Here is a 72,089-nt window from a genome sequence, read left to right as displayed (position 1 = left end):
TTTCTTGGAAGCACTCACTAAGTGTACTCGCGAAGGGTGCGGAGCACCTTAATTCGCACTCGCACTCGCACACGCGTGCGCACGTGGCATGGGCGATGAGGCACAATGTGGCGCTTTGATGGCGCACTCCGCACGCTCGCATCGCCGCGAGCCGCTTGAGAGTCGCCTTTATATTTTTGACCACGTGCGCGTGGTAGAACACAGAGGCTACAAGGACTAGGTGGTGAGGGACGTGGCATGCAGGCGCATGAGCTAGATGGGTCCGCGCGCAGTGGCGCATGACGTGGCAATCATGCGCGTACGCGCGCGAGTACACATGGTATGATGGCGCGCACTCGCGCATGGAACATGGGCACTGAAGTGATGTGCGCGACGCACCAAAGTGAGCCAAAACGGCGCGACTGTGTGGCGTGCTCGTAGAGGCTTACAGGTGGCGTGTCTTACGCGCGTAGGTGCGCATGGGATTGAGCCAAGGTGGCGCACACGCGCATGAAAGTGAGCCAAATGGCGCACGCGCGCGCGCGTAGAAGCTTCTAGCAGTTAATACCAGTGCAGTTACACTTCAGCATTCGAAACTGACAAAGTCAATAATTTGACTGAGAATTAAATGAGGAATTAAAGTGCATTGAAGACGTTCAATGCAACTTAATTCACCCATTTAATTCGTTTTTTCAGTTTCAATTTCACGTCTGCAGTATAAATAGAGGAGCCTACTGCAGAACCAGCGACACCGAATTTATATAGCAACATACAATATTCTCTGAATCTTCAGAATAATAAATTGGTGTATTTATTATTTTGAAAACAGTTTTAACTTGTTTTCTTGAAACTGTTCATAATGTCGACTGAAAATGTGAACACCAGCAACACCAACATGGTTGTCGGAACCCCTGCCAACACTGTGGGAGCGTCCATAGTGGCGAATCATGCTGAACGACCTGAGAAGTTCTCGGGTCTCCACTTCAAAAGGTGGCAACAACAGATGTTCTTCTACTTGACCACCATGAACCTTGCGAGGTTCTTGACTGAAACCGCTCCCCAACCTATGGAAGGGGGACTGACGCTCAGGTTCTGAGCGCGGTAGAGGCTTGGAAGCACTCGGATTTCATTTGTCGAGGCTATGTACTCAACGGTCTCTCGGATGCCTTGTATAATGTGTACTATAATATCAAGACTTCCAAAGAATTATGGGAGTCTTTGGATAAAAAGTACAAAACGGAGGATGCGGGGACAAAGAAATTTGTTGTCACCCGTTTCTTGGACTACAAAATGGTTGATAACAAGACTGTTATGAACCAAGTCCAAGAGTTGCAAATTATACTACATGACATCCATGCTGAGGGAATGGTACTTAGCGAGACATTTTAAGTGGCATCCATGATCGAGAAATTGCTTCCTTCGTGGGTAGAATTTAAAAACTACCTTAAGCACAAGCGAAAGGAAATGACGATTGAGAAATTTGTTGTCCGTCTTCTTATAGAAGAGGACAACAGGGTAGCCTAAAAAGGCACCATTTTGCAAGCTTCGGCTAAGGCAAACATGGTGGAAGTTGGGGAGTCGTCAAAGGGCAATAAAGGCAAACGAGGTAAGAAGGACAACAAAGGGAAAGAAAAGGTTAACAACCTTGGACCGAAAAAGGGGGCTGTGAAAAAGAAGCTTGCGCCTTTCCAAGGTACTTGTTACAATTGTAACGAGACGGGGCACCGTGCTAACCAATACAAGAAACCTAAGCGTGAGCGGGCGCACATGGTTTATGAGGATGGTATGCCTCTGATTGCAATGATAACCGAGGAAGCGGCTATGATTGAATAAGTCAATGCGATGGGTGAAAACCCAAAAGGATGATTCGTTGACACGGGTGCAACCCGCCATGTTTGTGGAGATAAGGCTCTTTTCTCTACATTCAAGGAAGCATCGGGTGAAGAAAAGCTTTATATGGGAAATAAAGCTACTGCAAGCATCAAGGGGGAAGGCACTGTCATCCTGAAGATGACGTGTGGCAAGGAGCTTACTTTGATCAATGTGCTTTATATCCCAAAGATACGGAAGAATCTCGTGTGGGGATGGATGCTCAACAAGTTTGGATTTCGTCTAGTGTTTGAATCAGACAACTTTGTTCTTTATAGACGTGGAATGTTTGTTAGAAAGGGCTATGCCCTTAATGGAATGTTTAAAATGTCTGTAATGGTTGTGAAAAATAACAAGAATATGAATGATATTTCTACTTCTACTTACATGATTGAGTCTTCTAATGTTTGGCATGGTAGACTAGGACATGTAAATTTTAATTCATTAAGACGTTTAATTAAATTAAATTTGATACCAACATTCCATATCGAGTCCAATTACAAATGCGAGACATGTGTAGAATCCAAACTTACGAGATCATCGTTTAAATCGGTTGAACGAATAACTGAACCCCTTGATATAATTCATACCGATGTGTGTGATTTAAAAGCGGTTCCCTCACGTGGAGGAAATAAGTACTTGATTACGTTTATTGATGATTGTACTAAATATTACTATGTGTATTTACTTAAAAGTAAAGACGAAGCAATAGAGAAATTTATCTTGTACAAAAACGAAGTTGAGAATTCACTTAAAAAGAAGATAAAAGCTGTGAGAAGCGATCGAGGAGGTGAATATGTTGCACCTTTTGCGGATTTATGCGCAAAAAGTGGCATTATACATGGTGTACACCTCCTTATTCTCTGCAATCAAATGGCGTGGCGGAACGAAAGAACCGCACATTGAAAGAGTTAATAAATGCCATGTTGATAAGCTCAGGAGTGAACCGAGAAATGTGGGGGGACGCCATTCTCTCAGCCAATAATCTTTTGAACAATATACCTTTAAAAAATAGGGACGAAACTCCATATGAGTTATGGAGAAAAAGGAAGCCTTCATACAAATACTTGAAAGTGTGCGGTTGCCTAGCTAAGGTGATTGTACCAGGTCCTATGGCTCTTAGATAGGATCCAAAACTGTTGATTACATTTTCATTGGATATGCACATCAAAGTAGTGCACATCGTTTTCTTGTACATGAGTCCAAGAATCCCAATGTACACAAACACACTATCATGGAGGCAAATCCTAACATTGTCTCATATTTTGAAGATGTGTTTCCTATGTTAGGACAAACACATGCGACTTCACCAACAGCGGCTGATGAAGCAGGTCCAAGTTCATCTACATGGTTATATAAAGCAGGTCCAAGTTCATCTACGTGGTTAGATGAAAGACATGAACGATCTGAGGTCGAGGAGGGTGAGCTTAGACGAAGTAAACAACAAAGGGTTGAAAAATCCTTTGGTCCAGGCTTCATGAGCTACATGGTTGAGGGTGAGCCCAATACCTACCGCGAGGCGGTTACCTCCGCAGAATGACCTCAATGGCAAGAAGCAATTAAGAATGAAATTGATTCTATATTGCAAAATCATACTTGGGAGTTAGTAGATCTTCCACCTGGTTGTAAACCACTTGGATATCGTTGGATATTCAAAAGGAAGATGAAAGCTGACGGAAGTATTGATAAATACAAGGGAAGGTTAGTGATCAAAGGTTTAGACAAAAGGAAGGTCTAGACTACTTTGATACTTACTCGCATGTGATGCGAATAACCTCTATAAGATTGGTTCTTTCAATTGCGGCTTTAAGAAATTTGGAACTTCACCAAATGGACGTAAAGACTGCATTTCTAAATGGTGATTTAGAAGAAGAAATTTACATGGAACAACCTGAGGGTTTTTCCGCCCCAGGAAACAACAAAGTATGTAAATTGGTCAAGTCTTTGTATGGCTTGAAGCAAGCTCCAAAACAATGGCACCAAAAGTTTGATCATGTCATGATTGACAATGGTTTCAAAATAAATGAGTGCGACAAGTGTGTTTATTTTAAAGACAAACCAAGAGGTTATGTAATCTTATGTCTTTATGTAGATGATATGCTTATCATTGGGAGTGATGATAACATGATCAACTCAACAAAAGACATGCTGAAATCGAGGTTTGACATGAAAGACATGGGTCTCGCGGATGTGATTCTTGGAGTAAAAATCACTAGAACCCAAAATGGTCTTGTATTGAGTCAATCTCACTACGTGGACACGATCCTTGGGAAATTCAATTCGGACGATACGAGTATAGCTCGAACTCCAATTAATAATACCCAACGCCTAAGGAAGAATAGAGGCGAGAGTGTTGCTCAGTTAGAGTACTCAAGGATCATTGGTCATCTCATGTATCTAATGACATGTACTAGACCCGACTTAGCGTATGTTGTGAGCAGGCTGAGTAGATACACAAGTAATCCGTGCGCGGAACATTGGAAAGCTATCACGAGGGTGCTTAGATACATAAGATACACAAGAGACTATGGATTGCATTATACCCGTGATCCAGCAGTGATCGAAGGATACACTGACGCGAACTGGATATCGGAATGTGTTAACACTTGCGGGAGCAGCTACAGCTTGGAAGTCTTCCAAGCAAACGGTTATAGCTAGATCCACGATGGAATCCGAATTCTTCGCTTTAGATAAAAGCGGGGAAGAGGCGGAGTGGCTACGTCAATTTGTAGAAGATATTCCAAGATGGCCAAAGCCGTTGACGGCGATCTATGTCACGGCCCCCGGCCCGGTTCGACCCGGTTCAGGAGCCACGGAACAGAAATCCCGTGGTATTTATTTTAGTAGAGTTGACAGTGGAAGATTTTAGTAGGATCTCTTTTTAAAACCGGAAATGTCTGATTTATTTTATTTCATCATTCGGGATAAAACCCCGGTAGTTTATAATAAAGTGATTTCACTGGGAAATCCTTATTTTACAAAACATGTTTATTTATATTGAGCCACTTCCTTAAGCTTGTAGTGCTTCACGACACTTTTCCTAGATCACAACAGATCACCTGAAACATGTTTGAAAAAGGTTTTGTCAGCGGGGAAATACTGGTGAATCATTCTTTTTGTCTAAAACGACGCATTATTATAATTTACAGTATTAAGAGCGATTACAATGTTTATATATATCAACCATCTACCGAACGGTATTTGTCACTCGACCACCTATTGGCTATCTCGTTGTCCAATGGTGACCCGTTGTCCAATGGTGTCTGTGACTATGGTAATATCACCCCTTGGCTAACATGTTGTCCAATGGTGACGGTTAATCAAGTAATGTATACAAAACCCCACATACCGGCTGTAATTGAAGATTACAAAGACTTAATCCCTGTAAGTATAACTTTGAAAAACAAACATGATTTTTGTAAAGTACTTTGATAAAAAGTGAATGACTCACATTGTAGATTTATGCGGGCAGAGTTTAGCCCACTGATTAGCCTGATAACCTAATTTAAATAACAATGCACACGAACTAGGTCAGTAACTAATACAACATTTATGATAACTCACGAGATTAAACCCTCACGACAAATGATAAAGTGTAATACTTAAACATCGATCGAATTTACGACGAATGACAAAGTATAAACCCTAATTTGAGCAGCACTTAAACATTCATTGGATAGTTTCAATCGATCGGACATTGAATCGTAGCAGCGATCGAGTTAATACCCGGTATCGTAGCAGCACCTCGCTATTATGAAAGTAAATTTCGAGATTGGACAGTATGACTTCATTTTTATGAAATGTTTTTGACACCATCGAACTGCTCAGGAGCCAAGCTATTTATAGCTGAAAATTGGCTCTGTCGCGGCCCGCGTGAACCATCGGCCAAACTTTACGCGGCCCGTGTGGCCGCCTAGTCTACGCGTAGGTCTGATTGGTCATGAGTAGAGTCGCCATGTGTATGCCATGTGGCCCGGGAACGCTTATCCGGTCAACCACACCTTGACGCGGCCCGCGTAAGGTTAAGCTAACCCTTACGCGGCCCGCCTGAAACCCATGTTTCACATTTTATTGATTTTTCATGCACAGTATGGTTTCAGGGGTTCAGGTTTACACTTATGGGTTATTTTGGGACAATTTTGAGAGTCCTTACATCCTCCCCACCTTAATTAAAATCCCGTCCTCGAGATTTATTGAAATAAGTGAGGATATTTTCGCTTTATCTCTGATTCCAGCTCCCAGGTGTATTCGGGTCCTCTTTTCGAATCCCACTTGACTTTGACTAGCACGAGTCGTTTGTGCTTGAGAAACTTGATCTTTCTGTCCTCTATCTGCGGTGGTTTATCAAATTTCAGCTTTTCATTTACCTCTATATCTTGAAGAGCTACTACCAGGATTCGTCAGATAGACATTTCTTGAGGTTGGATACATGAAACACATCATGTACTCCTGCTAACTCTTCTGGTAGTTGTAAACGATAAGCAACTGGTCCTATTCGTTGAATTACTAGGAATGGTCCTATGTACCTTGGACTCAGCTTTCCTTTCTTACCGAACCGTACTACTCCTTTCCAAGGAGAAACTTTCAAGAGTACCTTGTCTCCAACTTGAAACTCTATTGGCTTGCGTCGATTGTCAGCATAACTCTTTTGACGATCTCGAGTCGTCTTTAGTCTTTCCTTGATTTGAGTTATCTTGTTGGTGGTTTCTTGCACGATTTCAGGACCTGATAATTGACTTTCTCCTATTTCTGCCCAACAAACCGGGGTTCTGCATTTTCGCCCATACAGTGCTTTGAATGGGGCAGCTTCGATGCTTGCATGATAACTATTATTGTAGGAGAATACGATTAAAGGTAGGTGATCATCCCAGTTTCCATCGAAATCTATCACACATGCCCGGAGCATGTCTTCCAAAGTTTGTATCGTCCCTTCACTTTGTCCGTCTGTTTGTGGATGAAATGCAGTACTTAAATTTAGTTGGGTTCCCATTGCTTCCTGGAAACTAGTCCAGAAATGGAAGGGAAACGACTAACCCTATCTGATACAATGGAGAGTGGAACTCCATGTAAGGATACTACTTCGTCTACGTACAACTTGGCTAACCTTTCCATGCTGAAAGTTTCTTTCATGGGTAGAAAATGAGCTGATTTGGTTAATCGGTCCACAATTACCCAAATCGCATCATTACCTTTTCGGGTTTTTGGTAACTTAGTAACGAAATCCATGGTTATTAGTTCCCATTTCCAAACAGGCATATCTAATTGTTAGAGTAACCCGGAAGGTTTTTGGTGTTCTGCCTTAACTTGTGAACAAGTAAGACACTTAGAAACATATCTAGCTATGTCCTTTTTCATACCTATGCACCAGAAATTATTTCTTAAATCTTGGTCCATCTTATTGTTTACTGGATGTATGGTATATCTAGATTTATGAGCTTCCTCTAAAATCTTATCTCTTAATTCTCCTTGCTTAGGTACCCAAATTCTTTTCTTATGGAATCTCCAAATTCCATCATTTCCTTGCTCTAACTCTTTTATTCGTCCTTTCATTCCTTCAGCATCGTCTTCGATTGCTGTTTCTTGAACATTCTTTAATTGTTCCATTAAATCCAATTGCAGATTTAATCTAAGATCACGAACTCGTCGTTGTTTCTCATAATACTTACGACTTAAGGCAACTGCGACTACGTTTGCCTTTCCTTCGTGATACTGAATATCACAGTCGTAGTCGCTTAGTATTTCCATCCATCCCCTTTGTCCCATGTTTAATTCTTTTTGCCCAAATATGTACCTTAAACTTTTATGATTCGTATAGATAGTAAACTTACTTCCATACAGATAATGTCTCCAAATCTTAAGGGAAAAAATTATGGCTCCTAATTCTAAGTCATGAGTCGTATAGTTTTTCTCGTGCTTTTTCAATTGCCTTGAGGCATACGCAATTACCTTCTTGCGTTGCATTAGCACACATCCCAATCCTAGTTTTGAAGCATCACAGTATACTTCAAAATCTTCAGTCCCTTCTGGCAAGGCTAGGATTTGGGCATTTGTTAACTTTTGCTTTAAAATCTTAAAAGCCTCTTCTTGCCTAGGTCCCCATTCAAACTAAACTGCTTTACAAGTTAGCTTAGTTAATGGCACCGCTATTTTAGAAAAATCTTTAATAAAGCGCCTTTAGTATCCAGCTAATCCTAAAAAGCTTCTAACTTCCATAGCTGATTGTGGAACCTTCCATTTGGTGATTGCTTCTATTTTCGAGGGATCTACATGAATACCTTCCTGGTTTACCATGTGTCCTAAAAATTGCACCTACTGTAGCCAAAATTCACATTTCAAAAATTTGACGTAAAGCTTTTCTTTTCTTAACAAAGTTAAGAGTGCATGCAGGTGCTAACAATGCTCGTCTTGACTTTTTGAATAAATAAGTATATCGTCGATAAAAACAATTACAAATTTATCCAAATACGGTTTACAGATTCTATTCATCATGTCCATGAATGTTGCAGGTGCATTCGTTTGTCCGAAGGGCATGACTGTAAACTCGTAATGACCATACCTAGTTCTGAAAGCAGTTTTAGGTATGTCTTCTTCTAGTACTTTTAACTGATGGTATCCGGAGTGTAAGTCAATCTTAGAAAAATATCTAGCTCCTTGAAGTTGATCAAAGAGGTCCTCAATCCTAGGTATTGGGTATCGATTCTTAATTGTAACCTTATTCAATTCTCTATAATCAATACACATTCTTATTGACCCATCTTTCTTTTTCACAAACAACACTGGTGCTCCCCATGGGGATGAACTAGGTTGTATAAAACCTTTACTTAGTAATTCATCTAATTGCTTTTTCAGTTCTAGCATTTCTGTGTGTGCTAACTGATAAGGTGCCTTGGCTATCGGTGTAATTCTAGGAATTAGCTGAATCCTAAATTCTACTTCCCTATTTGGTGGTAATCCCAGTAGTTCTTCGCGAAATACATCTGGGTATTCTACTACTACAGGAATTTCTGTAAGTTCCTTATTTTTCATGTTAATGATTACTGAAATCATATACACTACTTCTTGTTTTCTGGAATAACTGGCCAACTTCATTACTGAAATAAATTTCAGTGGCTTTCGTGCCTTATCTCCTGTAATTGAGATTACCTCTCCTGTGGGGGTACGAATTTCTACGGAATTTTTGTCACATAGGATTCGAGCATGGTTAGCTACTAACCAATCCATTCCTAACACGACATCGAATCCGGCTAAATTCATAGGTAACAAGTTCGCATAAAATTTATGGCCTAAGAGTTCTATCTTTCCTTCTCGCAAAACCTTATCTATGTTAACAGAATTTTCATCTACCATTTTGACTATAAAAATCTGCCTAAGATTGGTCAAAGGTAAATTAAGAGCTTGGCAGAATGAAGTATTGATAAAACTTTGGTTTGAACCAGAGTCAAATAATACTTTTGCATACACGTTGTGAACTAGGAACGTACCAGCTATCACATCTGGAATGAGTTCTGCTTCTTGGGTGGTCAGCTGGAATGCTCTGGCATTCTTCTTAGTAGCTCCTTCGACCGTCTTGGCTTTGTTGTTTGCTGGTTTAACCAATTTGGGGCATTCGGGTCTGAAATGCCCAGATTTCCACAATTATAGCAGATCCTGGTCTTTTTTCTACAATCTTCCTCACGATGTCCTACAACTTTGCAAAAGTTGCAGGTTTCATTGAATTTTCCAAAATGTTTCTTTCTGCAATTCTTGCAGAAAGGCGGAGTGGAAGATTGCCCGGTTCCCCTCTTCTTGAATTTGCTTTTATTACCCACACGAAATCCTTGGGTAATTTTCTGAGCCAATTCCTTCTTCCGGTTTTCTTCTCTTGTGCGTACCAGCTCGTCAGTTAGGGTGTTAGCTAATTCTACCGCATCGTCAATAGTGCGAGGTCTCGCAGCTTTAACGATATTACGGATTTCGCCAATCAATCCCCAAATATAGCGAGAAATGAGTACCGGTTCTGGCGAAGCCAACGTTGGTACCACTCTAGCATATTCGAAGAATGTCGAAGTATATCCTCGACAATCTACACCCACCATCCGATGGTTCAGGAATTTATTTGCCATTTGTTCTTTTTCATATTCGGGAAAGAATTTTCTTTCTATTAGTTGTTTAAATTCTTCCCAACTCATGGCATAGGCCATATTTCTTCCTTTGGCTTGAAGTACCGTATTCCACCATTCTAGCGCCCCTTCTTTAAAAAGATGCGACGCATACATAACCTTGTCTTCTTCAGCACATTTACTTATCATAATTACTGCTTCGGTTTTCTCCAACGAACGCAGTGTCGCAGTCGCCCCTTCATTGCCTGCAAATTCAGTTGGTTTACAAGCAAGAAATTCTTTGTAAGTGCAACCAGACATTGCAACTTTCATTTTCTTAGGGAGTGGGGCCTGCCGTGGATCATTATCGTGATTAGTATGGTTGCCGCCTCCGTTTACGCTATTACTGAAGTTATCTTCTTGAGTACATTTACTAGGAATAATTTGTTGAGGTTCAACAGGTTTCTGGGCAGCAGCCAGGATTGCTGGAATAACATTGGCTATTTGATGTAGCGCGTGATACGGAAAAATGAAGATTACACGTTGATTCTACGACAACCCGTGTAGCTCTTCCCCAACCCCCAAATTGTAACCCCAAATGCCACGGAATTTGAAGTGAAAAAATCAAAAGTTTCAAAATTCAATTCTGATCATTCATATTACTAGGGGAACATATAAATAGAAACCGAAATTTGAAATGGGCCTAAAAAACATAACGGGCCAAACACACGGCCTAAAACAAAAAGCCCAAAATAGTCCAAAAAACATAAAAATGCAATTAAGTAATGGAAATAAGTGTTTTTTTGGCCCGGACGATGAGAGATCTGTGCTCCCACCTCCCGGATCCTATTTCCCGCATCCACCAGCTCTTCGCCAAAATGGCGGAGTTCAGCTAGGTTTTCATTGCTCATTGGTGGGTTTGGTATAGGTTCTGGGTCGAACTGAGGGAAAAAGGTATAGGGGTTATTGAGGAGGTTTTGAAACTGCCAGTCGTTAGTCCACCACTCGTCCATTTCTCCTAAAGGTTGGGTGTGGATCAAAGGTTCTGGGATGGTTGGTTCCAAATTTATTGGAAGTTGGGTTTCAGCAGGATAAGGGTAGAGGTTGGTGTTGATAGGTCTAATGATATCACAGCTTGCTAGTAGGCGATCTAATTCTTCCTGTAATGGTAATTCTTCAGTTTGCTTAGAACTTTCCCCAATTTCTATTTCTGTTGGTCTAGAACCTTCCCTCATCTCGATCCCTTTTCCTTTATCCATGGGATTCTCTATTTTGGGAACTTTCCTAGTCGCTGGTTTCCTCCTGCGTACACGTCTCCAGCCGACAAATCTTCTCCTTTTCTTAGGCTTTGGTTTCTCTGGAGGTGGAGCTTGAAATCCCATAGGTTCCTCCACATCAGCGATGTAACCAGTAAAGTCTTTGGAAACTTCTACTTTCACAGGATAAAGATTGAGATTCTGAAGGGCTTCAGATAACTCATTCATGTTGTTTAGCATATATGCAAAAATGCACACAAAATGCTAAGTTACAATTTTATAATAAAATTTCACAGATAAACATTCAAGTATTATTGCATACCGTGTGACTAATTTAATACAAGGACAACTGAAAATTAAAACATACTAGGGTTTATTGTAAACTTATTTATTTACTGGGTAAAATTTTCTTTAGAGTTTCTGGATTGTAGATGATATGGGTGCTAATACTAGGTCAGGGTATTTAAAATTTTGCATTTACTACTACAGTGGCTAACATATAGAGATCTGCCCATTTTTCATCTAGCTCATCTTCCCATGGTGGGTTATTGCCTATTTCCTGCGTCTCCTTAGGCATCCTTACTTCTTTTGGTTGTGGCTTCTTTATTTTCTCTTGACTTTTCCTAATAATCAAACTTCTTTTATTAGGAGAAAGTGGTTTTTCAAACTATGCTTTACGAACAAATATTCCTTCCTCAGTATTTACTGAGTGTTTTGAGGATGATGATCCCTTATCTTTTGGTGCACTATCTAATTGACGATAGATGTCTGAAAGTCTTGGCTAACCCATACTGTAAACAAATATTCAAATAATAAAACATAAAATCACAAAAATGGCAATCAGTAAATTTAAGTATTTCTAAATTCTTAAATCAGTGGCTCTGATACCACATTTTTCCTGTCACGGCCCCCGGCCCGGTTTGACCCGGTTCAGGAGCCGCGGAACAGAAATCCCGTGGTATTTATTTTAGTAGAGTTGACAGCGGAAGATTTTAGCAGGATCTCTTTTTAAAACCGGAAATGCCCGATTTATTTTATTTCATCATTCGGGATAAAACCCCGGTAGTTTATAATAAAGTGATTTCACTGGGAAATCCTTATTTTACAAAACATGTTCCTTTATTTATATTGAGCCACTTCCTTAAGCTTGTTGTGCTTCACGGCACTTTTCCTGGATCACAACAGATCACCTGAAACATGTTCGAAAAAGGTTTTGTCAGCGGGGAAATACTGGTGAATCATTCTTTTTGTCTAAAACGACGCATTGTTATAATTTACAGTATTAAGAGCGATTACAATGTTTATATATATCAACCATCTACCCAACGGTATTTGTCACTCGACCACCTATTGGCTATCTCGTTGTCCAATGGTGTCTGTGACTATGGTCATATCACCCCTTGGCTAACACGTTGTCCAATGGTGACGGTTATCAAGTAATGTATATAAAACCCCACATACCGGCTGTAATTGAAGATTACAAAGACTTAATCCTTGTAATTATAACTTTGAAAAACAACCATGATTTTTGTAAAGTACTTTGATATAAAGAGAATGACTCACATTGTAGATTTATGCGGGCAGAGTTTAGCCTACTGATTAGCCTGATAACCGAATTTAAATAACAATGCACATGAACTAGGTCAGTAACTAATACAACATTTACGATAACCCACGAGATTAAACCCTCACGACGAATGACAAAGTGCAATACTGAATCATCCATCGAATTTACGACGAATGACAAAGTATAAACCCTAATTTGAGCAGCACTTAAACATTCATCGGATAGTTTCAATCGATCGGACATTGAATCGTAGCAGCGATCGAGTTAATACCCGGTATCGTAGCAGCATCTCGCTATTATGAAAGTAAATTTCGAGTCTGGACAGTATGACTTCATTTTTATGAAATTTTTTCAACACCATCGAACTGCTCAGGAGCTAAGCTATTTATAGCTGAAAATTGGCTCTGTCGCGGCCCACGTGAACCATCGGACAAACTTTACGCGGCCCGCGTGGCCGCCTAGTCTACGCCAGTGTTGCAAAAGTCGGATTCCTCGGCCGAGTACTCGGCGAGTACTATGTCCTCGGACCTCCACCTTGGCGACTTCCTCCTAGGCGGTCTCAACTAGTCGGCCTCGGGAGTACTCGGTCCTAGTCGGCGCCTAGTCGGCCTAGTCGGAGCCTAGTCGGCCTAGTCGGTCTAGGCGGTCAACGTGGTTTGTTGACTTTTAATCGGTCAAACTCGGTCAAAATCGGCCTACTCGGCCTTGCAGTCGGACTACTCGGCCTTGTACTCGGACTACTCGGCCTTGTACTCAGACTAGTTGGACTTGTATTCAGAATATTTGAACTTTAAACATGTTTCATTTTAAATTATACCCAGTTGACATGAATTACGTTTATTTTAACACATAAATAATATATAACAATTAATTTTATTTATATTTACCATGTCCGCGTACTCCCCGAGTACTCTCCGAGTACTCCGATTACTCCCAACTCCCCAGTCGGCTGACTAGGGACCGCCTAGCGACTTTTACAACACTGGTCTACGCTTAGGTCTGATTGGTCATGAGTAGGGTCGCCATGTGTATGCCACGTGGCCCGGGAACGCTTATCCGGTCAACCACACCTTGACGCGGCCCGCGTAAGGTTAAGCTAACCCTTACGCGGCCCGCCTGAAACCCATGTTTCACATTTTATTGATTTTTCATGCACGGTATGGTTTCAGGGGTTCTGGTTTTCACTTATGGGTTATTTTGGGACAATTTTGAGAGTCCTTACAATCTGCATACATTGTGACAATTAATCTGCGCTTGTTAGAGCACAAAGCGCAATGTACAATGGCAGATCAAGGCACATTCGATGTAGACACAACACGGTACGACAACTTATCTCAACGGGTGTTATCTCAGTTGACTATGTTAGGTCAAAGGAGAACATTGTGGACCCGTTAAAAAAAAGGCTTAAGCAAAGATAAGGTGTATAAGTCGTCATGAGGAATGAGACTAAAGCCCATAGAAGAAGGGAATATGAGGGAAACCTAACCTAGTTGACTGGAGATCCCAAGATCTAGGTTCAATAGGCAAACTTAATCATAAACCTAAAGGGAGTCACTGTGGGGGTGCCCCAAAATCAATAAAGGGAGTTGTATACTTCCTAGTCCATTCCAATCAGTGACATTAAGGAAAGGTAAAGCATGTTGAGGTTAAGGATTTTGAGGAAATCCAAAATTAACCATGATGCGTTTAATGATTCAGAGGAATCACCTATGTTAGAGATAAGTGGGGTCGCTTCGAATGGATTTGTGGGGAGGCGCAAATCTAAGAGCTCTCGCGAACCAGGAAAGTGTTCCATGACCATAAACGGACACAACCATGAGGACTTGACTCAACTAGGGAGAGTATTGTGTGAATGTATATTGTCGCCTACATAAATGGGGGATTGTTTAAAGATGTCGCGTCTACAAGACCTTAGGAGGCTAAGTATGCTTCACAAAAGAAGGTTCAAAGGTTACACCTACCTATCTTGCAATACTCAACTGTTGAACGTGTATCGCTGAAACTTGATAGATCGATTTCTATTCATGTGGGGGATTGTTGGAAATTTGTGAAAATAACATTTTTCACAAATATAGGAAAATGATTTTTTTTCCTATTTTGGACTATAAATAAATATAAGAAAACGAGCGGGTTTTATATATTTATTTGTGGGTTTGTGTTCTACGTTGGAAGAGCTTCCCAACGAACAAAACCACGTCCAAAACGGAGCTAAGACGAATGAGATATCGATGCTCAAAGTTTGGTGTTTGAAACTTGAATGCTGGAAAAAGTGGGAAAGTGGCATCTTGTCCCACATAGGAGGAAAGATGAAACTTAAAGGGGTATTTAAGTGGGAACTCTCCATCCTTATTGTTTCTTGGAAGCACTCACTATGTGTACTCGCGAAGGGTGCGGAGCACCCAAACTCGCACCCGCACACGCACTCGCACACGGGCGCACGCGAGGCGTGGGCGATGAGGCGCAATGTGGCGCTTTGATGGCGCACTTCGCACGCTTGCATCGCCGCGAGCCGCTTGAGAGTCGCCTTTGTATTTTTGACCACGTGTGCGTGGTGGAACACAGAGGCTGCAAGGACTAGGTGGTGAGGGACGTGGCATGCAGACGCATGACCCAGGTGGGTCCGCGCGCAGTGGCGCATGACGTGGCAGTCATGCGCGTATGCGCGCGAGTACACATGGCATGATGGCGCGTACTCACGCATGGAACATGGGCACTGAAGTGACGTGCGCGGCGAACCAAAGTGAGCCAAAACGACGCGACTGTGTGGCGTGCTCGTAGAGGCTTACAGGTGACGTGTCGCACGCGCACAAGTGCGCATGGGATTGAGCCAAGGTGGCGCACATGCGCACGGAAGTGAGCCAAAATGGCGCACGGGCACATGAGCGTGTAGACTTGCGCGTGCAAGGGCGCACGCGTAGAAGTTTCCAGCATTTAATGCCAGTGCAGTTACACTTCAGCATTTGAAACTGACGAAGTCAATGATTTGACTGAGAATTAAATGAGGAATTAAAGTGCATTGAAGACGTTCAATGCAACTTAATTCACCCATTTAATTCGTTTTTTTAGTTTCAGTTTCACGTCTGCAGTATAAATAGAGGAGCCTACTGCAGAACCAACGACACCGAATTTACACAGCAACATACAATCTGCTCTGAATCTTCATCTTCTTCTTCAAGAATTCAAGGTATACCTTCGGGTTGGAGCCAAGACCGGCAGTGCAACTGCTTCGGGCTGTTGTATCCTGGAAACAAACGTGTTCTCCTGGGAGACACGAAATTTGTTTTAAGGGACCCGTGTCTAACAAGATTCTCAGCCAAGAACACCAGTTCTGTTTGAATTTTATGTTCTTGTTTTTTCATTATTTCAGTTGTAATTGTACTGTACTTTTATTTTAATTCTGTTCTGTTTCAGTAATTCAAGTTAACAAAGAATTTTATTTATTTTTGCACCAACAGATTTCTACAATAGTTTGCATTGATTTGATCTGGAGGATTCGAAGTCAAGTGCTTTTAGTAAAGCTTTTGATTTTCCGCCTATGGCGACTCGAATCATTCGGGTCCATATAGCACAGTTTTGACTGTTGAGTTTGAGATTACTTTGCAGATTGTCGGACAATTTTGGGTTTTGGGGCTAGGAATTAAAACCATTTTTGATCTGATTTGCAAGTTGGATTGATAGGTTTGAATCCGAGTTGTCGTCGGTCATGGTGGCTTGGGTTTTAAGAAAAAAAGAAGGTTGGGTTTCTGATACTTGGTGAGCAGGTTAGGTCCTAGAACCAAGAACACTACTATGATACCATGACAACAAGTATGAGACGATTGAATTGGGTTTTCTGTACATCAAACTATTAAAGGGAAAAATAACAATTGGAATGGGCTGGAAATGTGGAGGATGACACGGTATCTTGGCCCTAATAATTGAGAGAGGATGTTGACTTTGATTAATTTCTTGCAATTGTAATAATTTCCTTTTTCTAACAATTTATACTAAAATAATTACTAATCCTACTCAAATACTTCTAATCAGTTATAATCTACTACTAACTCACTTCATTATCTCTAATAATTAAATAAAAAAAGATAATTCTAAACATTCAAATAATTAATCAAATCCTAATTAAATAAAACTTTCAGACGTCGATATACGAATGGTGAGACCGGTCGCATTGGAAAAAGCTTTTCCTAGTAGGGAGGATTATGATATTGTAGATGATCCGAGGCTGCATCGTGTGGTGCTGAAGAGATTAGATAATAAGGAAGAAGTTAGTGGGGATCATCGAAGAATTCGACAAGTAGAGATTATTTCACCGGAAGAGTTGCTTTAGAGGGAGTAAGAGGAAGCGACGACGACTGATGAAGAGATTAGTAGGAATACGAGACTGATTCGATCAGATGTAGAAATGATGGCATGGTTGTAAAATCGTTAGGCACTGGTCGGCTAGTGGGGTACCGACTAGCGATTAATTGGGATTCATAGGAATTAGTCGGATTGGAATGTATATCTAACTTTTCAAAATTATATACACAAAAAAATTCAGAATTTTATATATTACTTTACAAACTTATTAATCAGATTTGATTATAATTATTCAAACATTGGGTTTGATTATGGTGAAGCTTGTGTTTGTACTGAAATCGGAAAGGGTTACGATTGCTGAACCAGAGAGGATTGGAGCGGACAAACGTGCGATTGAGGAGTTGGTGAAGAGACGTGTAGAGGAGAGGAAAACATAGATGAAGCAGATTGTTGTTGAGGAGATATGTAAAGATATGGAGATTCAAAAGAATTTGGAATTAGAGGTTAATATTGCTGATGTGGAAACTGATGATGAGATAAACGAGGCTGAACAAAATAAAGTGAGGAAGGCTCGTGAGATTGCGAGGATTAAACGAGACAGAGATGACCGGGATGCGATGGTGAAGGAGAGAGAAGAGATTGAGAGAGTTAGAAACATCACCGAAGAAGAGAGGAGGGAATGGGAGAGAAGGAACCCGAAACCTACTCGTGCACAAAAGCAGAAATGGCGGCTTATGCAGAAATATTATCATAAGGGTGCTTTCTTCCAAGATGATCCCAATTGTCAAAATGATATGAAATCTATGATACAATAACAATCAACTCCGAACAACGAAGAAGCGACAAAAAATAGCGACGAAAACCTTTATTATTTAACCCAAACAAAAAACACCCCCCAAACCCTAAATCTCACAATATGTGAGATCAGAAATTATACAAACAATGATACAAACTGATGATCATCAACGTATGAAGATCAAACTCTCAAACAGTAGAGAGTTTTAACAAGAACCTCCAAAGAAAATACAAAAACAACTCGACAATCATCCACTGATGATTATCCGAACTCCAAGACTAATCTCTCACACAATACATAAGAGAGATTACAACAATCTTCATCCAAAACAAATAAATAAACCTAATAATCTCTCACGGAGAGAACTGGAGACTGATGCGTAACATAGAAGAAGGGTGAATGAAAACCCTCGCTGCAACACTTCCCTTTTATAACATGTAACTTAAAAGTTACAATTTAGTCTAACAGAATACTCATATCTGATCGCACCCCTGGAATATTTCACAACAGCCCTCAATCTTTAACCTGAATGTAAAACTGGAACCAAAACTGTTATAACAATAATGTGCGGTTATAACAATCAGACTCAAAATCTGAGATGCAACATACACAGGTCCAAGTCCAATAAATAGAAACAACCCAACAAATGACATGTTATAACCTGAATGATAGCCCAAACCATCATTTTTAACATGGCCCCTTCATTCAGGTGGCAAACATGTCTAAAATACCAAGTTCATTACAAAGAGAATGATGTTGGTTAACACACAATCCCTTTGTAAAAAAATGTCTGCAACCTGAACATCTCTATGGACCTTTTCAGGTTCAATAATACCATCACTAACTTCTCTCATGAAAACAGAATTCACACAAATTGATATGACCCCCTCTTACACAAGAGACAAAAAAAAAAAAAACAAGGCTAACATTGCATACCCAGAAAACATATTTAACAATGTTGAAGCTAAAAAGTTATCACATAATTCAAAATAATTCTGTTAAAATATGAGAGTCACAAGATTCAATAACCATTTCTTAGATCCATAAAACTCATCAAATAACAACTCACATAAGTCAGAACAAACACAAACAACTCTTGCAATCTTCAACCCACATACGCTAGCAAGATAACAAAACGATTTACATACATTGATACAACTTCCTGATTAACTCAACCAGAATACAACAAACATAAAATCCTTGTAAACCAAAACCAACTAGTACATACTTGAATCAAATTCCCAACAATCACAAAACAATTACAATTAAGATTTTAACAATCAACTCTCAGAAAAACATGATAGCTCTTGGAATACAATTGAAGACCATATCTCTTCTAAAAATACTTCAAACAAACAGAGATTCACAAAAAAACATATATCAGAACAAAGTCTGAAAACAACGAATCACACAATTCTAAGACTTCAGAACCAATCCTGAAAGACTATACATGTGAAGAACTCAAAGACTAATTTGAATAAAGCAAAAAACCTTTTTACAACTTCACAACAAACACTTAAATCGCATAACCATACGATTGCACAACACTATCAGACAAACATAAAGTCACATGACTTCCACGATAAAGACAAGAATTGTAAACATGAGCATCAAACCGCAAAAACCAACTTTAAACTTGTAGCAGCAAGAAACAATACTCAAATTCAACAAATTTTCTAGCCAAATACAGCATGAAACTCTCACAAGACAACCCTACAGATTACCACACGATAATCTATACAAATCTACAAGAATGAAGCAAATCTAAGAAACTGTAGATACTTTCGGGAACAAATAGTACAAGAGTTACAAGGAAAAATCTTACGAATCTCTCACATAATCCAAAGCAACTCTACTCAAATTTAACAGAATTCTAACACGAATCCTAAGTCTATGATAAGTACATGTGAAGTAAACAAGTTGAAGAGAGAAACAAGTTTCAAAAATAACAAGAAGCACACACTTCTATACCAGACAAAAATTGCAGCCTAAACAAATAATGGAATACAAAATCACATGATTTAATACCTCACACACACTGCTAAGAATAATGAGACATACACAAGACAATAAGACACATCCAACCAAATTCTGATAAAACACAATTTGCAACTAGAAAAAATATCTCATCAGAGATAACATACAAGGCTGTCACATATACGAACAATCTTGACAATACCATTGGTTAAACATGAATCACACATCTAACCATTCAAACAAGATCAAAGACAGGCATACACAACGACTTCAAACAAACAACATTTTAGCAACATACAAGACAAACAACAAACGAATATGCAAACAAGGCTTTACAACATATTCAAGAACACTCTTGACAACATAACTGGTTACACACTTGAATCACATAGTACAACTAACCACACAACAAGAGACAACAAGACATACATACATTGTGTAGAAGACACTACGACAGTCTAAGACAAAAACGAATCATATGATACATGCTAAAGATTCAGAACACACGAACCAATAACCAGAAACAACATTTCAATCTAAACTACCTTATGACAGCAAATACAAGATCACATAACCACAAACGTAGCACATTACATGGCAACCAAACATCCAATCATGAATGAAACAACAGGATCATGCAACGAAAACTCAGCCAGTCATGATTAAAAGAACATGATCACTCAAATATCATACAAGATACAAGAGACATAACAAATCCAAAATATACCCAAACTTCCACGACTTACAAAACCTAACCCTCTAAAATGAACAAAGACGAGAACCAAACAAATAACAACTACATAAACAACAAGGATCTCATATACGACCTTAATCAACACAAAAATGGATCTAAGAAGACAAAGAAACCCTTAAATGTGACAAACACACCAACAACAAGCTCAAGACTAATACACATCAGAACAAGACTCAACATATGAAAAAGCTTTCAAAAAATATACAAGTTAAGACCAAAAAACCTTTATATAAACCTTTTATGAGCATAAAACATATACAACAATTTTAATAGTCACCAAGTGACAAATTTAAAACACTCCTTTTATCACGAACAACATAGATACACAAAATTACACAGACATACAACACCAAACAATGAGTCAGCCAAAAAACAACAAATAAGACACAAATGAACAAACAAGAACACATAATAGAACAACAATAATCACATAATAGATCACAGTAGTAATCAACAGATAACACAATATATGAGCCAATCAGAAAATAAGAACCTAGGGCGAAGCTGAGTCAGGGACCAGATTCCAGGTTCATCACTTTATGGTGCCTGGACAAGCCTTTACTTAGGAGCCACACCTAAGCCTATAAAGCAACAATAGAAAACAAAACAACAAGATAGATAACAACCACAATAACAAGAACATAACAGATACAAGAAAAGAAAAAAAAGGAAAAAATAAGAACCAAACCAACAAGATCTAACAATGCAACAAATAGCACGTAGACTCGATCAAGTGCCAGCCCGACTAGTCCGGTAAACAGGGATGCCTAGACACAAATATAATATGAAGCAGAATAAAAATACAAGAGACAGGACAGATCTTACAGCGTGTGCAAAAGCCCCAACAGAACCAGATCAGTAGTTTTCAAGAACTACTAAATCTGATGCAGACGAAAATAACCTCAGATAGCTCTACTGGTTAGTTAGCCCTGAACCTTCTAGGGCTTTAGAGACTAACACCAACAGCAAACGAGGAAGACACAACGAAACCCTAAGTCAGGGTTCCAATCCACGAAGCTAGATACACCATCAATAAGAACAGATCTGAGTATATCTGTGGTCATCAAGGATTTCCGAGCACAAAAACCCACAATCCAGATCTTGACGCAAACTACTTCGGCCCTCCAAACGACGTCGTTTCATCAATATCCTTCGCCTTCTCAATCTCAGGCACATCAAGCATAGAAAAACGGTTATATAACTGTTCAATAGCATCAAGAAACTCAATAAAAATAGAGCTAGGGTTACGTATAACGTACCTACGGAACGAATTTCGCCAATCGGTGAGGGATAACTTGTGACGCACATAATCGAACATGCCTTGATCCTGATGGGAACAATACTATGGTTTAAAGGAAACCCTTATATATTACAGATCTGAAAAACAACCAGCAGAAGAGTATGCAAAATACAACAGATCTTGATGCGAAATACAGCAGAAACTATAAGATCTTGACAAAACACCATCAAATTTTTGCCTTCGATTACTAATATAATATACAAGAACTTCAACCCAGTGCGAATAGCAAAAGCAACACTCCAGAAAAAGAATTTGCCCCATAAACACAAAACGCTAAGAACCGTAAGGTAAGTGGTTAACAAATGAACTGATACTTTCATCATCTGATTTGAATGGTAACTAATTAGTAATAACCAAATCCAACCCATAACTGTACTAATGGCACCGGGAATTGCGTATAATGGCCAGTAGTCCTCGGTTAAACCGGCTTGAACAAGAAATATTCCAAGCCAGAAAACATCATGCCAATGGCGTGAACCACCAACAGTTGGCCCTAGTGATGTGAAGTTACCATTTCCTGCACTCTGTTGTGCGGTGGTCATGGTACCAGCGTCATCGTCGGAAGAAGAAAAAGAAGTTTGCGTGTGATTCATTGATTATGAAGATCGATCAGAAGCATAGGTTGTGAGTAAATGAAGTGGAAGTTGAAAATTAGGGTTTGAAAGAGGGAAACATGAATTCAACAGTCGGACATTCAGAACGATTAAGAGAACCACACAACAGATCCCACAGATTTGAATCTGCACACACTCAAAGAACATATCAAAACAAACAAGACAGAGATACTACAATCACAATATACAGCGGAAACCCCAACGAATCAGACTCATGAGCTAAAACATAGCTCTGATACCATGTCAAAATGGTATGAAATCTATGATATAATAACAATCAACACTGAACAACGAAGAAGCGACAAAAAACGATGACGAAAACCTTTATTATTTAACCCAAACCAAAAACACCCCCCAAACCCTAGATCTCACAATATGTGAGATCAGAAATTATACAAACAATGATACAAGATTACCTGGATGATCATCAACGTATGAAGATCAAACTCTCAAACAGGAGAGAGTTTTAACAAGAACCTCCAAAGAAAATACAAAAACAACTCGACAATCACCCACTGATGATTATCCGAACTCCAAGACTGATCTCTCACACAATACATAAGAGAGATTACAACAATCTTCATCCAAAACAAATAAATAAACCTAATAATCTCTCACAGAGAGAACTAACTGGAGACTAATTCGTAACATAGAAGAAGGGTGAATGAAAACGCTAGCTGCACCACTTCCCTTTTATACCATGTAACTTAAAAGTTACACTTTAGTCCAACAGAATACTCATATCTGATCGCACCCCCTGGAATGTTTCACAACAACCCTCAATCTTTAACCTGAATGTAAAACTGGAACTAAAACTGTTATAACAATAATGTGCGGTTATAACAATTAGACTCAAAATCTGAGATGCAACATACACGCCCAAGTCCAATAAATAGAAACAGCCCAACTAATGACATGTTATAACCTGAATGATAGCCCAAACCATCATTTTTAATACCGATGATAAGGGGAGGGGGGTGGTCACTAGTGATAGAATTCTATCACTCACAAGCACCAATCAAATTCCGCCATGTCATCGACCATTTTTCCATCACTCGCAACCTTTTTTAGTGGGGGTGGTCATCACTCACCACCACACCCAACAATTTCCCCCCAACCAACAATTACACTCACAAAACAAAAGAATAACGCGTTGAAAAAATAACGAAAATGGAATCGCGTGATGCTATAACGCGTTATAGCAAGGAGGTGTTGGGAAAGATGATCCATCTTTACAGCGGAAGTTGTAGACATGTTTACATTCGTGTTCTCCATAGATATTGCAGAAATGAATAACAAGAAATGAATGACAAAGAGTGTTGTGTGTGTGCAGAATCGAAATCGAAAGGACAATTCTAAAAGAACAGAAATGTCTTGGTGCCCTTCATAATTGCCGGTGCACTTGAATAAATACATAGTTGTTTGGCGGTTGTTTTTGGCGGGCAACTGCCGGAGGCAGTTATTTGAATCCTATACCCGCTTATTCCTTGATCATTACATTTACATATCATAAACTAACCTTAAAAGTGTTTCTAATTATTGATAAGTCCGAAAATATAATAAGCATAACATAACTAGTTTAATAATTCTAACATAACCCCCTTTAAACTAGGTTATGTTTACGAGCTTGATCCATTACGCTGCGATTTGCTTCGTCCATTGCCCATTTTGCATAATTGAAGTTGTAGCGCTTTCTTCGCTTCCCTTTGCTCAAGTCATCATCATCTACTCCAGCAAACAATACAACAGATTCCATCTCAACCGCACCTTGATTCCCTGTTTCTGCATCCTTGACCGATCCTACATTCTTCAAGCTTTCCTGTTGCATGCCTGAGGAAGTTCCTTCGTCCCGAATCATCCTCTTATCCTGCATACTCTGTTGTACATGATTGAAGTTGTAGTAATACTCCAAAACATCAAGGTATGCAGCGTATGTGGCTCTTATGTAGTCACCGTCTTCATAGTTGAAACCCATGTCTTTTGCAATTGCTGGCCAAGTGTTCTCGGTTGTCACTGTTTGATAACCCCCATCCATGGCAACAAGTAGATATAGGCTAAGTAAATTAACCTTCCTCTTGTATGAATCCACCGGTGGAACTTGCCTAGTTCTTATCCCCATATAACTGCATAGGAACCATTTTACTAATTCCTCAAATTTTGTATCAAGTATGTGTTTATACTTGATAACAAAATCTCGATCATCAAGCAAATTCATGAAGGCTCGGCAGTCTTCAAACTCTCTAAATTCCATGGCATTGACAATCATGACACTCCAATCCGATTCTTGTGACGACAGATTTAGTTCCTCAAAATAAGAATTCAAATATCGTTGTTTGAACTCTTCATCAAGAACGTTCTCCTCAATGATCTTTTGCTTTTCTTGTAAACCCAACTCTTCTTCCCGTGTCATCCCACTTGTTTCATTAAATGAATTGTTCACCGGACATGAAAACATTGGATAAATTCTACAAGTATCACCGGCCTTCTTGACCGTGAATCCTTGTAACGTCAATTGGTCTAAACTCAATACATTTCGATCGAGTTCCGGTGAATAAAAGACGCTTTGAATTCTCATGTTTTCATTTCCGTTTTTTATCTCTATCGATCCAACCCCCTTGTGAACAGAAAATTATGTTCCCCCGTGCGTGTATTCACCCCAATTATATGTTTGATTCGTTTGAATACGTTTAAATTTCCGGCAATATGATGTTTGAATACAGAACTTACGTACCAAATATCGTTCCATAATCCTTCTTCGGTACCAACAACGATCATCTCTTGATGACTGTCGACATTTCCATCTTGTTTCTGTACTCCTTCGTTTATTGCCTGCCTTATTAATTGTGTTGCTTCATCGGTTTCCTTCTTTTTACACGCATGGATCTTGTGCCCCGGTTGACGGCAGTAATAACATATCCTTTCCATTGGATTTCGGTTGTGTTTTTTCTTTGCTTCATCCGTGCAGTGTTGACAAGGAAGTATCGTAGAGGTTGGTTTGATTTCAGTGTGATTTATCTTTCCCGACATCGCTCTGATACCACTATGTTGGGAAAGATGATCCATCTTTACAGCGGAAGTTGTAGACATGTTTACATTCGTGTTCTCCATAGATATTGCAGAAATGAATAACAAGAAATGAATGACAAAGAGTGTTGTGTGTGTGCAGAATCGAAATCGAAAGGACAATTCTAAAAGAACAGAAATGTCTTGGTGCCCTTCATAATTGCCGGTGCACTTGAATAAATACATAGTTGTTTGGCGGTTGTTTTTGGCGGGCAACTGCCGGAGGCAGTTATTTGAATCCTATACCCGCTTATTCCTTGATCATTACATTTACATATCATAAACTAACCTTAAAAGTGTTTCTAATTATTGATAAGTCCGAAAATATAATAAGCATAACATAACTAGTTTAATAATTCTAACAGGAGGCGGGTTGGGAATTTGATTGTTTCCACGCGTTATAAAATTTGCCGTGATGCTATAACGGGACCGCCCCGTTGCCTCTAAGGCTGGAACTGTTGGTGTTGATGATCTTTTCGTGCGCTGACTGGAGAAGATAAAACAGAAAAGTCTATTTTGCCAAAAGTTATGCAGGTTAAGCACTTTGGTCGTAGTGGAAGAACAAAATGGACTCATCTTGTTAATGAAGATACTAGTGACTCTGTGACTGGTATAATCCGTAAGTGCATTTGTCTTTATACACATTGCATCTTGTATTTATTATTTAGCCTTACCTACCCAATTATTTGTCTTTAAACTACTTTTTTTATGTTGTTTCCATGACCATTTTAGTATTTTATATGATTATTTTGTGTGTGAACGGTTCTAGAACAATTTCTTTTCATGTTTTGTAGATTGAACAGCAAGCTTGTAATAGGTTTACTATTCTTGGATAGATCATCTCTTAGCGAAAACATTTCAACGTCTGAATGAAACGGTAAGCCAACCTATTACGTTTAAATCGATTAAGCAATCTTTCTGTCTAGCTTTGTGCTACTTTTGGAGTTCTCCAAATGAAATCTTATAGCAAGTATTAGCAGTTTTAGAAAGCCCTCTTCATAGAAGCTTTTGTTCTGTTAATAGTAGGCTTAAGCTTATTACCTTAGCCGCAGGTACTGAATTTAATATCAATGTTTGAACACATGATGTTTAGTTCATGTTCATAGCAAATGTTTTTCTTCTTGAAATCACTTTCTGACGGTGTGCAACATGCTCCAGTGAAGCGGGATATGGCCCTGGTTAAGCTTTAGAAATTCTAGCTAGACATATAAATAGGTTGTTACTTGTGCCTGCTTATCACATAATGAAGTTGATAAGTTTAAATGTAATCACATGGATGGGTTAAGTTATTCTACAAAGACTCCTAATTGTAAAAAGTGTAAGAAGGCTTTATAGGTCAAGAAAAAAATCCTTCTATAAGTTTTGCTTATCTTTATTTCCTTTATATTATCAGCAAGTTAATAGGTAGTTCATTAATATGCCATAAGTTGATTAGCAGTTGATGAATGAAGCAAGATACTGAACTACTGATATAAAGGTTATTATTTAATATAAGGATGTCAAAGAGCTTAAACATTGTTGTTGGGATAAGCACACTGAATTGTAAGATTAAATATATTACGTATTAATATTTAATCTATAGCCATCATAATCATTTACATTATAGAGATCAAAATATATTAGAACCTATTATTTAATTAGTTGGTAATTGTTGATGGACCATATTACCCTTAGTAACTAATTAGGTTTCCTCCTGGGTGCTTATATAAGGAGAATTATGTGGAGGTTTAAGGGTTACTCAGTTACACAATTCACACACCCCATTAGCCATAACATCATCACGAAACTTCCTCTCCATAACCGATACCCTTTTCGGTTTCTAAGTCCCCATCATCAGTCAGCACCCTAAGGAGGAACCAGATCAAGATGACAAGCATGTCGAACTCCATTACTGGATTCTCCTCTGCACTATCTGCTGTGACAGGTATGATTTATATTGTTTTCCTTCATGCTCAAACAGAACTGAACCAACATGTGGTATCAGAGCATATGTTGATTAGTCAGTTCTGTTTTCGTATCCATAATTCTGGGATTGAAACTTGGAAAATGGAATTTTTTGAAACCGTATGAACATGACAGCCGATTTCGAGTTCATCAGGTTGCGACTCGAGATCTCTGTTTTTCGGGAAAAGATTAATTGTTTGTTCACCGAATTAACTGGATTATGTTTTTTAACCGAAATCTATTTAGAAAAACTAATAAAATTCAGGTTTCGGGTTCCAGAATTTATGTTTTATGTTTTAGGGTTCATCATGTTCTTGAGAAAATTCGAAGTATTCTGTTATGTTTTGGAATGATTTAGGATTAATGGGTGTTTTTTCCATGTTTGATCTAATTTTATCTTTTAATTTTTATTCGAAACTGCTATTAGATAAACAGTTATTATTTTCGAAATATGTTGATAAAATTAGATCACTTTAAAATAGGAAATAATATCCCATAATCCCTTAATTTCGAATTTTCGGTTATGATATCACAATTAACAGCTGTTAACGAGGTTGCTACTCGAGACCATGAGATTGCTACTCGCAACCATGAGGTTGCTACTCGAGAGCAAAAGGTCTACAACTCGCAACCATGAGGTTGCTACTCGCAACCATGAGGTTGCTACTCGCAACCATAACGTCATTAGTCGAGACCATGAGGTTGCTACTCGCAACCATAACGTCATCACTCGCAACCATGAGGTTGCTACTCGCAACCATGAGGTTGCCACTCGCAACCATAACGTCATTAGTTGAGACCATGAGGTTGCTACTCGCAACCATAACGTCATCACTCGCAACCATGAGGTTGCTACTCGCAACCATGAGGTTGCTACTCGCAACCATAACGTCATTAGTCAAGATCGTGGTTGCGACTCGCAATCTCATTATTTTAAGCTGTTTAAATGTGAACTAAAGAAAAAAAAAATTTCCGGGGCCCCGCCCCGAACCCCGGGCGGGGGAACGCTGTTCCCCGCAACCCCCAGCGAACTCACCGCGGAGTTCGATCCGCGCTAACGGGTGGTTTGCTATTAAATGATTGGTTTTTGTAATTATTTAGTTAATTAATGAGGATCAAATAATATTTTACAAAACCAAAATGGCTTTACTTGAATGAGCTTCTGATGCATCATTTCTGGCCAAAGCTGACTTGATACATCTACTTATCATCCAAGTATTATGAAAGCTATGTTGTGTGTGCATCATAAGCATGAATGTCTTAATTTCTGGCCAAAGCTGATCTAATTCATTCATAGATGGCATACTCAACAAGTGCATAACTAAAGTGTTTGTATCAATTTCTGGCCAAAGCTGATTTGTTACAACCACTTTGCACATATGCTTAAATGATTACACTTCTGGCCAAAGCTGTTTTGTCTTCGTTTAAGTAGAACTTTAAGTAGTCTATTATTTTGATGTTAGTAATAGACATATCACAACCTCTTCACATAATGATCCTTATATTAATGATCCTCAATTAATTTTGTGATCATTTTGTCTGCCTTATTCTTAGTACCCATAATTTTTACTCACTATAATTTTGTTCTATAAATCTATATCTCATCCACTCTAATTCCTAAGCCTAAAATGTTTTGCTTTATTTAAAGTTTCTATAAGAATTAGCTCTTAAATTAAATCCTTGATTATCTCTTAAGACACGATGATCCTATTGCTCTCTTCTGATAAGGCACTACGGAAGAAAAGTAGAGCATGATGATTAGGATAAATCGAACATGATGTCTCTTATGATAATCAAGAACTCTCTAACATAATTGCTATCACTAAAGTTATTCCAGATTAAGTTTTCCTAAGACTAATCTATAATTGTGGAATAATTACAAGAACTCCTAAGGTGCATGTCTTCATTTAAAATTATAAATTATAAGGTTAAGTGGTATATGTGAATATATTATAATGTACAATACCATGACCCATAAAGTTAAGGGCTTACGCATGGAAAGTACATTTTCCAGTACATTACGTACTAAGTTTTCATTTGTACAATTTTATGCATTATAAATCAGCTATAACACTCAAAAGTACCAAAGTATAACGAGTGTGTTGATAAGCAACATATGTACATAGAAATAAATGTTTGAAACTGGAAAATAAGATGTTATTCACCTTACAACCACTAAGAACTTTACAAGAGGATTGTTCTAAGGTCCATAGACAAATTACAAGTGTTAATCCCAACGTTAAGGTTCTTCAAGGGAAAATCTCACTGCATAATTATGTCATTAGACTAGGCATAAGCAACGAGACTATCCATTATTCTAAAGAACAGTTGGATAAATTGATTAGATAGTAACTTACTAATGATATTTAAGTCTGATAATTTTAATATTCCAACTAACACATGATTAGTTGACTCTAGTTCCATATGTTTCCTTACCAGAACTCGACAAATAACTAACATGAGAGTTAGTGACAAAATTAAATGTTAAGACTATAAGAACCATAATGAACAGTCTTCCAACAACGCTTTTCGATACCTTATATATTCTGATTAATCAGAATATAGTATCATAATTAAGCAATGTTATGAAGGTTGTGAGGTTTGCATAGTCAACATAAAGTCACACTTATCTTAAATTCTCATCTTATTTGTTCTAAATATCTGGATAGAAACATTACTGTGATGAAACTAGATGATACCTTACTTTTCACAACTTTTGTCATCATGCAAATGAGAATTTGACAAAAGGAAAATGAGACTTATAAATTTCATCCATTAGAACCAACAATTCATGAGAAATCATAACATGGTTAATGAGGATGATTTTTCATCTAATCTCATTTTAAGTGATTCTAAATCATGATGTTACAGCCCTAAATATTACTTGGCTTAAGGAATAAGTATGGGTCCATCATAAGTCATTCATTGACATTCGTGGAACTTATTCCAAATGGAATATTCAGACATAATTCATTTATCATTTGAAAGACTATCAACTTGTATCTAAATTTTGTCGCATATGGCCTACGGTCTTAGAAGAACTCTATTCATATATGTAGTTAATCAGATTTCTATTAAATATGTCCTTAAAGTTTCTTATGATATCTGGACATTAAAGAAATCAAATAAAGTCTAACGTATATGTGATAGGTTCCCACGTCACGTAGCTCATTGAAACTTCTCTTGTAGCATTCTAGAGATATTAAAGATCAGTGGGAGCATTAAGTGTCTTAATAATAACTTGCAATAGTTGCAAGAGATGGGGGATTGAAAATTTTAAATTTCCACCTCTTGCACAAGACATCGCTCCATCACGACACTGTTCAATCAAACCTTATCTCCTTAAATCTAATGCTACTCTTACAAAAGTTTCATTGTTGCTTAATTGTGGGCGCACTTAGATTTCTTACCTAAACTAACATAATCCTCAACAAGAGAAACTACAACGACTAATGTCATTAATTTGTTTTCTCTATTAGAATTTGTTGGTCGTTAAGTATTGACCCTAAGCATGCTGAGTTCCTAAAGATTTCTAAGGATTAGTGGGAGCAGTCAAAGTCCTTATTATGACTTGCAAGAAATACAAGAGGCGGGGGGAAGAGTGTCATTAAATTCACTACGAATTTAACTCCGATTACACCTCTTGTACACTATACTGCACCAACTCTTACAAACTTAGAATGAAAATGATAGCAACCTAACCAAGAGCTAATCCATAAAATTGAAACTTCTAATGAACCCAATAATCAACTCAGGAGGTCATCTAGGTTTAAAAGCCTACTAACTTTGATGATTACATAACCTCCCTAATTGAAGTTGAAATGGATTTTGGAAATGTTTACTGATCCTATCTCTTCAAATTAAGCCATTAGTGTAAATCAATCATTTGAATGGAATAAAACAGTTTTCTAGTGAAACTGACTTTGTGTGTTCTTATAACATTTGGGATTTGATTAAGTTACCTAAGAGTGTTCATGACTAAACCAAATCCTAATATAAGCGTTAAGACACTCAAAAGCATGATTGATTGTCAAAGGTTGTACTCAGGAAGAGATAAATTATTAAAGACTCCTTATTGCATATCTAACAAAAGATTTCTTTGAGGATCATCACTGTTCTAGTAGCTTATAATAGTTTTAAGCTACATTAGATGAACATTAAAACGATTTTCCCTAATAAATGGCTGACACGTTTACATGTTCATTAGATAACAACCTAAAGTTTCAAACTGAAGGTTAAAGAACACTTTATTTGTAAGCCAATAATATCCATGTATGGGTTAATGCAAACATCATAATGTGATGAAAAGCTAACGTAATTATTTTCATCAAGAATCAAGTGGATTAATGTACCTACCTCAAGATGAGTGGGAGCAACTAAAATAAACTTGTCTATATAGATGACATTTTTTTGACAAGCATATGTTACATAAGTCAAAGCATTGTTAACACAAACTTTGATATAATAAAACTCAGAGATATCTCTTACGTGATTGATATCATAACATACTGAGATAGACCCAATGGGATATTAGTTTCGTTCCATAAGTTTAACATTAAATGGGTCCTTACATATGTAACAATCAATATTGCTCTCCTTTAGAGGATAATAGGATAAATGATTATTTATTTATGCTTCATTAATTAGAAGCCTTAAGTAAGTTTAAGTCTATACTCGTTTAGATATTACTCATATTGCAACACACTAGATATGTCTAGATTAATGTGTAGCATCTAATGGAGTATTACAATATCTTTAAAAGAAACGAGAGACTACAATTTAAAGAAGAAGTGAGAATTAAAACCGGTTTATTACTCTAACTTTGAGATATTCAAAGATTATAAAATGCAATTTCGGGTATATCTTTATGTCAGCAGACAAAACCTATTTCATGGAGGAGTCATAATGCACTGATATTAACAACCTAAGTTATAACGATATAACATGGTCACTAAATGTTGTTGGAAATTTATCAGTGGACTCATAAGGTTATTGACTCCATATAATTAATATTTTGAAGAATTAGTGTGATAAAGTCAGCTACCATAACTCCTTGAACAGTAACAGTTCAAGAGGTGCTGCATTAAGTTTCGATACGCAATTAATTATTCGTTTATGAACGAATTGAGGAAACTAAGTTTTGTATCGAATACATTCATGATATGCTTAAGGATCCTATAACTGAAGGGCTATTACCCATAAGTCTTATTAAGAGAGCTCGTAGACGGGTATTAATTAATAGTCGTGCGCAATTGCATATCGTACTATGAATGACTAAGTATTAGTTAATTTTCCTCAAGTTTGATTTTGTATGTCTGTTAGAATATGTTCAACCGGTATAATGGCATATAGACAAATAAAAGTTACAAATCAAACAAAGGGCTTACGCGTATTTTGATCATGACGATTAGGTTTTAAATTAAGGCTATAGTATGATTAATGGGGGTCCTGAGTCGCATAATGATTCAACGGCTGTATTTTTCTGCTATAGTACTTGTTTAAGGCTAAAATGAGTGTTAACTCCTGATCAGGCTTATCTAATACTCATAGTAAATGATTACTCGGCTAAGTGGGAGAATGTAAGATTAAATATATTACGTATTAATATTTAATCTATAGCCATCATAATCATTTACATTATAGAGATCAAAATATATTAGAACCTATTATTTAATTAGTTGGTAATTGTTGATGGACCATATTACCCTTAGTAACTAATTAGGTTTCCTCCTGGGTGCTTATATAAGGAGAATTATGTGGAGGTTTAAGGGTTACTCAGTTACACAATTCACACACCCCATTAGCCATAACATCATCACGAAACTTCCTCTCCATAACCGATACCCTTTTCGGTTTCTAAGTCCCCATCATCAGTCAGCACCCTAAGGAGGAACCAGATCAAGATGACAAGCATGTCGAACTCCATTACTGGATTCTCCTCTGCACTATCTGCTGTGACAGGTATGATTTATATTGTTTTCCTTCATGCTCAAACAGAACTGAACCAACATGAATTACTATTCTTTAACATGCTTTCAGTATGATCGAAAACCTAGGGTTTTTAAGTTTTAACAAAGAAATACAAAAGAATCTTGTGTGCCCAAATAAATGCATCAGTTTTCTTGAAAAAGAAGTGATAATGGGCAAATCGGTAATTTTAATACCATGATTCTACAAAGAAGGTTGTATATTTAATAGAATAAGCCAACAAGATTGTTTTCTAATCCAACACTTGTGGTGGTAAGGGGGCTTGGATTCTTCAATAGACCCAAGTTCAATTCTTATTTGTCACTTTGGTGGATTAGACGATAGTGGATAGAGCCTGGCCTCCTTGCAGAGGTGTCAGTTCTATCATGAGTCCACCCGGGTTTTCGTCCTACCGTGTGTTACGCCAGAGAGTTCTGCTCTTGTGGTGGGACAACGACTGTCAAGTGACAGCCGGCAGTATGGTTTTCCGGGGAAACGACCAAGCCAAACTCTGAAGCCAACGTGGGCACAGTTAAGAAAACATAGTATGGCCGAAGTGAGGCAATGAGGCTCTCCAATTTGGGGAGTGTAAAAAAAATTGTTTCTATATTTTCAAAAATTAAATGTAGGTACATCATTGTATCTGCAGACATTTAGAAAGTGAAACTCATGTGCTATATGACCTTTAAGATGCATGCTTAATAAAATCCCTTTAACATGCTTTTCAAGTGGTCATACAATGGCACCCTTCAGGTAAAATACAACACTAAAATGGCGGGTATGAATGTGCCTATAGCTAAACCTAAAGGAAAAAAAGGGTTTATGGATTGGGAATCTCGTTAAATTTGTGAGCGCGTATCTAAGCATTTTTCACTTGAATATCGGTATTTAATTCTGTGTTGTTATACTTTTTTAGAAGTTAGGATATAACTAGGATGAGCCGATGAGGGACTTTGCCTATTTACTGTTGTTCTGTTGCCGGTTTCACCTTATGTATGATTTATCTCTGTTAGGGGACTAGGGGTGGAATCACTAGTGATGGATTCCATCACTCCCACTATCCAATCAACTAATGTCATGTCATCAATCCAATTTCCATCACTAGTGATAGAAATGTAGGAGGGGTGGAATCACTAGTGATGGGGATTCCAATATACAAGTATTAATGCACAATGTACAAGTCATACCCTATAAAACTCAAAACTTTAACGCGTAATGGTGGTAACGCGTTAGATATATAACGCGTTTGACTTGTAGCGGCGGCGGTGTGACCATCTCCCATAACGCGTTGATTTGATTCATCACGGAAATATAACGTAGTGCCCCTGCGGCCTTAGAGGTGAAGATGGTCAGGTCGGATTACGAGTCAAAACATGTTAATATATAGGTATGTGTTAATTATTGTTCCAGTTACAATATTAATGGTGATATGATATTTAACTCTTATTAATACTTTAGTTAACATTTAATTTGAATTTTCTATAGTTTGTACTTGTTAACTTTTAGAAAAACACGAATACAAAGTTTTGTTTAGAGTTAATTGCCATTTTAGTCCCTGTGGTTTGGGCCATTTTGCCAGTTTAGTTCAAAGGTTTCATTTTTAACATCTGGATCCAAAAAGGTTTCATCTTTGCCATTTTGGTCCAACTGACTTAACTCCATCCATATCTGTTAAAGCTGCCAAGGGCATTTTTGTCAGATATGGATGGATTTAAGTCAGTTAGACCAAAATGAAATGACAAAAATGCCCTTGACAGCTTTAACAGATATGGATGGACTTAAGTCAGTTGGACCAAAATGACAACGATGAAACCTTTTTGAATCCAGATGTTAAAAATGAAACCTTTAGACTAAACTGGCAAAATGGCCCAAACCATAAGGACTAAAATGGCAATTACTCTTTTGTTTAAGTAGCATTCTTAGAGCATGCACAACAATAAACATGGTCCAAAATCTAGTCAGATGCCAGATCATTCCAAACTAACACTATTCTAAAACTTACTTTTTCCCACAACAATAAACCATTCCATACCTAGACATCACACATCACTTTTTACGCTAAAAACAAAAAATAGTTTTGTGAGTAGGTGGTCTCCACAATTATCACAAATGCTCGTGCGTTCAAGCAAAACACTAACCGGACCAACTCCTCTAATGGTGTGGTCCGTTTCACTAAGGGGCCGCTCTGCCAAACCACTCCAAACCTCCCTTGTTGGAGATGCCCTGCTACAAATTTTAATTGAGTTGACCTCAAAATACAATAATATTTTTTTTCTCGCATGGGGGCTTTGTCACATGTGCTTGGATTGAAACTTGGTGTATGATAGTTTGGCTACCCGATGACGACCTAGACTATATATTTTTCTTTTTGTATTTTATGTTTATGTTTTTTTCATTTAAAGTGATATATTATCTTTTATTTGTTACGTAACCGTCTAAAATTAGTAAATGTTGTTTATTATTAAATTAAAAAGCAAAAAATGAAGAATGATAAGATGATGGGTATTTTTGTGATTGAAAGATAACGATTATACGACTATGGGGTGTGAAGGAGTTTGGATTGGAGGCATTGCTTAACATGTGACGAGTGTGAGATCCACAAGGTAATATTCAAAAACAAGGGGTGTGGTGTGGCGTGGCTTCGGCTGGCGTGGCTAGCCATGTGGATTTTGTTTTTGTTTTGAGTAAATTATGTTTTTGGCCCCTGTGGTTATATCATTTTTACTATATTAGCCCAAAATAAGAATTTTTAACATATCTGTTCTTATGGTTTTTATAACTAACCATTTTGCCCCCTAAGTCTAACCATTTTGGCCCTCATGGTTTCTATAACTAACCATTTTGGCCCCTAACATGGAGGCCAAAATGGTTTGTTATAGAAACCATGAGGGCAGATATGTTAAAAATTCTTATTTTGGGCAAAAATAGTAAAAGTGATATAATCACAGTGGCCAAAAACGCAATTTACTCTTTTGTTTTTTTAAACTATTTTAAATTTCATTTAATTGGACCAACCAAACAAAGCCAGCCATATCACCTTCTCCCCTCACGCCAGGCTCAATCCACACTCCAGCGGGGCAACGCTAGCCCGGTGTGGTCTAGCCATCGTTGCTTGGCAATCGCCGCCCCAACACACGCCCCACACCCCACTGTCTAAAATGATGTAGAATGAATATCTATTAGGCTGTAGGGTGTGATCATAACCCTTATGGTCACCATGACCCTCCACATCAGCATCATGTCACCCACTTCTAATCCATCATCTAAAACTACTACCCTAACCTAAGGGTGTGGTTATGACCCAAATCACTATTCTTTTATTTTAATTTATTTTTATGAAAGGAAATATTAAAAAAAGAGACTCATGGTTCTAATGGTTTAATCCATGTCAACCATGGTGGATGAGCCAAGAGGGTGATGTAGCAATCCATTAATGGTCGTACGTAACGATTGATGAACCAACCCATATCCCCACACCATTTAGCGTTAAGATGGTCTGAATAACTATGGAAACTTGTGGATATGAATTAAGTGGACACAGTTTTATTTCGTTTTAATTTCTGGGTACCTTCGTTTCTGACCCAGTCAATAGAGATGGCGTTCTTTCTATGATCATTCAACTCCTGTAATTTCTCACGATCTCTTCTACTCTCTCTTCAGTATTCAATCACAGAAAAACATGTTCATCTTTGCAGGAAAACTGCTCTTATGGTTACTATCTTTTATTTTCATATATTTAATCAATACCCCAACCTTAGCTCAACCTGATTTCCTTTCCTACTTATGCGAAAACGCTGCTAACTATACCGCAAACAGTACGTATAAAAGGAATCTCGACATCAGCCTCTCCACCCTCCTGGACACCGACAACGGCTTCGGTTTCTATAACGACTCCACCGGCTTGGGTAATGATAGAGTCAACTCAATCGCCCTTTGTCGTGGCGACCTCAACCCGGATGCGTGTCAGAGTTGTGTAAATGACTCCATTGTTAACTTGCGACAACTCTGCCCTATCCAAAAGGAAGCAATAGGATACTACGTTTTTTGTATGGTTAGATACTCCGCCCAGGGTATACTGGGAAACCCGCAAATAAGCTATAATGGGTCTCAGTTCAACGTCACAAGTACGTCCACGAATATTGATAAGTTCAATGAGGCTCTGGGTACATTACTGAATAGGCTGATAGGCGTTGCGGCAGCTGGGGGTAACCTACTAAAATTTGACAGTGGGAACACGTCTGGTCCAGGTTTCTCAACTATCTACGCGCTTGTGCAGTGTACACCATACCTATCGGAGCAACAATGTCGTAACTGCTTCGATGAATTGATCCAACTCTTTCCAAGTTTGTATGCGGGGAGCATTGGAGGAAGAGTTCTTCTACCTACGTGTAATCTTAGATATGAGATATATCTCTTTTTTAACCAAAGTAAACTGGTCATTACTCCACCACCACCACCACCACCAACACCACCACCAACAACACCACCACCACCACCACCACCAACACCACCACCAACACCACCACCACCAACAAGAGGTATGAACTGTAACTTCTTTATAATAGTAACTATGTTAGAAACCGGTATATTGATTAAATGGGCAATATTAAATAGTTAGTATAGGAAATATAAAACGAAAGAGAAAGACTGAAATAATAAAAGCACTCAAAAGAATTTTGGGGCTAACATAATTATCACATGACGCAAAAAGTCACTTATTAATTAACAAAACAATTTACACAGAGTTAAACTAAAAAGTAAATATGTTCGGGGCAATTATCCGCTAGCTATTTTGGTTTGGTATAGGAGTTATAAACCTGTAGTCGAGAAAAACATAGGAATGCTGTGGTGGATGTCTAGCTGCAATCTTTGGTTTTGTCTGGCCTTGACTAGAAAGTCTCAAATCACTACGAAGGATAAAGTAGGTAATGCAATTCGCACTCGAATTGGCAAAGTTGTGGGTATCACACCCTGGATAAAAGAAAGTTCGGAAGGTTCATCAATTCGATCCACCGGTCGAGCATAATTGTCTTCTATTTAATATTCCAAACTATCTCACCGGCCTTTCATCCCTACCCTATCGTAGGAAATTGCGTATGAAAAGGAAATCATAGAAAGTCATGAGAAAAATCAGTGTTAGAGCATCTCCAACCGTGGTCAAAGTCCAAAATCTGGATCGCCTAGTCAGCATACCACATCATTTCAAACCACAATCATTCCAAACCCCATTACATCCTACTTTTTACATTAAAACAAAAAAAAAGGTTTGTGAGTGTGTGGGGCCCACCAAGTCAGACCAGACTAGTCCGGTGAAACAAATTGGACGAGGTGGGTCAAACTCCCATAACAAGGTGGTCAGGAATTTGTTGGTCCGATGAGTGGAGATGGGGTTATGGATGCCCTCGCTTTTGATGCTCTTATTAACATCACTGGTCACTACTTAGCGATCGCGGTTTGCGATAGAAATCATAAAGGTCCCAAAGTTTGCGACATGCCAAGATCTGGTCGGAAAGCAACTGCAAATTTCAGTCGCAAAAATCATATAACTTGTATATTAAGCAAAATTAAACTATGACTACATATGTCCTTAAAATGTGGATAGCAAGAGTTCCAAAGTAGTTTTTGTAAGGGGTCATGAAAAGCCTAACATCCTTTTTCGTGATCTTTACTTTACTTTATATTTATTATTTTAGAGTTCAATTGATGCCGATGATCTCTAGATCAAGTGGTGGATGACTTGTATTTCTTTTGTAAGATGCAGGTTTAACTTCTACTTGGTGCAGAGTGAGGCAGTGGTGTGGGCAATGATAGGAGACCCATGGAAAATTGGATTCGATCCTTGAGTCAAACGGGTTTATCGGTAATTTCACTGTCGTGCCTACGGACGTGTAGGTTACCGGATTTTCCCCATAATTGGTGGTGGACTCGGTTTACTCTCAGAGTGGTGGGTTACATGTTATGAGAGAGAAGTATTCGGTTTAACACCCTGAAACGCCATTTTATAAAAGTTCGTGTCAAACTTTTTTTCATTAACTGTCTACTTATCATTTTATAAAAGTTCTGTGTCAAACTTTTTTTCATTAACTGTCTACTTATCTTATCGTAACACTTTCTATTTTTCCAGGGAAAAAGAATGACTCGACTCGAACAGTGATAATAATTATTGTTGTGATAGTCATCGGTACTATGATAATAATTGCTTCATTTAGTATCTTTATAAGATTGAGGAAGAAGAAGAAAAATCAAACCACACCACCTAACGCAGAAAGTCTTGACGGTAAGTGTTATATTTCAGCTTAGAATTTATAGTTGATTTTTTTTAACTGTAAATATTACTTCTACCCTAGTTTACTTCAATAATCACAAAATGCTAGTCATTGCCCAAGTCTTACAAAATGCTAGTCATTGCACAAGTCTTATAAGAGTTATGTTTATCTATCAAGTGGACTAGCCCCATCCTAACAGTTGAAATTTATAAAGGATTGTTGTTATTAGATTTTTAGATTGGAAAACACACCCTTTAAGCAACTCCAAATTCTACTCCAATGCCAAAACTTTTATAAACAAATATATTACCAAAATTTTTATAAACAAGTATATTAAATGTTACCTTTTCTTATAACTCGAACCGTTAAATGTGAAACTGTGAAAGTGAAGGAAAATTCCTTGTTTAGGGTGTTGCTATTTGCACTTCCATTTTTTTTATTTTATTTTACTGATTGTACTCCCCCTTCTGAAGTTTGTAAATAAATACAATCAACCCTTGTATTTTTTATTCTTTGAAAATTCGTATTAGGAAATATCCCTATTTTTTCTAGGGGTTTATCTAATTGCCATAGTTTGAATATTTAGATATATACGTAACAATCCTATGGAAGAAAAAAAATCTGCACTAATTGAAAGAAGAAGATTAAGAAAGAGCTTGAAGAAACAATTTTTTTCAACTTTGATTTTTATCATAGTTGTTCTAACTAAAAGTGTTGGTCATCTATTTCAAAAATTCATCAAAAGTGTTCTTGTTGTGCCACTTCACATTACTTTTCTTATTCAAAAGTGTTGTACTGTAAAAAAAATGGAAAATACAGTTTTCCACTCTTTTTAAATTTTAGTGGAAAAAAAAACAATTCATTGTACTAATAAATAATATTTACAAAGGGATTAAACCGAGACAAATAGCAACTTACATTTTTTAAGGGGAATTTGTAAAGTTATCTATACTATATAATAAAAGAAACCATTTTATGGACACTTGTCATCATATTAGGTCATCTCTTATATATAACTAGTAGGAAACCCGCGCGATGCGGCGGCGACGACAACTTACAAGGCGGTACTTGTTTCCTGTTAGTTTATCAATCCACTCGTGTTACAGTGTATAGCATGTCTCTTAGTGTTCTTATTCCTATCTTATTAATTTTCCATAATTCAACCTATGTAATAAGATAAAACTTGAGGGCAACAACTTTAAAACTGTTGCTAGTATGGTCTTGTAAACACTTGAGACTATAGATGTGGCAGTATGGTCTTGTAAACACTTGAGATTATAGATGTGGCAAAAATATGGTCGATTGTAAAAAATAATAAAAAAAGGAAATTGGGATTAGTTTGATGGGTCAGTGGGAGTGCATACCTACTGAATTCACCATCACTTCTGTAAACCTCTAATCCGTGCAAGCCAGCTTCACTTAATCAACCAATGATAACAACTGGATTTTCCAAAGCCCATGGATGAGCCAACACCGTAACTCAACCAATTTCACATATTAATCGCACTGCTTCCTCTACATCAGGCTCACTTCCACTACATGTTAATTAATGAAAACACAATTTACCACCAGTAAACTCATCATTATCCGTCAACACCATTTGTCTCACATCCGGTTCAGCAATCACCAACTTCTCCTTCTTCATGTGCCAGTCTCCAATCGCACGGGTCACACTTAGTTGACCGTTCAGGTACCCGGCTTCATCAAAGTAACCACCTAACCGCTCGCATCTTTCCTTTTCTTGTAAACAAGTCGACCCCTTGTGGTCTTGCAGACCTGTTCTTACATAGGACCGCACGAGAGTCACCAGCATTGGCTATTATTATATGTCTTCCCACGATCAAAACAGTTAAAGCTGTCGTCCTACAATAATCGCTCACACTGCATTCGTCAGCTAAGGCCAAGTCAGCCTGTAAAATGCTTTGTTAATCATCTGCATCTAGTGGGTAACCCGCACGTGATGAACTGGTGTTGGTTGGTTAGCTGACCATAGTGACTGAAGGTGATGAACCCGTCGGGTATGGATACCGGTTTGTAAAATGCAACGCCGGTTTTTTATTTTTTGGGGGTGTAAGTGGATATCACCTCGAAGTCTTTAACCATTGCGACTTCTAATTCTCCAAGGTTTATTCTTCCTGTGGCGAAACCTTGACCTGCAATGTAGACATGGAGAATTAAGAAGATTGAATGGAAGTCTGATTTTGACTTTAAAAAGTCAAACTTTCAAAACCAAATGGGTTCAGCACTACTGCATTAGTTTATCAAATCGGTTTTTAAGTTATTTGAATCAGATTTTGATTTTTCGGAGGTGAATTCAGATTCGGTTAGATTCGAATGTACCGATTTATGAGAAAAATATATAATTTACATAAAATAAATAAATATATGTGTTTGTTTATTGAAAGTTAAAATGTATATGTAAGATTCATAACCATGCCCATATACACTATTCATCAGTTTAGTTCATTTATCTGAAAAAATATCTTTTGTGATCAATATCAGGCTTAGCTAACCACAAAAAGTCAAACATAAATTACTATAACAAGAAACTTCACTATCCCATTGACTTCCAATTTAGCCAAATTTGATCCAAGATCACGAGTCATACTTGATCTTAGTTGAATATATCAACAAAGATGAAATCCCAATTCCCAATTTTTCTGTCTTTTGAGGTCAAAGAACTTGTTTTACGTATGAATCTAATAAATCTTGGTAATCATTAATCATACACAAAAATGATAAAAGAAACATTGCATAAATTTTGACTTTTGAGGTCAAAGGACTTGTTTTACATATGAATAATTTATTTTTTTTAAATAAAACACAAAAATGATACAGAAACATGGCATAAATTTTGACTTTTGTGGTCAAAGAACCTGTTTTATGTATGGATTCTAATAAAAAGGTAATTGCACGGTACCTTGAACGCGGAAGGGGTCTCCCTTCCCAAGCTAGCGATCCGGCAACGCTGCCTGGCGGTGAATACCCAGCCGAGTTCGAGGGGAACGAAGAGCCTGCAAGCAGGATTCGAACCCGCGCCACTTTAGACTCTCGAACCGGTTTTATAATCATAAACAAAAATGAAAAAAGAGATCTCCTTTCATAAATAATAAATCCATACCCTTTTCTAGAAGGTAGTTTATAAGATTATTGTAATACATGATCCCTTCCTTGTTCACTTCGGTTCCCAGCCCATCTGTAAAAAAAGATCTAGTTTTTAGTGGATCCACTTTCATCACAAAACCAAAAAAAAATGTCAAAATATGTAAAACAGACACCTGCATTTATGATGCAACCAATTGTTTTGGTAACAATCTTAACAGCAGGCATTACCTGGATAGATACGAGACCTAGATATAGAAAATCGGTAAGCACTGAAACCCAATTTGGCAATAAGGTCAAAAAAAATTAATATGGATAAGCTAACAGACACAAAGGAAATCATTTGATAATCATACATTTTATGGTCATTGGCCCCTCAAAGTAAGCATAGGAAGATGTTGTCTCAATATTAAGCAAAAAAAAACTGACTTCACATCTTATTGAAGTAACTACATGGTAAACGAATGATTAGTTCTTCCGGAAAAAGAAAAATCAGAAAAAACAAAGCCTATGTAGGCTTACGGCTTTCGAGGCACCAAATTTTCCTTAAATGAATGCAAATCCGTAAATGCGAATGTTGTACAAAAACAAAACCTTGTAACGATGGTATTGATCTACTGGTACATCTCTGTTTTTACCATCTTTTATCTTTCCTGGTAGACCAAGAAAGGAAAAAGAAGAAGCAAAATAAAATTCCTTAGCAGTTGATGTCATGATATGTAAAAGAATATTATAACAAGCAATACAATAAACCTTGTGTGTGTGTGAAAGCATCCCATATGCAAGGACCCCTGCCACCCTCATTAGCAGCTCCTTCAACCTGCAATATCGCAACAAACAAGAGAACATGCTTGAACTTAACTACCAAAGCATTTCAGTACTTTGACTAACTTTCAGTCAAATCAAATGGAAACCAAAAAAAATTGTTGGTCCCTCTCTATAAACATCGATGCAAACATCAAAGGTCCCAGTGCGACCTACATAAACAATTCCAAATTCAGATTCTTCTAGTCTGAACAAGCCTTTAAAAACTAAAAGTACTATGAAATTAAACCAAAATTGAATCAATAAGCATGAAACTGAAGGCATTTGGGACCTCTTGGCGTTTGGGAGATGTGGGATTATCTACAACAGTTATAAATCCGTCAATTGCATTTGCATGTTCTAACCTAACAACACGATTAACAACAAACAGATAATAATTAAATCGTAAAATCTAGATTAATATTCAAATTCAAATTTCACAACATTTGAAACCCTATAAACCTGAACAACAGCGTTGTCGTCGTGCTAGCTTCTGGTCGGGCCTGCTTCTAAATCGATCTTGCCTCCAATCGCTTCCGATTTGTCGCTATCTCTCTCTCTCTTTCTGATCATGAACCATAGGTTAACAAGGGTGGGATGGAAACGGAGGGGAGGATTGAAACGATTGGTATGAAAACTGGTAGTGGGTTACAATTATATTGAATGCTAATCTCACACTTAAATCCCACAATTGCCCTCCTAGGCGTCTTAAACTTAGTGAAAATTCCAATTTCCATGGCTTTAATCACCTTGTACATGTTGCTTTAAAATTGATATACATGACAAAATTACCATCTTGTACATTACTTCTCCTTTTTAATATAGTATAGATTATTATTTTAGTTTAATTTCTTCTAATTAATTATAGATAACCCTCCTACTAAATATTATTTAATTTAATATTTTATATTATAGATAACCCTCCTACTAAATATTATTAATTTAATATCTTATGAATAATTATTATTTAGTTTAATCTTTTTCTCATTTATAATATTATTTATTTGTTGACCTTGAACTTACTATTACGTCTCATATGTTGAGATTTGTTGTTTGTAGCTTTCTTCAAAAATTCTCCTTTTTTCATTCCCCTTTTGTTTTTCATTTTCTATTTCTTCTTTTTTTTCCTTTAGTTGGTCTTTCTTTTAAGGGTTATACAGTAACCAAATTTCAAGAGTATTATAATTAGGTCATTCAAGTTTCATTTAATGTTTCAAACTTAGATATTTTACCTAAATAGAGGGTCATCCATCCTACATGACATTTAATTAGGTTTTATTTAAAAAAAATTTGTTGACATGACACATAAAATGCCAAATGGATTAGTAAAAAAAATGAGAAATAGGTTTAAAAAAATTTTAAAGAATTGTGGAAAAGTTAACAAAATGCGATTTTTTTTAAATTGTAGAAAAGTTAAAAAAATGCAAAAAAATTAAAAAAAATGTGATTTACCCTATTTTTAATAAATAAATTAATAAAACCTCCTAAATCATTTCGTTTAAATTACTAAAAAATATGAAAGTTTTCTTAAAAAATTAAAATGGGCCAAAAATTCAATTGCTTTTTACCAAACCATTCATACTACTAATAATACCGATTCATAGAACATCACTTTAGAAATAAGGATATGGTGGGCATAGTACCTAATTGTTTGTTTTATGATTTGTAATATTTGATCGTTTTGGGTTTTGGGTTTTGGGTTTTGATTTATTATATTTCTTTTATTTGATTCCATGTCATCATGTTTTTTTTAAGGTTAAATAAATGCTATGTAGGACTATGACCTGCTATTCAGGTAAAATATTTAGCATTAGAACACCAAAATAAAGTAGAATGATCTAATTGGAACAATAAATTTTATTAGTGACTTAATTGGAACACTCATAAAACTTCATTACTATTCTGTGGCATATTCCCTTCTTTTAAAAAATTATTAGGTTAGAACACCGTGTAATACACGGGTTGAATAAATATAATTTTATATATTAACCCATGTAATACATGAGGTTTTTTCAGATATAACTTTTTATTATTTGAAATATAAAGTTAGATTTATTCAATTCGTACAATACACGAGGTTTTTTAAAGATATATATTTTTTTTATTATTTGGTACAGAAAATTACATTTATTCAAACTGTGTAATGCACATATTTTTAAAGAGATATTTTTTTACTAGTTGGTATATAAAATTATATTTATTCAACCCGTGTAATAAATGAGGTTTTTTAAAGATGTATTATTTTATTATTTGGTAAACAATATTACATTTATTCAACCCGTGTAGTACACGTGGTTTTAAAGATATAACTTTTTTATTTGGTATATAAATTTTTTATTATTTAATATATAAAATTATATTTATTACCCGTACAATAAATGAGGTTTTTAAAGATAGATTGTTTTATTATTTATAAAATTTATTTATTCAACCCCGTGTAATACACGGGGTTATAGCCTAGTTTACTTTATAAAAAGAAGTCAAAAAATAAATAATATTTACATAATTAGTTACAAAACGTTTATAAACTTATTTAAATATTAGTTGAACATCTAAAATAATATTTAAAGGAATTAAACGAAGAATATAAGAAAATACAAGGGTGGAATTTAATATAAACATGATATTTTTAGAAAGGGAGGTATAAACAGTAAAAATGGAGGTATATTTACTCACACCCTTAGGGTCTGTTTGGTATGGGGTAATGGAATGGACGAAGGAATGGAATGACGAGGTAATGGAATGGACGAGGGAATGCAATGGATCATTACCATTCCATGTCATGTTTGGTTACCATGTGTGAATGGAATGAGTTATTATTGTGTATTGTTCGGTAGGCAAGAAAAACGGAGTAATAAAATCAGCGATGAGTGGTGGTGGTGGTGGTGGTCGGTGGTAGTGATTGTGGGTGGTTATAGGTGGCGGTAGTGGGTGTTGGCGGCAGCGATGGGTGGTGGTGGCGGCGAGTGGCGGCGCGGCGGTGACGACGAGTGGTGGTGGTGGCAAGGTGGTCGTTGGTGGTGGGTGGCAGCAGAGGTGGCGGTCGGTGGCGGTAGCGGCGGTTGGTGGTGGCGGTGGCGGTGGTGGTGGTGGTGGCGTCGACGATGGTGGTGGGCGGCGGCGGCGAGTGTCGTTAATGGTTGGTCGCAGCTGTGGGTGATAACGGTGGCGAGTGGGTGGCGGCGGCGGCGGTGGTGGCTGTCGGGGTGAGGTGGTGGCGGGTGGCGGCGATAGCGTCGGTGGTGGGTGGTGGTGGTGGTGGTGGTGGGTTGTGGCGAAGGTGGTGGGTTGTGGAGTTGTTGATGAATGGTGCAAGAGGGGATGGAATAGAAAAAAATATGGGGGGTGGAAGGAATGATTTTGAGGGAATGGAATGCATTTTGGAATGAGTGATTCCATTCCATTGACCAACCAAACACTATTTTCTCCATTTTCTCGTAATCATCAATTCCATTCTAGCTCTCATTGATGCATACCAAACACTACCTTATAGAAAATACTTGGCTATAAATAAGCTTTCTAGAATGAGGAAAGTCAAACAAATCCTAACAAACTTACGAGATATACATCAAACTTATTTACACAAAATTTTGACAATAAACACAATATATTCAAGGGTAAACTTCCGTTTTCCTCTATGGTTTAGTCGTTTTAACGGTTTTGCCCCAATCCTTTAAAAATAGCCATTTTACTCCCTGATCTATGAAGCTTATCTCTATTTCACTCCCGGTCCCTAACGTCATCCTATTCAACTATTAAATCCTGGTCACATGCCCCTCACATGAGGGGCATTTTAGTCTTTTCCCATCCTAGATATTTTTCACATCTTTTTTATTGATAAAACAAAAGGAGATGAGCCCACCCCATCATCTTCTTCACACCTTTCTTTCTCTTTGTAGCCACCATCAGCCATCATCTTTGGGGGGATAACCTCTCGTGAAGGCACAACTACTAACATTCTCTCTGTGAAACACAAGTAACCACCATCAGCCACAACAACTAACATCCTCCACTATACCCAACCACTACCACCAGCTCCGTCAACCCCAGCTACAACCATCCATCTCCGAACCCCTACTCGGAGACAATAATCAAAACGCTGCCTCATCATCGTTCAATCACCACCATCTACACAAACCTCCGACACCGCACCAACACACCAAATTGAACCTCCGGCAAACTAAAACAAGAATCACACAGTTTAAAAAACAAAATTGAACCTGCAAGTAGATGTTTCTGAATCTCTCCTTAGCATCAGAAATTCTAAACCCTCGATCCGTCTTCGAACAAATCTCCCTCCTCTGCAGCTTCTTAACACTATTCACAAATCCATCACCACCACCACCACGCCGCCGCTTCTTCGTCACCACTCGCCGCCACCTCTTCGCCACCACTCGTCGCCCGTTACACGGCCGTGGACTCACCGTAATCCTCCTTCCATCCATCCGTCAGTCAAATCGAATTCCCCCAAATCTGGAAACCCTAAATCTAGAGATCGGGTGTTGAAATTAGAAGAATTTTGGGTTGTTTGTAGGGGTGTGTAGTGAAATTTTAGGGTTAAAGTATTGAATTTAATGTGATGTGTCTATGTAAATGAAGTGAAGAAGAAGATAACAGGGTAGGCCTATCTTTTTTGTTTTATCAATAAAAAAGATGTTAAAAATATCTAGGATGGGAAAAGACTAAAATGCCCCTCATGTGAGGGGCATGTGACCATGATTTAACAGTTGAATTGGATAGCGTTAGGGGCGGGGAGTGAAATAGAGATAAGCTTCATAGATCAGGGAGTAAAATGGCTATTTTTAAAGGATAGGGGCAAAACCGTTAAAACGACCAAACCACAGGGAACAAAACGGAAGTTTACTCTATATTCAAATAAACAATTAATAATATCCAAAGGATATTATCGGTTAACATCCCCCCGCTGTTGTAGCCATAGTACACTGAAGGCACAAACTGTCACGAATCCAGGTAAATAGTTGTTTTGGTAGTCCTTTCGTACTGACACATGCTTGTTTGACGTGACCCAATCCGCGTCCGAGTGGGCAGTTAATTTATCGGATTTAGATGGCAAGATTTGTCGTCCGAGGTGTAATGTACCTTTTAAGTAGCGAAGAATACGTTTCAATACCTGTAAATGTGGTCCCATTGGTGCGTGCACGAAAAGACATACTTGTTGCACCGCATAGGATATATCGGGTCTCGTAATCGTGAGGTATTATAGAGCCCCCGCTAAGCTCCATTATAGAGTTCCGTCGACTAGAGAATCGCCATTGTGAGCACTAAGTTTAGAGGAGACTTCAACTGGGGTGGTGAGTTAAAAAGAGCCCTCGATTATTCTTTTTCTGAACATTGATTCCAAGAAAATGGTGCAGGTCCCCTAGATCTGTCATTCTAAACTTAGTTGACCATGCATGCATTAATCGTTGTAGAAGGGCATCCGACGACACGGTGGGAATTATATCATCTACGTATAGGAGTAGATATGCTATATGATTGCCATGTTTGTAAATAAACAAAGAAGTGTCACTGATGCTACTTTTGAAACCAGACTTGATTAAGCAACTTGGAAAATGTTGGTACCATGCTCTTGGACCTTTCTTCAAACCGTATACATATTTTTCAGTATGCATACGTGTTTCGGTATGGACGAATTGGCAAATCTAGGGGTTGAAACATATAAACTGTTTCCTTTAAGTTACTGTCTAAGAATGCATTCTTTACGTCGAGTTGATGTATTGGTCATGCACGAGAGATGACGAGACTAAGAACCATTCTAATTGTAGTCGGTTTAACCACCAGATTGAAAATGTCATCACAGTCAATACCGACCATTTGACTTTTGCCATTAATAACAAGGCGAGCCTTGTGTCTTTCTACTGTGCATTTTGAATGAAATTTGTGTTTGTATAACCACATGCAATGAATTATCGGGGCATCAGTAGGTCTTGGAACTAAATCCGAAGTGTTATTTTCCAATAGAGCTTTATATTCATTACGCATGGCAATTTTCCAATTTGAATCACTAATGGCAGAAAGATGGGACTTGGGTAATGGTGAGATAGAAAGTGAGGTGACAATGTTTAATTTAAGTGGTACTCTTGGTTTAGTATTTCCGGTTCGAGACCGTGTTACAATACGATGAGTGGGAATAGGTAGAGGTAGTGGAGCAGGAACAGTGGTCATCGGTGTGTGGTCAAGGTTGGGCTGCAAATCAGTAGGTGGACTTGGAGGTTGGGAGGAGTTGTGTAATAGAGTTGGATGGCTCGCAGTGAGATGGATGGGTGGCAGGATGACTAGAAGTGGGTTGTGGAGGGATTGGGTGGGCTTGGGCCGTGGAGTGATGTGGTGTAGCTGGGTTGCGGGTTGGGCGGTTGGAATGAGGGGTGTGATGGGTGGTAATGGGCTCAGTAGACGGGCCGGTAGGGTGGGATAATATGCGGTTGATAGGTGACGAGATGGGCTAGGTAAATATTACAGGTGATGGGTCTAAGAAGGAGTGGAGATCTGACGAGAAAAAATATTTTTTCTGGTTGAGATTACTAAGCAACGGTATCCACAGTCGTTTGTCGGATAACCGAGAAAGACACATGGGGTAGACCGAGGTTCGAGTTTGTGAGGTCGTGTGGCCGAGGTGTTGGGATAACATACGCAACTGAACATACGAAGGTGGTCTTAGGTAGGGTGTTGTTGATATAATATGGAAGTTGTCATGAGCCCATCAGACCACCACTCAGCAATAATCTAGAACAGAGAATTCAAGCCCAACCGAGAAGAAGCCAAAGAACCCATATCCAGCCCAAGAGATTTGGTGACTATGTGATGAGCGCCATGTCAGCAAGGATCTAACAGAATTCTGTTAGGATGGTATATTTAAAGTAAATTATGTATTGGTCATGGGTATGCAAATTGTTAGCTCTTATGAGTCTCTATTTCTCATCTCCTTCTTAGTATTCTGTTTTTCCCATCCCCAATTCTCTGTTCTTAATAAAATTTCGATATAATCTTTTGGAATTGTGTTGATCAGTCCAATTTGGTGCTTTCATTGAACATCTGCACCGATGGCAGATGGAACTCGACTACGTGGTTAGACGATTCTCTCAAAACGGTTCAGGAGGATCAGAAGGGTTTACGTCGTGACATTGATGAACTTATCACTGCCATCGGCACTCAACAGCAATCCATCAACGAATTGATTAAGCGTCTCGAAATCTACACCCCAGTGAGCGGATGGTGACAAACCTCGCGATGATGGCGCAGGCACCTCTTCGGTGTTAGGTCGCCATAAACCGGCACCAGTGTACCTTCCCCGTTTCAACGGCGATAACCCAGAATGGTGGGTCGCTCAAGCTGCCCGTTACTTCTCCTTCTATTCGATTGCTGATGCGGATCGGCTGACCATCGCTTCCTTCTACTTGGATGAGGCGGCGACGGACTGGTATGACTGGTTGGAACATCATCACTGGCCGACTACTTGGGACGCTTTCATAGCGGCTCTGACCAAGCGATTCCGATCATCAGAGCTTTAGAGACTAGAGGGTTTATTGGCAAAACTACAACAGACAACAATAGTGGCGGATTATAGGGCACGTTTTGAAGCAATATCAAATCAATCGATTCCGTTACCAGTGGAATTTCTCATGAGTTATTTTATTTCCAGTTTACGGGCGGATCTGAAACAATCAGTTATCATCCATCAGCCCAGTACGTTGGAGGATGCTATGGATAAGTCTCAGTTGCATGAGCAACGGGTCCAATTCGAGAAGGGCCTGGGCCGAGTTTCTCTGGGTTCTTCTAAACCTTTATTACCCACTCCAAAACCTGTTACCACCGAGAATAACCTCAAAATTGGGGCGTCTTCTACTCCACCGACAAAGGTGGGATTCCGGCGATTAACTCCTGCTGAGATCTCCCAAAAAAAGCGCTGGGTCTCTGTTATCATTGTGATGAGAAATACACCTGGGACCATAAATGTAAGGCTACTCCTCAACTTCTCTTCTTTGACGATGATGTTTTTTATCTAGGTGGGCAGTTAGAGCCCTCGGCGTCATTGCCAACCGGCGCTGATTTAGCTGAGAAAATACAACTCGAGTAGGTTGCCGCTCAGTCTGCGATTTCATATAACGCCCTCTCGGGTGGGTGTTCATCGACAACATTACGTTTCACTGGGTCCGTTCATGGCAAAGCGGTTCAGGTACTCTTAGATGGGGGTAACACCCACTGTTTCGTACAAACTCGTATTGCTCACTTACTTAATTTTTTAATTGAGGCTGTTCCACCATTGTCGTTCTCGTGGGTAGCGGCGAACGGTTACCATGTTCCGGGTTGGCTAAACAGGTGGAATTAGTAATTAAAGACCATTCTATTGTTGCTGATTTTTATGTCTTACCATTGCAAGGGTGGGACATGGTTTTAAGGGTTTCCTGGCTCGCTACCCTGGGTCCGGTGATTACCGATTATTCGAATGCAGTTTTTGAGTTTACTCTCAGGGAGAAACAGGTTACATGGCAGGGTGACACTACCAACACAGCTCAACCTATCCATTTTAATGGATTTCGTCAATTGTTTCACTTATCCTTTGTTCCACCAGACTCTTCTCCACCTACTTATCATCCTGAGTTGCCAGTCATTTTAACTCAATTTGCTGATGTGTTTACAGCCCCTACTGGTTTACCCTCGATTCGTTTTCATTATCATCGTATAGAGTTGCTGCCTACTTGTGGACCTGTCTCCGTGCGTCCTTATCGGTATCCTCATTTTCAGAAACAGGAGATTGAGCGTCTAGTTCACGTACAGCATGCTTAATCAAGGTATCATTCGTCCAGGTACGAATGCTTTTTCTTCTTCGACAATATTGGTGCGAAAAAAAGACGGTACATGGCGGTTCTGTGTTGACTATCGGGCATTAAATGCTATTATGGTGCGCGATCGGTTTCTTATTCCATCAATCGATGAATTATTTGATGAGTTACATGCAGCTACCTATTTTTCCAAGCTTGATTTACTAGCCGGTTATCATCAGATTCGTCTAGCCCCAGAAGATACAATCCGACCCACGACAGGCACTATGAATTTTTAGTTATGCCCTTTGGGCTAACGAATGCTCCGTCTACATTCCAACGGCTTATGAACAATGTGTTTCGTCCATTTCTTCACCGTTTCATCTTGGTTTTCTTTGACGACATTTTAATATATAGTAAAACATGGGATGATCACCTGCATCATCTCAGTCTCACTTTACAACTACTGCGCACTAATCAGCTTGTTGCTAAGTTGTCGAAATGTACTTTTGCTCAAACACAAGTCGGTTATTTGGGACACGTAATTTCATCTCTTGGTGTGGCTGTGGATCTCGACAAAATTAGTATCATCCAACAATGGCCAACCCCTAAAAATGTTAAGGATGTTCAGAGTTTCTTCGGATTTACCGGTTATTACCGTCGGTTTATTAAAAATTATGCCACCATTGCGGGCCCTTTGACGGATCTCCTCCGAAAGGATGCCTTTTTTTGGAATTCTACAACATTGCAAGCCTTTCAGCAACTCAAACAACTTCTCAGTTCGATTACCGGATTTTGACAAACCATTTAACCTCGAAACGGACGCTTCCGCTACTGGTGTTGGAGCTGTCCTTTCTCAAGATAAACATCCAATCGCTTATTTTAGTAAGAAACTTTGTCCAAGAATGCAACAGGCTTCTACATACCATAGAGAAATGTATGCTATAACACAGGTTATCGCTAAGTGGAGGCAGTATTTGTTAGGTCACAAATTTACAATTGTGACAGATCAACAGTCCCTTAAACGTCTCCAGGATTAGGTAATTCAGACCCTTGAGCAGCAAAAGTGGTTGGGAAAACTGTTGGGTTTTGATTTCGACATTGTTTATCGTCCCGGGAACCAAAACAGCGATGCCGATGCGTTATCTCACGTCCTTGCGGGTCACCTCATGGCTATTTCAACCCCCGATTCCTTCTCTATTAGTGCACGAAAATGATGGAGGGTCTGTTGCATCCAATGAGGATATTGATTTTGGCACGGTTGCAGGGTGGAATATTGTGGTTTCTTTGGCGGTTTCTGTTACGGGTTTGAGGAATGACGCATGATTTTGGACTATTTTAGGTGTAGGAGGAGCAAGTGTTGGCCCGGTGGCGGAAACGGTAGTAGGAGACGATATGGTTGTTCGCTTTGGTGTCGAACTCGTGGTTAAAGGAACTTGTTTTGGTGGTGGTGTTGCGACGGAAGTGTCAAATGGAATAAGGAAGGGGGCTTCCCGAGCGATGCGAATCGATCGGAGCTCATTGAAGATGGTTTGCAACTGAGATTCGAGCCTCACAAAGGATTCATTCATCCATTGATAAAACTCGACTTCTGATGAAGTATGAGCAACCATGGTCCGAGGGGATCACGACAGCTCTGATACCACTGTTGTGGTTCCAACGGTTTCGTTGGCCAAAAGCATATAGAAAGAAACTAGAAAGCAAATTAGAAAGAATTCTTGATTTAATTTTTCTTCGATATCCCTTTGATGTAGAAAAGTAAAAACACAGAACCACTACCTATCAAACATGGCATCATGGGTATATACTCCCACTACTGCCTTTATTCCCTCACTATTTCAACTAACCTAAGATTAAGTAAACCATGTGACAAAAACCATAAACATACAATCTATCTACTATAATAAAAGAAACCAATAAGTGACACATGTCATTCATTAAGGCGTCTACATTTGTAATTTCCTGCCTTTTCATACTTATCTGATATCAATTAATTAAATAATAAATAATCAATTAATATTAAATCTTATCTTACTTTGAATGTCGGATATAATCATTCTATTTTTTCCAATAATATATTATCTTCAAATTTAAATTATAAATTTAAGATATTTTTTAAATAATAACACAAAACAATAATCTTAAATTTAAAAAAAAACAATAATACGCTCGTATAAAAAATTTAAAGTACAAACAAAATTTACAAAATTACTTATTAGACATTAGATCAAACTTTCAAAAAAACACTAATTAGGAAGAGAAGCTAATAATATAATTCTGTTTTTGATTTTTCAAATTGGGGTTCTAATCAATTCGAATTAAACTTAACCAAGTTTGTGATTTGATTCGAATTAAACCGAACCAAATTTATGATCTTTTAAACGAATCCAATAGCATATTATTTACTATACAAAATTATATTTATTTAACCCGTGTAATACATGGTGTTTTTAAAGATATAACTTTTTTTATTATTTAGTATATATTCGCCCCGCATGCGGTATACAAGGTTACAAAATTACGTTTATTTAATCCGTGTAATACACAGTGTTTTTAAAGATATTTTTTTTTATCATTTAGTATATATAATTATATTTATTCAACCTGTACAATACATGGATTTTATTATTTGGTATATAAAATTACATTTATGCAGTACAGTACATGGGGTTCTTAGAGATATAATTTTTTTATTATTTAATATATAAAACTACATTTGTTCAACTCGTGTAATAAACGAGATTTTTAAAGAATAACTGTTTTAATTTAGTATATAAAATTACATTTATTAAACCCGTGTAATACACGGGGTTCTAACCTAGTCTATACTATATAATAAAAGAAACCACTTTAGGGACACTTGTCATCATATTAGGCCATCTCTTATAGATAATTATTATTTTAGTTTAATCTCTTCTAAATAATTATAGATAACTCTTCTATAAAATATTATTTAATTTAATATCTTATATTATAGATAACTCTCCTACTAAATATTATTAGTTTAATATATTATGGATAATTATTATTTAGTTTAATATCCTTCTCATTTATAATATTATTTATTTAAATTAATTATATTTGAACATTTTGTTTAGTTTGGTATCAAATAGATTTTACGAAACTTGAAATAAAATTAACTAATATTATTTATCATTTATACATTTACCGAGTTTTAAATAAAGGGTTAAATTTATTGAGACTTCGTTAACAAATTTTGCAACAACAGAATAATCTATTTTTATCACGAAAACCAAACTTTGTATTAATATATTAAATATTTTTATTTTCACTATACAAAATAACATTTACTCAACCCATATAATACATGAGGTTTTTTAAGATATAAATTTTTATTATATGATATATAAAATTAGATTTATTCAATTCATACAATATACGGAGTTTTTTAAGGACATATATATTTTTTTATTTAGTACAGAAAATTACATTTATTCAAACCGTGTAATGTGCATATTTTTAAAGATGTAATTTTTTTTATTATTTGGTATATAATATTACATTTATTCAACCCGTGTAACAAATGAGGTTTTTTAAAGATGTATTATTTTATTATTTGGTAAACAATATTGCATTTATTCAACCCGTGTATCACACGTGGATTTTAAAGATATAACTTTTTTTATTTGATATATAAAATTACATTTATTCAACTGGTATAATATGGTTCTTATAGATATAATTTTTTATTATTTAATATATAAAATTATATTTATTCAACCCGTACAATAATTAAATGAGGTTTTTAAAGATATATTGTTTTATTATTTAGTATATAAAATTACATTTATTAAACCCGTGTAATACACGGGGTTATAACCTAGTTAAGTATAAATGAAAACTTTTGCAATTGAAAATAACGTAAAGTCACGAACACATCAAAAATTCCTTGCTTGATTATCAAAAAAACTTGCTATAAACAAGCCTTTTACAATGAGAAAATTCAAACAAATCCTAACAAACTTACGAGATATACATCAGACTTATTTATACAAAATATTGAAAATATTGACAAAATAAATACAATATATTCAAATAAACAAACCAATAATATCCAAAGGATATTATCAGTTAGCATTATATTCTTATAAAATATAAAAAAGAATTCTAATATGGCCTCAATTAAAAAAGTTCGGATTTGGTAGCTGGACCAATGGTTTGTACCGTGAACAATAATTTTGTGTTGTAGCTAAAACTCCAAGTTGCATTTTGCTAATAAACATCAATACATCATATAGCTTAGTGAGACTCGTCTTTTGCTTAACTAAAGCTACATAATATTGGTGCAGCGGAATCTTTTCACTACAGCTTCCGTATGGTGAAAGCAGCAACAAACAACTTTTCCGAAGAAAATAAGCTCGGACAAGGAGGATTTGGAGCCGTTTACAAGGTATGAACCAATATGTATTTGATAATTATTTAAACAAATATATTATCACACACTTTTAGAGAAGGTGAAATGTATAAAGTTCTTCACACGTTTTAAGGCTCCTCGGTATGGTTCCGTCTCCACCCCTGGCGCCGCCACATCACCACCGTTCTCCCACGCCGCCCCCCCTCCGTCCCCCTCCGTCCCGTCGTCGCCGTCCGAGTTTAGCCGTTTGAGACGGACCAAACATGTGGGCCTCCCCCTCGGCGACGCCGTCCTCCCACGCCGCCCCCTCCGTCCTCATCCCGTCGCCGGCGTTCCTCCGGTCACCATACCGAGTAGCCTAATATCCACAAATTGTTATCACCATTTACAAATTCCAAGAATACAAAAAAAGATGCCCGCATTTATGACTTATGAATGTTGTGTACTAAGAACATGTGTAGTGGTGGAATAAAATAATGTTTTTATCATGGGGCATTATTCGACACGTGTCATCCTAGTCAGCATGGGGCATTATTGCAAAAGTGATGTAGTGGGCATAATGCCTTATAATGCCCCTTCCAATTATTAAAAAAAAAAAGGAAAGTAGTTGCTGCAGGTCAAAGTCCTCCTCATTGGCTAGTCAAAGTCCTCCTCACACTCCATTGGCCACATCCATTTTCCTTCCAACCCATTTAAGCGTTATAATTAAAATGCTGGCTTGCAAATTTTCAAAAAAAAAAAAAAAAAAAAACGCCTCATAACGTCTAGTGTAGTGGGGGAGGGGCGTTTTGGGGCGTTTTTTTTCAATTTTTTTTAAAAATCACGCCCCACTACGGATAGTCTAACATAAAATTGTCCGCACTTAAAAATGTGAAGATAAATTTGTTACATTAGACGCTGGGGTGTGGGCTCGGGAAAGGAAATGGGGGGGGGGTGACGTGGTGGGGGAAAACGTCGGGGAAACACAACAACAGTGTAGAAATATAATATATCTTCTAGTGTATGTGCAAAAATGAAACATTGATATAACTTAAGCATTTGATTAATTAAATTATTAGGGGGGGGGGGGGGGTGTGTGACGTGGTGGGGGAACACGTCGGGGAAACACAACAACAGTGTAGAAATATAATATATCTTGTAGTGTATGTGCAAAAATGAAACATTGATATAACTTAAGCATTGATTAATTAAATTATTAGGGTACCCTTGATGACGGGCGCCAAGTAGCAGTAAAAAGGCTAGCATGGAATTCTGGGCAAGGGGATCAAGAATTTAAAAATGAGGTTTTGCTATTGGCGAAACTCCAACATCGTAATTTGGTTAGGCTATTAGGTTTCAGCATAAAAGGAAGTGAACGACTTCTCATTTACGAGTTGCTACCAAATGGAAGTCTTGATCAATTTATATTTGGTAAGTATTTAAAAGCACATGTTCTTTGAATACCACAAATTACATTGTGTAAGAGTTAACGAAATAAGAATAAAGCAATACACATATTTAGAAATTTGGTAGTTTATGAACAATATGCAATATGCAAGCATTGATATAAAAGTACCAACACTTGTTAAATAAGAACAAAATGACTAATTTATCTCCTCGACAAATCCAGCTTAAATAGTAGACCACCTTGTAAAAATGTTTTATCTCATTTCTAAAATTCATTCAAGTCACTAGAGATAAGCATTTGGTAGGTAGATCATTTTCGGTACTAGTACCGGTACCAGTATTTTCTGTTTTTCAGGACCGGCACCGGTTTGGCACGGTACAAGTATTTTGGTTGATTTACCCGTACTGTACCGGTTAATTTCGGTATCTGTACCTGTTTTTCCTGTTTTTATGTACCGGTCTGGTTGGTTGATTTACCCGTACTATACCGGTTAATTTCGGTATCGGTGCCTGTTTTCCCTGTTTTTCTGTACCGGTCCGGTACCATGCTCATCCCTACAAGGCACTACTAAACAAATGAGTACTAAATAAATGAGTATCACCGAAAGCCAATTCCGTTGCTGATACTCCGATGGGAAAATGATCGGACATGGCTAATTTGGTTTCTGACAAATTACCAACTTACAGATTTAAGATTACCAACAACTTTTTTGTGGTGGCACTTAAAACAAAATTACTGACAAATTAGTGTCGGGTAATCTTTCAAATAATTACCAACGTAGCTTTGAAAGGTCGCCGACGACTATCCCCTCGGTAATTCTCTTTAATTAAAAAAGTTACTTTTATTTCCTGCTTTAATTAAAAAAGTTACTTTTATTTCCTGGAAATTAATAAAAATAATTATATTGAAAATGATTTATTTTGTAAAATCAAATAATGTAAAAAGAATCTATATACTATATAATAAAAGAAACCATTTTGAGGACATTTTTCATCATATTATGCTATGCCTTATGGATAATTATTATTTTAGTTTAATTTCTTCTAATTAATTATAGATAATCCCTCTACTAAATATTATTTAGTTTAATTATTACTTTTATATTTATCTATTTACTTCAAATTCAAACTTAGTTATCTAATTTGATATTAGATTAAATTATGATTTTGGTCCCTGTGGTTGTATCACTTTTACCCTTTTAGCCCCAAAAGGAATTTTTTAACATCCGAGCCCTCAATGTCTTTTTTTCTAACCCTTTCCCGTGTAATACATGAGGTATTTTAAGATATAACTTTTTATTATTTGTTATATAAAATTAGATTTATTCAATTCGTACAATACACGGGTTTTTTTAAGGATATATATTTTTTATTATTATGTATAGAAAATTACATTTATTCAACCTGTGTAATACACATATTTTTAAAGATGTAGCTTTTTTATTATTTGGTATATAAAATTACATTTATTCAACCCGTGTAATAAATGAAGTTTTTTAAAGATGTATTATTTTATTATTTGGTAAACAATATTACATTTATTCAACCCGTATAATACACGTGGTTTTAAAGATACAACTTTTTTATTTGGTATATAAAATTATATTTATTCAACCCGTACAATATGGTTCTTATAGATATAACTTTTTATTATTTAATATATAAAATTATATTTATTCAATCCGTGTAATAAAATAATACAATATAGGTTTAACATATACACAGAAGAAAAAATTAGCCAAGTGGATGTGTGTGTGTGTGTGTGGGGGGGGGGGGGGGGGGCATAATTTGATCCATTTGTGCTTTGAGTTGCCGTATCATCTCTCGGTTAGGGTCTCACTCCTTAGCGTAGTATACTTTTCCATCAACCCCGTTTACATCAACATACATGCCATTTTGAGAGTGATAACTATAATGTAAATACTTTTCCTTTAAGGGTGGGTCCACTAGTTCACCCATTTCTAAATGGGCCCTAGGGTTTCTTAGGGTCATGTGGTTACTATCTATATAATCTCATTGTATGTGTCATTTTTATTCAAACTAGTTGATTTCCCCCGCGCTTCGCGGCGGGATCTTGATCGGCATCGATTCGGTTTATTTCGTACTGACACAATACATGCATTCGGTATAGCAATCAACATCTGATCTACATCGACCAAAAACCAAAAACCAAAAACAATAAAACAAACACGATGTCAATACCGATGTTGTTGGGTCACAGTTAATAGTGATACTATAAGTTTATTGAAACTAAAGGCAAAAATATAAATACCGGTATCAAATATCGATGTTGTTCGTTCAGTTTTACGTTCGGTACAGTAGCTACACACTGTCTACTTTCAATAAGATTTACCGAAAACCATAAATATGAATACCAACACTTATGTTGTTTAGTCGGTTTTCTTTTCGGTATGGTGGCAACACGATATCAATCTTCAATAAGATTTATATCAGAATGTTGGAAAAAATACGTAGATGTGCGTTTAGAAAATTTTTAAAAAATTAACGTACACAAATCATTTAAAAAAAATATATCAAATGCCTAAAACAAATACTTTGAAAAAGTTATTTATTTTTCATGATCCCTCTACTTCAATATATAAATATTATTAATAAAAAAATATAATGAACACTAAATAAAATATGTGTAATATTACAAAAAAATAAATCTTTAAAAAAAGTCTTTTACTGTTCATGCCCACTTTGTTTTGATATGTATAATAGATTTTTGTTAGTGGATATTAATACTAATGCCGATATATGTAGATACAACTAATCGTGCACTCCTTGACTGGGAAAAACGATACAATATCATTAAAGGTATTGCAAAGGGACTATTATACCTTCATGAAGATTCTCGTTTAAGGATAATTCATCATGATATGAAGGCAAGTAATGTATTACTAGATGCACAAATGAACCCCAAAATTGCTGATTTTGGCATGGCAAGATTGTTTAACACTGACGAAACTCAAGGAGACACAAGTCGGATTGTTGGAACTTAGTAAGTACATTTTTTAGATGAAACTACTATGGGGACATTACTAGAGTTGTATTTGTTATTCAAAACAAATACACTTCTTTTATGAATTTATCTATCGCGGTCAAATTGTTTCTAAATTTGATTTTAGGCAATCCCTTTTTTTCTGACCAAGTGTATACCGCATGATTAAAGTTTTAATGTGGCTTCTCTTAAAACATTGTGTTAACATGAACTTGTGAGTTTGCATTACATCACCAGTATGAAACATCCATTTTAGAAACCAGTAACTTGTCACTAAATGTGTTAGAAAACAGGGTGAGGGTCACAACAGACAAGCTTTCATAGCTTGTATTTATATTACGTTTAGGCCATCTGTGGCGTTATGCGACAAGTGGCGAAACGCGTAAGAGAGGGGCTTTATGGGGCTTTATATAACTTGAGTTTAGAGTGGGGATATATATGTATGGGGCTTTATATATGTATGTATGTATGTATGTATGTATGTATGTATGTATGTATGTATGTATGTATGTATGTATGTATGTATGTATGTATGTATGTATGTATGTATGTATGTATGTATGTATGTATGTATGTATGTATGTATGTATGTATGTATGTATGTATGTATGTATGTATGTATGTATGTATGTATGTATGTATGTATGTATGTATGTATGTATGTATGTATGTATGTATGTATGTATGTATGTATGTATGTATGTATGTATGTATGTATGTATGTATGTATGTATGTATGTATGTATGTATGTATGTATGTATGTATGTATGTATGTATGTATGTATGTATGTATGTATGTATGTATGTATGTATGTATGTATGTATGTATGTATGTATGTATGTATGTATGTATGTATGTATGTATGTATGTATGTATGTATGTATGTATGTATGTATGTATGTATGTATATGTGTGTGAGTGGGGAAGGATGTAACACGCCGTTATGCATTTCGTGAGAAGGAGAGATTTTCAGCACATGGCGCCCCCCGTAATGGTGTTGAGGGGCGCCATGGGGCGCTATGGCTCAAATCCAAGTGATATACCGCCCCATTACACATACTCTTAGGCATGTAGAGAAATAAAACGGCCTAATAACTAATTCTGACATTTCGAGGGGCTTTTCATGACTTGTTAAGTTTCTTGTACTAAAAACTAATTTTAAAATAATCAAGACGTGTGTGTGAGTATGTGTTCGTATGCATGAATGTGCTAACTTTTCTCCTTATATCTTATAGCGGTTATATGGCACCTGAATATGCCCTGCATGGCCAATTCTCAATGAAGTCTGATGTCTTTAGCTTTGGAGTGTTAGTACTAGAGATGGTAGCAGGTCAAAAGAACAAACGTTTTCAAAATGGAGAGATCATTGAATATCTTCTTGGCTTCGTAAGTGTCCACCCTTTCAACCAACAGGATCATATTGTTTTTATGCACATATGCTCTTTTTGGAAAAGTATTTTTGTAGTGTATGAATCCTGAATATTGAATTGCTAATAAATGTTTAGGCATGGAGTAGTTGGAGGAATGGGACAGCAACAGACATAATAGATCCTACATTGAAGACGGAATCATGTTCATTGGATGATATCATTAAAATTATTCAAATTGGCTTATTGTGTGTTCAAGAAAATGTTAGTGATAGGCCGACCATGGCTTCCGTTATTCATATGCTTAATAGCTTTACTACTATTACGCTTCCCGTACCAGCAGAACCTGCATTTTTCATGCATACCAACAATGATCCTGAAATGCCACTCCTACACGAGTACAATTCTTCTAGTGGGTCACAATCACAATCAAGAGTATCTCGACATTCTATAAATGGCGTTTCAGTATCTACTTTTGTTCCTAGATAGGTAATAGAATGCTTTGATATGTCACCCATACATTACATTAAACGACTATTTGATTTTACCATTTAAGATTGTTGAGCATAAGAATGTATTTCTGGATTTTATTTTCTATAATAAATGTGTGTTTCTGTTGTTTTTCTTACATTAGTCATAATTATGTTGCATGCATGTGTTTGACACATTCATATCCTGATCAACAGTTCGTGTAAGTAATTAGAACACTTTATGGATGCTGCTGGGGAATTTTATAAAACCGGATAATAAGAGAGGCGTGTAATCATTCACAGATCAAATTATTACAGTGATTCTACCAAATAATCCAATCAGATACAACTCTGAATTCGAGAAATAGAACAATAATATGTGTATATTGAGAATTCGTAATGAACCAGAGTGTGTGACCAAGAACCCTAATTTCGAATATCAAATAAAGATTTTTTTTTTCAACCATATTTCGATTGTTAATACGATATATAGTGGATTTGTTTCTGTCTTTTGGGGAATCTTTTTTCACGGCTCGATAGATAATTTTTTGGGGATGAGGGCTGGTAACTGCCTGTTGGCAGTTATTATTTTACAATTCAAAAATTGTCTCTAAAATGGCTTTATTTTTATCTAAAAATTTTTGACGTTTTTAGGAAAAATAATATTTTTAAGGCATTTCCAATAGAACAATTTAATAAAAAATTTAATAGCTCGACCCCAGCTAGGGGCTCCGCCCCTTAGACCCTACTCCCGGGGGCGCTGCCCCCGCACCCCGCCAAGGGGGCGCCCCCTTGGAGCCCCCATTCGGGGCTTCACCCGAATATTTGGAATTATAACAACTCGAACAAGCGTGCATTCCCGCACCTCCTACTTGTTCGATGTATATTATAATTCCCTTTGGTCACCAAATTAATCCCGATTACACTAAAATATCTAATGATCCTCTCCTATTTTAACGTAATCCTTCATTAACTTAAACAAATTCACAACAATCAAACGTATGTATAAAATGAAATATCACGACTGGGCATAGACTGGGTATTGTTGTTGACTGGTGAAGATCAAGGGGTAGAACAGGACGCCCTGTCTACCTCTATACGAGGCATAGACTAGGCAGTTAATTTTTTTTATTTCTTAGTTATTATTATTATTATTATTATTATTATTATTATTATCATCATTATTATTATTATTATTGTTATTATTATTATTATTGTTATTATGAGTAAATTACAAAAATCGTCCTTTATGTATGTCACTTATTGCAAACTGTGTCCTTTATCTTCAATAATTACAGAAAACGTACTCGATATTTGCAAACTCTTGCAAGTTATGTTTTTTAGCCCTAACTCAGTTAATTTTTTGTGGTTAAATATGACCAAGTGGATCCCACATGAGGGTATTTTAGTCATTTTAGTCTCATGTGGGGTCCATTTGTCAGATTTAACCATAAAAATTAACTGAGTTAGGGCTAAAGGAGATAACTTGCAAGGGTTTGCAAACATCGAGTACGTTTTCTGTAATTATTGAAGACAAAAGACATAGTTCGCAATAAGTGACGTACATAAAGATTTTTGTAATTTACTCTTATTATTATTATTATTATTGTTATTATTGCTATTTATTATTTATTATTATTATTATTGTTATTGTTATTTATTATTCTTATTCTTATTCTTATTATTATTGTTATTTATTATTTAGAGTAAACTGTCATTTTGGTCCCTGTGGTTTGGCCAGTTTTGCCACTTTAGTCCAAATCTCAAACTTATTACATCTGGGTCCCTGTGGTTTGTTTTTTTTTTTTTTTGCCATTTTGGTCCAAAATCCAAAAATCCCCCTTTTTGACTGTTAAAAGCTGTCTATTTTGTCCTTTAGTGTAGGGGCATTTTGGTCAATTTTTAAATTTCATTTTTTTTCAATAAAACCTAAATCAAAATAATCATCTTTCTATAGCACCACCACCACTGCCACTCCAAACATCATCATCAAAACCCAGATCAAGAACGTCATCAAAACCCAGACAAGAACATCATCAAAACCCAGACATCATCAAAACCATCATCAGAACATCATCAAAACCCAGATCAAGAACATCATCAAAACATCATCAAATATCATATTTGCAATAAAACCCAGATCAAGAACATCATTAAAACCCAGATTCCAACACCACCCACAAACTTAAAAAACAAACCCACAAACAAAATCAAATCTTGATCAAAACCCAATAACCGTATCCAAATTACAAACAAGCCCACTAAATCAAATCAAAACATCAACTATCAATACCGATTTCAAAACAAAAGAAAAAAAAATGAAAAGTTCACCTGCCGCCACCTGACCACCGTCACAACCTGCTGAGTACCACCACCACCACCGTTAACTGCCTGAGCTTGACTAACCTGCGCCACCATCTCAAAACCCTAACAAATTTTCCCTTTTTTTCCAAATTTTTCACCGTTAACTGCCCCCATCTACCACCACCACCCCCATCTACCACCACCGCCCCCATCTACCACTACCGCCGCCGTGAGCGGAGGCGTCGCTGCCACTGTTGCTGTACCTTGGGTGTCGGCCATCCTCCTTTCTCCGATTCTCTCTCTCTGTTTCAGGTATGTTTGTGGAGAGATAAAAGGGTGGTTGAGGGAGGAGATGAGTGGTCGTGGTGTGTGTGACCGGAATAATGTCGTCGCCGTTCTCATCACCGTCACCTTATCCCACCACTGTCGAAGATCTATGTCGCCGCCGTTCTCATCACGGAGAACCACCACCTCCTTCACCTGCTCCGCCGGTTCTCATCACGGTGGTGGTGGTGGTGGTGTTCGACAGAGAGGAGAGAGAGAGAGAGAAGAGAGAGATGGGTGTTTGGAGAGAGAAAGAGAGAGATGGGTGTCGTTTTCCGATGTCGGTTCTCATCACGGTGGTGGTGGTGTTGGCGGCAGTGGGAAGGTGGTGGTGGGGATGATGCAGTGGTGGTGGTGTGGTGGTAGTTCAGAGAAGAGAGAGAGAGAGAGAGAGAGAGTTGGTTGATGATGAAGATGAACTCAGATCTGTGATGTGTGTATATTAATATATATATATATATATATATATATTAATTTTTGAATTAAGAAAATGTTAAATGAAAAGCAAAATGATCAAAATGCCCCTGAACTAAAAGACAAAATAGGAGGTTGCAACAGTAAAAAAATAGGGTTTTTAAATTTTGGACTAAAATGGCAACAAAATGCAAACCACAGGGACCCAGATGTAATAAGTTTGAGATTTGGACTAAAGTGGCAAAACTGGCCAAACCACAGGGACCAAAATGGCAGTTTACTCTATTATTTATTATTATTGTTATTATTATTAATATTATTATTATTATTATTATTATAAGTTTTATAATAATAATAATTAATATTTTTTTAGTATTATGATACGTATATGGTATTTATTTGCATACTGATTATGGATGAGGACGAGATTAAGATGGAGGAGGCACCACATCCGCAGGGTCCGCGACGGGCTCCGCCACGGCCGGTGGATCCACTGCTTGGTCACCCATATTTAGAGTTTACCGAGGGCACCCCCGCCTTCCGTTTTTGCCGGAAGCTTAGGAGGATGCACATTGGAGCGCATGTCACGATCGACTGGGATGCGATCGAGGCTCTGGATGTACAAACTTATCTTATATATTTTCGTTATGGATGTACAAAAGTTATCTTATATATGTCATAATTAAGTTTGTTTTCAGTTATTCGGTTACTTAATGATTGTTTGTCTTGAATTGATATAATACGTAAACAATATATGTTTTGAATATAATACGGAAACAATATAATTTTCAAAATGTTAAATAATATTTAAACGAGATAATATTTTAATGGTAGGATAATAGTTAAAAAAATAAAATGTTAAAAATAATATAATATTTAAACGATCAAATATATTTAAAGAGCCGATCTTGAAAACAGTAAATTTTTGTATAGTGCAAAAAATAAAACTTTTTTAAAAAACACGTTTTTTCACTCAAAAAAACATCACCTCAAAAAACAATCAAATTACCCCACCAAAACACCCCTTCTTTCAACCAAGAAAACACCCAACACCTAGACACCTCGTATAGGCCTGTATGAGGCGTCTAGCTTTCTTAAACTTTGTTCCTGACATCGCTGCAGACCCTCTTGAATTTGTGCCTAGACGCTCCGTATAGGCCTATACGAGGCGTCTAGGGTTTAAGGGTGTCCAAATAGGCAGAATGGGTAATGGGTGTGTGAATAGATCCAGCCTATACTAAAATTAGCCTATAAAAAGTTGTATCCCTACCGGAAATATCGAGATGCTTGTCGATCCATCCTCCCAGATGGAGAGGTTGTTTTTACAGCGTTTAAAGGTTTTTTTTAACTTACAATGCCTTATACTTAATCTACCCTATATCAGGATTTGTACCTTAGTCTTCTTCCTAACTAAGAGGCAAAAGTTATCTGATGTTATATTCAGGGGCGAACCCAAGCCCAGCCCAAGGTGGGCGGGCGCACCCTCGGGGAAAAAAATTAGTGCTAAGTTCCGTCGAAAATCTCGTCCGCACCCCTTAGTTAAAAAGTGTTATCAATTTATATTTTAAATTTTTTTTAGTAAACTCTTATTTAAAAAAATACTACATAAATTATATAACTTTTGATACCTAACTAACTAAACCCAAATACCCATACCTTTACCCACTTATAATTTCTAACTAGCTAGCCCACTAAGTCTTAGCCCATTAACCAAACCCAACAATATTTCAAACTATAATAAAATAATTAAAGCCCAAAACCTTTAGAAATTCTCTCCCGCTCTCTCTCTCTTGCGACTTGCATCCCTGCACTGCCAACGAACAACATCACCCAGCGACAACAGTCCAGCAGCCGACGTCCACCGTAATTAGCCATCAAACCACCGTCGTTTGACACCAAATCTAACCGGAATCCGTACACGGGTAAGTTTCTTTGTTATTTTGATGATTTTGGTTGATATTATAGGAGAAAAAGGGTAATAAAGTTGTTAAATTGGTTTGAAATTTTGTGTGTTTTGACGTTGTTTATGGTTGTTTAGATGATTTTTAGGGTGATTATGTTGTTTATATATTTTTAGGGTGATTATGTTGTTTATATATTTTTAGGGTGATTACAACTTACGTTATGATTTCTAGGGCTTGAATAGTTGAAAATTAAAATTAAAATTGAAACATTATGTTATGAAGCGATGAACTTATGTTATATAGAGAAAGAATTGCTTAAGAAATTAGTTTTAGATGAACTTATGTTATATAGAGAAAGAATTGCTTAAGAAATTAGTTTTAGATAATGTTTTGGATAGATTTCAAAAAATGAAAACCCGTAGGGCGTCGACGTTTTAATTATGTTTGTAACAAGGTTTGACATGTTTTTGATGATTATATAAATTTAGTTTGATGTTCGTTTGTTTTACATGACCCGACCCGGCCCGACACGAACCGATTTTTTTACTTATATACCTAGGGGCCTAAAATTTTTAAAAGTGTTTCGCACCCCCATGGAAAAATTCCTGGGTCCGCCACTGGTTATATTATATAATGTAACATATAATGTTATATTATATATGTAAATAATGTGTCAAATATTGTAAAAAAGGTTATCAGATGTATATGTTATGGTGTGATAAAGCCACCGATTAGGGAAATAATTAGAAGGCAATTATGCCTCAAATAAACTGGTATGTTGATTTATTCACACCCCTTCTAAATGTATTATGTAGGGGCAGTTTTCTAACGGAAAATGTTACATACCAATAATTCTTAAAACCTCTTTGCCTAGGGGCTAGGTGCAGTTGTAAAACATTTATCCCAATAGTATTTTTCAGTTTGTTTTTCCTTCTAAAGATTTCCCACCATCGATCCTTATATTATTCGCATACCATAATTGTGATTGCTAGAAGATCAGTTGTGTTGGTGATTTATGTCAAAGTTCAACAAGAACTTCTATTACCCAGTCAAAAACTGGAATTTCATTTTTATTTTTTATCTTACAATTTCAGCATTCTCATAACAATTAGCATTTAACGTGATTGATAAGTTTCATAGATATACAAGCTTGCCAATGCGGGGTATTTTAAAGGTTATGCTCAACTTTAATTACAATTTTTGAACTATGAGCGACATCAAGTTTATTTTTATTTTTTTGTCTGATTCTATATTGTAAACTTTTATAATTCAAGGGTACACTTTATACTATCACTTCCCTGATTTTTTTTTTCAAATCAATAACCAGAATTGTCCTGATTGGGATGGCAGGGCAAACATTATTTAGGAAAATGATCCATAATGGGTTGACTGTAAAACCCTATGCAAATCGTGGATAACTAAGATGTTTGTTTCATAAGACATATCCACCTCATTTTGGGTGCATTGGCTACTGAGGAGTTGAGAGCTCTGCGGTTGAACATGCTTGGGTAGGAGCAACCTAATTATACTCGACACCCAAAGATAAAGGTTTTCAGTTATGTGTGTCGATTTTTTCGATACATCAGAGTCTTAAGAAAACTAAGGAAGGTGTCTAGATCTTGCAATTAGACGTTCGAATATTCAATGTTCTTGAGATACAACTTACCTTGGTCCATAAAATACATGTTCGCTTTAATTTTACTACTTCTTCAGCTTCATTGCATAGGCCTAAAGTTAGCTTGAGCAAGAGTAGTTTGATTTTGGGGGGGGGGGGGGGGTTGGTTTGAGGTCGAGTTGGTGAAATATATGGCATAGCTTCTCCGGTGTAAGACAGGTTCGATCCCTTTTCACTTCCTTGGTTTACCAATCGGAGAAAATATGAAAAGATCCAAATCGTGGGAGTGGAGACCCATCATTAGAAAATCTCTAAGAACACGATGGAAACCTAAGATACTTTCGATGGAAGGGAGGGTAACACTAGCCAAGGCGTCGCTCAGTAATCTCCGGTCTTATTATTTATCACTCTTAAAAGCATCGGTCAAGGTCATTATGACACTCAAAGGGATTAGAAAATCTTTTGTAAGGATAAAGTTGGCGAAAGGAATAAAATGAGGTGGGTTTCCTGAAGTAAAACTATGGCTTCAAAACTTATGGATGGGCTCGATTTGGGTGAGATCAGAAGCCTAAATTGGGCCTTTAATTTTAAATAGAATTAGAGGTTCAAAAATTCTCTCTCTCAGCTATGAGTTCGTGTACTGAAGCCTCTCTCCAAACATTGATGATCAGGAAAGACTTCGGTTGCAAACTCCGGGTATATTTGTTTACCGTCGGGATCCAAAAATGAGAAATAATAATCTGGCATGTGTGATAAGAGAGGCTCTGGCTAAGGTTCTAGTGTTCTATTATCCGTTTGCTGGCCGGCTAAAGGAAGGTGCGGAAAGGAAGCTGATGGTTGATTGCTCAGGCCAGGGTGTGTTGTTTATTTAGGCGAAGGCAGATGTTACACTAGATCAATTCGAAGATGCACTTCGGCCGCCATTCCCATGTATGGAAGAGCTCCTTTATGAAGTTCCGGGCTCTAGCAGCATCCTTGATTCCCCATTGCTACTCATTCATGTAAACTGGTAGTAATAGAAGTGTCACAAAAGGAGAATATTTATTGAATGATAAATAATATATGCACACGAATTTTGATTGATAGGTGACACGACTGCTATGCGAGGGTTTCATTTTTGCCATACGGTTCAACCACACCATGTGTGATGGAGTAGGACTCACACAATTTCTGTCCGGATTTGGTGAAGTAGCCCGGGGTGTCACATCACCATCAGCATTGCCTGTATGGGAAAGAGAGTTGTTTTGTCCAAGTGACTGACCTTGTGGGGAGAAATCAGCTCCTCGGGATTTAGAGGTTTCTTTGCTTTCACGAACTTTTTTGTATATCCATGGATGATATTGTTTGCGTGTGTGGAGAATTTTGTTTGTAATTTGGGTGATGTAAAATGATAAAATTGGTTGGTATTTATAAAGGTTGAATTATGTCAAAGAAAACAATTTTTTTTTCTTTTTTAGAAATATCTATCCAATGGTAATATTACCATTGCCAGCGGTCGAAAAGCCGTTTCCTAATTTTGTGACTAGTACCCATGCCCACTATCCAGAATTTGTACCTGCATACATAGGTGATGGCGGTGTTCCCAACTCAGAATGTGTACCCTATTAGTGGTACCCGTCTACACCCCTTACCCTCTTATGACATACTACTAGGGCTGTAAATGAACCGAACGTTCAGCAAACAGTTCGTGAACCGTTCAGCGGGATGTTCGTTTATGTTCGTTCGTTTAATAAACGAACGAACATGAACAAGAAATTTCGTTCGATTAGTTAAATGAACAAACATGAACAAAGGTCTCGTTCGTTCAATTGTGTTCGTAAACGTTCGGTAAGGTGTTCGTGAACATTTGTTCGTTTGCGTTCGTTTATGTTTGTGTTTTAATTAAAGATTTTTATACTTTCATATATTTTATCTATACTTTTTATACTATTAAACTTTTATTTATATCATTACCCTAACAATTAAACTATGAAACCCTCTTTCACCTTGTTTATGCATTGTTTCCCTTTCTTTTCTCATTATTTACATCGACGAATTCGAATGTGATCTACCTCCGTTCCACAATAAGGGATTCAAGTTCTAGTGCTACTCTCTGGGCCATCCTGTTGGTGCACTTGTGTCTGTACTTTGTCTGTATTCGGTCTGTATGTAACAATGTCCTGATTTGTGTTGTAAGTTGACCAAGTCAACCATCCTCCGGTTTGACTTGGACAACAGTTTGTATATTGAAAGATGTTCTGATCGAAGGATGATGTAGAGATCGAAGGATAATTTGGATCCTTCGATCTCATCGAAAGATATGCTTCGAATGATAGACCTCGAAAGACTATCCTTCGAGGTCCTTGCTAATCCTTCGAAAGCATTGTATCCGAAAGATGATCCTTCGGACCATCCTTCGGATCCTTCGATCTGGCATCATGGGCTGGGTATATATATACCCATGCAATGTATGTGTGAGTCAGTTCTGCCATTTGCACATTCGAGAGATAGAGAGCTTTGAGAGCATTCTGTC

General features: G+C 37.2%; 2 protein-coding genes and 2 pseudogenes across 13 annotated transcripts; 3 read left to right on the top strand and 1 right to left on the bottom strand.

Moving 5' to 3' along the window:
• Window positions 1-16,896: 16,896 nt before the first annotated feature.
• On the top strand, window positions 16,897-26,950 carry LOC110888815 (annotated as a pseudogene).
• Window positions 26,951-36,967: 10,017 nt separating this feature from the next.
• On the top strand, window positions 36,968-63,164 carry LOC110891116 (putative receptor-like protein kinase At4g00960). Of its 4 annotated transcripts, none has more exons than XM_035980111.1 (8): window positions 36,968-37,998; window positions 39,222-39,467; window positions 39,585-39,737; window positions 56,723-56,823; window positions 57,987-58,197; window positions 60,940-61,177; window positions 62,415-62,565; window positions 62,685-63,164. In XM_035980111.1, exons 3-8 carry the CDS (start codon window positions 39,647-39,649, stop codon window positions 63,033-63,035), a joined length of 1,143 nt encoding a protein of 380 aa, XP_035836004.1. In that variant the 5' UTR covers window positions 36,968-37,998; window positions 39,222-39,467; window positions 39,585-39,646; the 3' UTR covers window positions 63,036-63,164. The 4 variants fall into 4 exon arrangements, with proteins under 4 accessions (XP_035836004.1, XP_021994467.2, XP_035836006.1 ...); XM_035980113.1 differs by having other exon boundaries at window positions 37,033-37,998; window positions 39,222-39,320; XM_035980112.1 differs by having other exon boundaries at window positions 37,883-37,998; window positions 39,216-39,467.
• On the bottom strand, window positions 38,227-44,440 carry LOC110891117 (beta-glucosidase 7-like). 9 transcript variants are annotated; one of them, XR_002565039.2, is made up of 10 exons: window positions 44,095-44,392; window positions 43,925-43,997; window positions 43,582-43,805; window positions 43,351-43,481; window positions 43,185-43,277; window positions 43,005-43,076; window positions 42,848-42,922; window positions 42,647-42,740; window positions 41,091-41,879; window positions 38,227-38,976 (listed from the first exon to the last, which is right to left on the bottom strand). XR_002565039.2 is itself a non-coding variant. In XM_022138778.2 (4 exons), the coding sequence occupies exons 1-4, from the start codon at window positions 43,169-43,171 to the stop codon at window positions 41,822-41,824; spliced, it is 339 nt and encodes a 112-aa protein (XP_021994470.1). In that variant the 5' UTR covers window positions 43,172-43,178; the 3' UTR covers window positions 40,896-41,821. The 9 variants fall into 9 exon arrangements, 2 of the variants coding, with proteins under 2 accessions (XP_021994470.1, XP_021994471.1); XR_002565042.2 differs by lacking the exon at window positions 38,227-38,976 and having other exon boundaries at window positions 40,896-41,879; window positions 43,060-43,076; window positions 44,095-44,418; XR_002565037.2 differs by lacking the exon at window positions 38,227-38,976 and having other exon boundaries at window positions 40,896-41,879; window positions 44,095-44,413.
• Window positions 63,165-65,703: 2,539 nt separating the features above from the next.
• On the top strand, window positions 65,704-70,837 carry LOC118484190 (annotated as a pseudogene).
• Window positions 70,838-72,089: the final 1,252 nt, after the last annotated feature.

The sequence above is a fragment of the Helianthus annuus genome, chromosome 11 (assembly GCF_002127325.2).
Source record: "Helianthus annuus cultivar XRQ/B chromosome 11, HanXRQr2.0-SUNRISE, whole genome shotgun sequence".
Lineage (NCBI taxonomy): Eukaryota > Viridiplantae > Streptophyta > Magnoliopsida > Asterales > Asteraceae > Helianthus > Helianthus annuus.
This window is presented reverse-complemented; position numbering and strand designations above follow the sequence as displayed.

Coding starts and splice junctions, on each gene's coding strand:
- LOC110891116 (XM_022138775.2), top strand. CDS start 37,140: ATGTTCATCTTTGCAGGAAAACTGCTCTTATGGTTACTATCTTTTATT. Junction 56,824..57,986: donor GATTTGGAGCCGTTTACAAG/GTATGAACCAAT, acceptor TTAAATTATTAG/GGTACCCTTGATGACGGGCG. Junction 62,566..62,684: donor TTGAATATCTTCTTGGCTTC/GTAAGTGTCCAC, acceptor ATAAATGTTTAG/GCATGGAGTAGTTGGAGGAA.
- LOC110891117 (XM_022138778.2), bottom strand. CDS start 43,171: ATGATTTCCTTTGTGTCTGTTAGCTTATCCATATTAATTTTTTTTGAC. Junction 42,923..43,059: donor TAGGTCTCGTATCTATCCAG/GTAATGCCTGCT, acceptor CTTTTTTTACAG/ATGGGCTGGGAACCGAAGTG. Junction 41,880..42,646: donor AGACCCCTTCCGCGTTCAAG/GTACCGTGCAAT, acceptor TCTACATTGCAG/GTCAAGGTTTCGCCACAGGA.